General features: G+C 36.4%; 4 protein-coding genes across 4 annotated transcripts in view; 2 read left to right on the forward strand and 2 right to left on the reverse strand.

Annotated features, from left to right (window-relative positions):
* The window catches only part of LOC105032999 (low affinity sulfate transporter 3), a 17566-nt gene extending 14274 nt beyond the window's left edge, over positions 1–3292 (forward strand). The window contains exons 8-12 of the mRNA XM_010907613.3: positions 1620–1906; positions 2119–2312; positions 2528–2616; positions 2709–2785; positions 2889–3292. Coding sequence (XP_010905915.2) covers positions 1620–1906; positions 2119–2312; positions 2528–2616; positions 2709–2785; positions 2889–3041 — 800 coding nt within the window. The 3' untranslated portion in view covers positions 3042–3292. The remainder of the gene's footprint in view (positions 1–1619; positions 1907–2118; positions 2313–2527; positions 2617–2708; positions 2786–2888) is intronic.
* A 15974-nt stretch (positions 3293–19266) lies between these two features.
* On the reverse strand, positions 19267–22197 carry LOC105033000 (bifunctional aspartate aminotransferase and glutamate/aspartate-prephenate aminotransferase). Its single transcript, XM_010907614.4, has 10 exons — positions 22040–22197; positions 21720–21960; positions 21502–21595; positions 21298–21401; positions 20767–21015; positions 20570–20683; positions 20382–20465; positions 20003–20173; positions 19813–19926; positions 19267–19734 (listed from the first exon to the last, which is right to left on the reverse strand). The coding sequence occupies exons 1-10, from the start codon at positions 22150–22152 to the stop codon at positions 19594–19596; spliced, it is 1425 nt and encodes a 474-aa protein (XP_010905916.1). The 5' UTR covers positions 22153–22197; the 3' UTR covers positions 19267–19593.
* A 3779-nt stretch (positions 22198–25976) lies between these two features.
* LOC105033001 (uncharacterized) lies at positions 25977–27616 on the reverse strand. Its single transcript, XM_010907615.3, has 3 exons — positions 27255–27616; positions 26440–26515; positions 25977–26334 (listed from the first exon to the last, which is right to left on the reverse strand). The coding sequence occupies exons 1-3, from the start codon at positions 27537–27539 to the stop codon at positions 26213–26215; spliced, it is 483 nt and encodes a 160-aa protein (XP_010905917.1). The 5' UTR covers positions 27540–27616; the 3' UTR covers positions 25977–26212.
* A 24616-nt stretch (positions 27617–52232) lies between these two features.
* On the forward strand, positions 52233–55597 carry LOC105033034 (L-ascorbate oxidase). The gene is made up of 5 exons (XM_010907669.2): positions 52233–52587; positions 52884–52976; positions 53104–53316; positions 53711–53884; positions 54349–55597. Exons 1-5 carry the CDS (start codon positions 52264–52266, stop codon positions 55303–55305), a joined length of 1761 nt encoding a protein of 586 aa, XP_010905971.2. The 5' UTR covers positions 52233–52263; the 3' UTR covers positions 55306–55597.
* Positions 55598–72089: the final 16492 nt, after the last annotated feature.

Below are 72089 nucleotides of genomic sequence, written 5' to 3' on the forward strand. Positions count from 1 at the left end.
CCCACCCGTGGACTGCTCGGTCCACGATGGACCGGAGAACAGGGCCTAGGCAGGGCGCCTGGGCCTGGGCCGGCCCGCACCCACATGCGGGCCCGCACGTGGGCTGGGCCGCACGCCCGCCTGGGCCGTAGGCCTGGGTCGCGCACTGCCTGGGCCGCGGGCCTGGGTCGCACGTCCCGCATGCCACCGCCTGCGGCCGCGCCACTGCCACCGGCCGCCGGCGGTCCTCCACCGCCTCGGGTCTCGTGCCGACTTCAAAAGCTCGTATCTCCTCCATCCGAGCTCCGTTTTGGGTGATCTTGGTCTCGTTGGACTCCATTTTTCGTCGCAAACCTCGCTGTGGGCTCAATGTGGGCTGAATCTCGAGGTATCAAATCCTAACATAATGAAACAAATTTTGGTGGGGCTTCATCCTCTTACTCACACCACCCGCCAAACCACAAAGAAAATGGAAGAGAGAGAGAGGGAGAGTCTCCCCATAGATCAAATGAGCTTGTGAAAGTTTTATAGGTTCACAGCATGATCATGAAAATTGATTCACAAGAAACTTCATTATATGATGTGGACCTTCATTAAAATTTCTTTGAACATTTCTAGCATACTTAATGACTAGGGAATCATTATGAGATAGAATATATACAACCTCTCTATCAAGGTCTGCCATACCAGTCCATATCATCCTATATCAACTATATACCTCTATCAAGGTATCAGTATAGTATTGAGATTTGGTTAGATATATGAGCCAAACAAGTCCATATCGATCCGAACTAAGTGAAACTACCCTGTACTACTGGTTTCGGATAGTACTGTGGTTGGGAGTGAGAACAATGCTCACTATTTTCGCGATATTGAGCAATAACCTGAAGAACAATGCTCATCCATAGTATGGTCACAAAACTAGAACTTATTTAGACGTTTTATTTTTGAGAGCTCATTTAGATGTTATTACCATTGTAGTTAGCTTAACAACTCTAGCACTTCAAGATTGCACTCTGCTCAAGATAAAATATATTGGCTTCCGCTTCTATAAATAAGAACCGTAATGAAGTTGATAAGGATGTACAATTCTATATATTGGCTTGCATGTGCACGTTTGCATGCAGGTAGGGGTTCGGAATATGGCTTGCAAAAGAGAGGGTGAACTGGTGAGAGCAAAAACTTATAAGAACCTAATGACATAGTGGCAGCCACATATCCTTCTTCGATTTAATGGTTAAGGTTTACAAGCCAAATTACTGGAGTTGTTAATGGATGACTTGAGCCAGAACCAAGTAATTTACTAATTATCAGTTTTTTTTTTTTTTTTGATGAAAGTAGTTTACTAATTTCAGTTGTTAGAGCTAACAAAACAAATAAGGTTTCAATGATTGATCAAGGTCATTAGACATAGATATTGTTGCATACAGACGTATGAGATCCAAAAAAGACCAAGCCCTTGTGATAATACTATGCTAATCCATGTAAGAAATAATTTGCTGGTGCAAGAACAAATTTGCTCCTACTGTCTTAATATCAGTGGAACAAATACTGAGTCCTTTCATTTTAAATACTGCAAGTAGTCTCCACTCTGCTGTTAGCAAAACCATTTGACTTGTTCTAGGGAAAATCATTGACAGGCTCTTTCTCTCGAACTGCTGTGAACTACAGTGCTGGATGCAAAACAGCAGTCTCCAACATTGTCATGGCCATCACAGTGTTTGCTGCATTGGAATTGCTCACAAGACTCTTATACTACACTCCTATTGCCATCCTGGCTTCAATCATCCTTTCCTCCCTTCTAGGATTAATTGATATTGGTGAAGCTTATGCCATTTGGGAAGTCGACAAAGTAGATTTCCTTGCTTGCCTAGGAGCATTCTTTGGCATACTATTTGGTTCAGTGGAGATTGGCCTTTTGATTGCGGTAAGATAATTATTACTTTGTTTTTCAGAAAAAAGCAAATCAAATCTCTCATTACAAGCTTTTATATGTACAACATTATCTATTTATAGCTTCCATGATCGAGGTTGAGAGTTTATTTTCCTCTTGAAGAAATCATAACTAGATACATATGTGGGTCTAACACTTAATTGCAAGGCTTTGATATTTTTTTGGCATCACATTTGATACTGCAGGTTGCAATCTCCTTTTCTAGGATCATACTGAACTTGATTAGGCCACAAATAGAAATGCTGGGAAGAATTCAAGGGACAGACATCTTTTGCAGCATTAAACAGTACCCAATGGCTAACCAAGAATCAGGCTTGCTGATACTTCGGATGGACTCTTCATTCCTCTATTTCGTCAATGCCAATATGATCAAAGAAAGGTAACTTGTCTGACAAATTATCCTACAAAAAATATTCTACATGAGCAAGCATTTGAAAAGATTTTTCTTGCTTCAAATGGCTGTGATATATATTGCGCATTGGTATTTAGTATTCTTGGTATATTTTGCCAAAGAGTTTTAGAAGCTTGAGAAGAAGAACACTACAAACTGGATCAACATCGACAGAACTAATCACCCAATTCTCATTGTTTTAGGATTGCAAAATATTGTGTGAAAGAAGGACAAGATGAAATAGAGGAGAATCCCAAAGAAAGAATCCAATCAGTGGTCATTGACATGTCAAGTAAATTTTTCAACTCTCAAGACAATGCATACCTGCATGCTTTCAAAAATTTCTCTAATAGAAAAATTTATTGTCGATGCATTTGGCTGCAGACGTTAAGAACATTGACACCACAGGAATTGCTGCATTAGAAGAGTTGCACAAGAAGCTAGACACTCTTGGTATACAGGTGAGCCAGCTGCCTAGTAATTGAAAGAAAAAAGGAAACAAGCAATTCTTAGAATTTATAGCAGGGGTTGATCTTAAACTTTAGAACAACTGTTTGGTTGCAGCTAGTTATGGCCAACCCTGGGTGGCTGCTCATTCACAAGATGAAATTGGCTAGTTTTGTGGACCTGATTGGAGAGAAATGGATCTTCCTTACTGTGGGTGAAGCTGTGGAAGCATGCCTTAATGCCCATAAAGACAATGGCAATAATGGTTGAGTGATCACCATGCTCGATTTATCTGTTTCTAAATGAATGGCTACTTTAGGGCAGTATATATCCCTTCGAAGGAGATTTCATTAGAATTTCTTTCTCCATCTATCTATCTAAAGAGTGAAAAAGCTTGGGAATGTACAAAAGATATCTTGCCTGTATGTGGAGAACTGTCTAAGGTTTAGTATCTTGGAATATTTTAATGATGCTTATGGCTTGCTAATGTACAGTGGATTAATTTTATATTAGCTTTAGAAGGAAAGCCCATTGTTGAATGGTTGAGCTCACTTTCAAGTTTTAAGTATAGGTAAGTGGTAACCAGTGGATTGTGTTGGCATAAATTAGATCAATTGCTTGGTTTCTTCATATTAATAATTTTGTCAAGTTATGCTCAATTTTGCTTATCAGGTGAGCTCTTTTATTTGCTCGAATATCATCTTTATTTTTTTGGATAAAGCACATAATTAATTCATAATTATTAATGATTATTTCACAAATTATTCTAATGCTTTTCTAAATTTATTGTGGCCAATTTTTTATCAAGATTTTCTATGTTCATAAAACATTCTAGTCACTTTTTCTTTATTTCCCAATAAAGATGTAATCCACATTTTCACCAAAATAAGTTGCAACATATATTATATTTGAAATAATTGGTTAACTAAAAAATATATTAATTTGCTCACAGTACCACATAACTATCTTAGGAACTCTGAATATTTGAGTAATTTAAATTTTAATAAAATACTGAAACCAAGCACCACCATTTCAACTGAAAGGTTAAATGAAGAACACAGACAAAACTTGTGCCACTATTTCATTAATTTTTCTATTCATATTTTTATTTCTCTACAAATCATTATTTAATATAGTTACTATATATATGTGTGTGTGCGCATGCGTGTGTGTGTTTTGATTTTTTTATAAGATAGATTATTCATACAATTCTTGTATGAATACATCTACAAGAATTAGAAAACAAAATATCCTTTAGTAGTCTAGAGATCTCCCTCATCTCAGTCCAAAGTGACAGCACAGAATAACCCACAATGAAAGCAGCTACCTAGTCAACTATTGTGTTCTCCTTTTGAAAAATGTGCCTAATAATGAGGTCCGTACAGCTAGTCAGTAAAGTCGATATGTCCTGTAGAAAGGAATAGGTGGTGTCACCCCGCACACACTCATAGATCCAAGTTACGATCATAGTCGAGTCACCCTCAATGACAAGATGGTTGACATGTAGGGTCCGATGTGCATAAGTGGTCTTGGCCCATGTAGCTTGAAGTTCCACAGCAAGAATTGAGGGCTCAAAGAGATGACTACATCCAGTTGCTACAAGTTTGGAAGTAGGATCGTAGATCATAAAGCCAGCACCTCTATCTTTGCCCCCGACATTGCTATCAAAGTTAATCTTGAGATACATCAGAGGAGGGGGTTCTCAAGTGATGAATATCTGATGGGTTGTTGCATGAGCAAGATAGGAGTCTTAGATCTTTGAAAGTCTCATAGTCACGATAATCATCTTAGCTATCAAGGTTAGGGCTTTCTCCAGGATGAATTTTGTCAGACATCTCATAGTCTTAAATACTAAGCTGTTCCTGGACAATCAGATCTGATGGACAATATAAGTTGCTTAAAAACCAACTATCCTTGTTGCAGCAACCCCAGCACACTGTCTCAGCAGATCAAGAAACGTCTAGATCAGAGCCCCCGTCTAGGAGACAAGGCTATGCATATTCGCTAGGTGCCATACATGTATAGCTCTTAAACACAGAAAAAACACATGCTTGATAGTTTCATCTTTCATGCCACAAATAGGATAAATAGATTGAAGATCTCTTAGATAGATTTAATCAGAAGCCACCCACAGATAACTTTTCAAATGAAGAGGATCACCCTCGGGTGCACTCTGGTCCAAATGCCTAGTGGGTTCCCTCCAATATATGTGATAGAGATCGACTATCACCACTCTTGAAGTATAGGAGGATCTCTAGACTCTGACATTTTGTGCACTGTTGGTGGAGATTATCCAAGACTTCATATATTCTACCAAGTGCTTCCTAAATAGCTGGGCTATTGTCTTAGAATCTTAGTCTTTGCCAAGTAGCTTGTAACTTTAAAAAAAGACAAATCATTCGATTCCTTTATGAGGTGAATTTGAAAGTATGCGATGACTTTATATTAATTTTTGATTTAACATATCGTACATATGTGAGGATTTAATTTTAATTTATTATTTTATTTATTCATAATTCACCCAAAACTATTCTGTAATTATAGCGGGAGACATAAAACGTAGAATTATTTGTTAGTCCCTCTATGAATGGAAATATTTTATAGTTCAAGGGAGTAAAAGTAAGAAGGGCTTGCCATTGAGAGCTCGACACTTCTCATTGCCTCTCCTTCTACTCCTATTGGCAGCCATTGAAGCTCTCATTTTGTACCAAAAAAACATTCTCTTTTATTTTTTCTATTTTTTCCTGATTTCTTTGATTCATAGGAAAAGAGCTTCAGACTTCACAGAGATTGAGTAAATCTGGTTGGGTTTCGATTCGTAGTATGATTTATTTGATTTTAATACATTTTGTCCCTTTTATTCATTTTTTTATGAATTTTTTTCTCTTCCATTTTACTGCCCTAATTGCAGGGATCTATAGATCGAAGAAAGTGAAAGTAGAGTTAAGGGTTTCTTTTCTAAGTTCTCTTTTTTTGGTTAATACATCAAATTGAGATATTTTGTTAATTAATTATTTTAATCAATATTTCTCCAACTCCATTGTTCTTAGATCTGATTCCTTTTCCTTTTTTGCCTTTCTTTTCCTCAACAAAGAGCAAAATTCGATGTTTGAGATTTTATCTATTTTTTATTATTATTTGGTATTGATTAATATGGCATTAAAAAAATAGGGGGAGAATCTAATTCTTGTAACATTTAATATTTACTAATTCTTTCGAGAATCTTGTGATGGGTGAAATGCCTTTTAGATTAAAAATTTAAATTCTTATAGTGCACCCATGGTTGTTTAGGTGTTAAACCTATTTTTTGGATTATGATGGTAGTTTTACTTAGTAACTTGGGCTTCTTGTTCAGGACATGCTTCATCAGGAAGCAATTCATAGTGAAATATATAATTGGATTCTTCCTCTAAAATTATTTTTGACTTCATATAGAGAACAAGCAAGCAATAAGGATTAATAATAATAATAATAAATGAAATAACATTTCTATGAGAGGATGGGGCTAGAGGGGATATGAATGCAAGGAAAGAATATAAGATAAACTAATGAGAAATATCCAATTGAGTTTAAACTTAAAAGTAGCTACTCATTTAAGTTTCAATTAAAAAATTCTCTCCATTTGAAATATTACTTAAAAGCAGCTATCCAAATGGAATGAAATGATTCAATTGCTCTTATAATTATAAAGCAATACTATACTATTATAAAACAGTACTGCACTATTATAAAATAATACTGTACTATTATAAAATAATACTACACTATTATAAAGTAATACTACACTATTATAAGGTTATACTACACTATTATAAAGTAATACTATATTGTTGTAAAATAATACTATACTATGATAATGTAATACTATCTTATTGTAAAGAAATACTATACTAATATAATACAATAAAGTAACACAGTATTATTATAAAAAAATACTATACTAATAAAATATAATATTATCTTATTGTAAAAAAATACTGTACTAATATAATATAATAAAGCAATACTATATTATTATAAAAGAATACTACACTAATATAATGTAATACTGCCTTATAGTAAAAGAATATTGTACTATGATAATATAATACTATAATATTTTAAAAGATATAATGGTATAAGGATATAAGGATAATTTCAATAAAAAATGGATAGTTACTTTTAATTTATATTTGGAATGGATAGCTACTTTTATATAAAATTTATCTGGAGAGCTGCTTTTAAGTTAAAAGTAGAACTGAGAATTTATCTCTACTTCTCTAAAGAATATATTACAACACTTTTTTCGAAAGAAAAACACAAGTCACAATGTGCTAACTATAACTTGAGAGAGATTATTAAGTAAGAAGGGTAGGCAACCATAGATATAGCTCAAAATATTCCACTCTCTGTCTGGAAAGAGGTTTTATATTTGACATCAGTTATTCTTCTATTGTTTCTATAAGATTATTGTTGATGCTTCTCCATTAAAGAAAGGACAAGAAAAGAAAAAGGGAACAAAGGGCGAAAAAAAATTGTGATAATCCAGCCCAATTGGGCCTAAAACCAGCTCACAAAGCCCACCAGAGAAAAAAAAAAAAAAGAAAAACAGAGTAGGAAGACTCCCGATCGGAGTCTTCCTCTTCCTCGATCGAGAATCGGAGTCCTAGGGCCATTGAAAGACCCTAGGACGAGCTCTATAAGATCCCTTCCCCTCTCCTCTATGGATAGACCCATCAGCCACCGACGATCGTCGGAGTTTTTCTCCGATTTTTTTGATTGAAGCCGTGGCCTCCTATTCTTGTGCTCGCCGGAAAACAGAGACCGAAGACGCCGTCGGAGCTCAGGTAAGGCTCCAAACTTTCTTCCTCTCCTTCTTCCATTTCCCCTCTGGCCCCAAACATCATTGTCGGTCGCCGACTTTGCCGGAAATCGAGAAGAAAACGCCGACGTTCTGTTGCTCCCTGCTGTCGACCGCCGCTGCCGGACCATCGACCGTGCCGCTGCAGCCTGCCGGACCACGGGCGACGCCCCTCTGATCCCCTCCCGTTCGGCCAAAGAAGAGGAAAGAAGGAAGAAAAGAAGAAGAGAAGAAAAAAAAAAGAAAAAGGAAAAAGAAAAAGAAAAAAAAAAGGAAAAAGAAAAAAGAAAAGAAAAGAAAGTGCAAAATAGAAAAATAATAATAAAAAAAATAATAATAATAAGAAAAGAGAAAAATTCCCTCTCTTTCCTCTTTTTCCCTCTTTCTCTCTCTTTTTCTCTCTCTCTATTGTCTCTCTCTGAAAAGAAAAAGAAAAAGAAAAAGAATATATATATATAATAAAAAAATATATATATATGTGAGAGAAAATTTTTTTCATCTCTCTCTTAAGTCTTTCTCTCTCTAGAATTGGACTTTCTCTCTCTACCTTCTCTCTCTATTTTCTCTCTCTAGATTTTCTCCCTATTTTCTCTCTCTAGACCTTTTATCTCTTTTTATGGATTTCGTCTCTCTAGAGTCATTCTCTCTCTGATTGCATCACAGACCTTAGGATAAACTTAAGATGAAAATATGATGATCTGAGACTGCTCCGAAATTCGTGCAGTAGATTAGATCCTGATCCGATCTTTCTTCGAAATTGATAACATCGATCATGGTTAATCCATATTAAGTCACTCTGATATGATCTCTGATGATCTCAATCATGATTGTCACTTTTAAAGGATACGAAGATTCTCTCTCCACTTTCTCTCTCTACTTTCTCTCTCATGACCGACTTTCTTTCTCTAAGAAGGTCTATGAATCCTGTATTGAGTCATGCTTTCATCTTTTAGAGGCTCATATTGACTCTAATAAGATGATCTGAAATTACTTTGATATCCGTGCTGAATGTCAACCTCATTTGGCCATATCAAGTATTTTTCAAAATCATTATTAAAGAATCCTGTTGATTGAACTTGATCTTAATTCGATCTGTGTTTCACGATTTCTTGATCAAGTCACTTGAATCTGACCCTCAGATCAAAGATCCTAAATTGCCCTGGTATCTGGATGGTCCGACACATTCGGTCAACAGTCCTCTTTACTTATGATTTAATCTTATTATATTTATGGAATAGAATTTGATAATGATTTGATATTTTAAATAGGATTAGCTAATTCTTCTAACGAAGTCCGAAGATCTAAGATGAACGAGGTAAGTAGATCCTATGCTCCTTATTTATTTTTAAATGATCATGTTTTTATGCAAAGAATTGCTATTGATGAAATCATAATTTTTCATAAAATAAGGATCGGCATATGTGATATGAAAAAGCATGTTTTATTATGAGCATTGATTTTATGAATATGTTTTATGAAAATAGCATGATTATGAAGCATGAATTTCATTGTTTTTCCATCTATGTATATGTATGCTTTAAGAAAAAGATATAAAGATTTCAAAGGCTCTCAGATGGCTATGAATGAATCCCTTCGGAAAGGTCGACATCCGGAGCTAGCATCCACACGAAACATGGCCCTGCCAGCGGGTATAAAGTTGGCACATGAATTAAGAACTCTGTCGATTAAGAAACATGGCCCTGTCACGGGTATAATAGTGACCTTAGCACGAATATCTGTGAGCAATATTTTGAAACATGACATGAATACATGATGAAAATGATTTACGATTCATGATTATGAAATATACATGATTTATGCATGCATGATGAGTTTATAACTTATTTTTTTATATGCTCTATGAAATGCTTTATTTTGTATTATCTGTTATTTTTTAAATATTGCATTATCATGAAAAAGCTTATGCTTGATCCGATAAGGAAGTGCAAGTTCTACTTACTGGGCTAGTGTAGCTCATATTCTTTTTGTTTTCTTTTTGTTTGAACAGAGAAATAAGGTTAGGATCGGCAAAAGGAATCCAAGCTTAAAGATCGACATAGCAAGCTGAAAAATTTGACAACAGAAGTTTAATTTATTTTATAATCATGAATTTGTAGTTATTTATGAATGTTGAGATTCGGGTTAGTACTTGCTTTTGGATTTAGATGCTCTGAACCCATATTGGTTCGATTATTTGATGAATAATAGAATTGAATCTTTTTATTTGACGGATTTTAGATGATTATGATGAATTGGCTTCGTGTTATCGTGGACTCCATCCCTTGGTAGCATTATGTCCCGGATTTGGGGCGTGACAAAAATAGTAGTGCTAACATTTTTGAAAATAAACATCTCTCCTTTTGTTTATGATGTCTGTCATTTCTATGTCGATGGAAGGGCTAACATTTTCTAGTGCTTACCCTGAAAATGTAGGATTTTTTTTTAAATAATATATTTTTAATAAAATATTCTAAAAATATCGTGATTCACAAACTATTTACGAAACTACCGTGGGGAGGGCATATCGAACAAATTTGTGGGTTCAACTCACGAATTCATAGTCCACATGGATAATTTGTGGGTTGAACCCATGAATTCTCTAATTCACGTGGGTTGGATGCACAAATTTTGATATTTGAATTTGTGGGTTGGAGCCATGAATTAATTAAATGGATTCGTGGGTCCAATCCATGAATTCAAGAATTCATGGGTCCAGCCCACAAATTTTTCAATAATTTTTTTTTAAAATTTGAACAAAATTCATGGGTTGAACCCATGAATTTTTGTACTCGTGAGTTTAACCCATGATTTCTTTTGAAATTTTTATCATTATATAAATTCATGGGTTCAACCCACGAATTTGCGAAATCATGGGTCTAACCCACGTATTCGTGAAATCATGGGTCTTCATTGTCTTTAAAACCACCCCAACCCTTCCTACTCCTCATTGATGTATTTAGTCCACAAATTTCTTGTATTGGTGTATTTAGTCCACAAATTTCGATCTCCCTTCTTAAAATCGATTATGGCTTCAAAAAAAAGTGAAGTTTTATCGAAAGAAAAGAGGGCTCGAGTAGAGAAAGGAAAGCAACCATTTCGTAGGTATGAAGAGTCTTTTTTTTCTAAATAGTGAGTGTAGTGAAAAATTTCAATCAAATTTTTCTAAAAAAAAATTGTAGGAGGTAGAATAGTCGATTTAAATAGTTTTAGTAATTTTCGTATTAAATTTTTATTTGAAAGGATGGGTTGGCTATCTATAATTACGCTGAACAAGCCAACATATCCTACTCTGGTTCACTATTTTTATAGTAATTTTAGTTTTAATAGTAAGTCTTATTTTATTTCACCGTATGTTAAAGGATAATTGATCGAATTTGATTGTAAAATTTTAGGACAAATTTTGAATATTCCATCAGATGGTGATAGATTTTTCAATAGTAGTACTATTTGGAATCATCCAGTATTAGACTATGCTTCCTGTGTTAGAACTATTTTTGAGGACAATATAAATGCGATCGCTAAACCTAATGCAAATCTATTACCACTTGAAACTAGATTAATCCATCACATTTTTATGTTTAATTTTCTACCCAGAAGAGGTCATAGAGAACACATATCATATTTAGATGTTTATCTCCTCAGAATAGTTTTTTTAGGTGATAGGGTTAATTTGCCCTATTTAATGATATTTTATATGAATGAATGTTTTCAAAGTTCAAAAACCATTTTGCTATATGGAGCTATTCTAACTGCTATATTTGAGGCATTTGATGTCCATATCACGGCTGATGATGAAGTTATCGAGGTTAAACATAGTGATATTTATAATCATGCATCTCTGAGGCGTATAGGGTATACATTTCATGATGGGGTATGGATGCGTACATCTACAATAGATGAAGAAGAATATGACGATGAAGGAGGTGGTCAGCCTACTGATAGAGAGTAGCCTACATATATTACACAGTCCAATCAGTAGTCATCCGATCAGCATACATTATCTGCTCGCATAGATGCATTGAAGATATCTATTAGTGAGAGATTTGCACATATAGATTCTCAGCTGGATGAGGGATTTGCATAGATGGGTGCCTGATTGGATGAGGGATTTGGACGATTTGATCAGTTTGTACAGTATTTTTATCATCAATTTTCTCCACCACCATAGGATCCTACTCTGGATGATTAAACTTCAGCAATTGGTTGCAGTATGTGAGGCTTCACTCGAAAATCTATCATCTTTTTTATTTATTTTTAAATAAATATATTTTGATTTGATGTAAGCATATGTACCTTTCTTTTGTTGCGGTCATTTTAGATGAGAAATCTTGTAAACTGATCAACATTATGTAAAATTTAAGATATGATTTTGGCAGCAAAGTGGTTAATCAATAATTAGTGTCTAATCAATAATTATAAAAAAATTAAGCAAAAAATTTTATAATTTGAAAAATATATTAAAAATTGGTCAGGATGGTCGAACACCTGAGAAAATTGATCGACCAAGGCCCACCGAGCCGACTGGTTGAGCCCGAAACCTCAGACCGATCGACCACTGTGGCACACAAGCCCTGTCATTGCGATCGACTGCCTGAGAATTTTAGTCGATCGAGGCCCACAGAGCTGATCGATCGATCCCGAAACCTCAGGCTGGTGGACCACTGTGGCACACAAGCCATGCTATTGCGATCGACCACCTGAGAATTTTGGTTGATCGAGGCCCACCGAGCTGATCAATCGAGCCCAGAACTTCAGGCCGGTCAATCAGGAGCCCAATTTCCTTTACATGCGATCGACCGTCTAATTATTTCGATCGATCGTTGTAGACCAAGCCGACCGATCGACCCAGGTCAGCCTGTCCAGTCGACCACTATGGCACACAAAATGTACCAATGCATTTGATCGCAGGATGTAATCGATCGACCACTAGATTAGTTCAAGTATTTTTTAAATTTTTAAAATTTTTGTATTAAATTATTAGGACCATAAATTTTTTATTAAATATTTTTTGCTTAGATAAATCCATAAATCTTCTTTGGCTTGCCAAAATGTATTAAATAAAATATGTGTGATACTATAAATCTATAAATCCGTACGTCCTACAAACATGAAAAAATATAAAAATATATACATCATGTGCCATAAGGCGGTCTTCACTTCTTCCTTGCAGGTTGCACTCGATGACCCATAGATGGAGCCTCACTCGGTCCCTCCTCAGTATGATGCTCGTCCGGACCCTCAGTCAGACCATCGTGCTTCTCGGTATGATGCTCGGTCGGACCCTCGTGCGACTCGATACGATGCTCCATTGGACCCTCACTCGGTCCCTCGTACTCGATCGCTGCATACTCAAAATGTGCTGCATCTCCTCTATGGACTGAAACTGGATCATATCGTCATGCATATACACGGGCGAGGGCATATATGAATTGAATGATAGAAGATCCGAGATTGAAAATGATGATGAGCAATATCATCTAGTACCTCCTCTATACAATACAGGTGCTCCTGATGATGAGGGATGCATGAAAGGTGAAGGAGTAGACTCTGCAGTGCCACGGTCATGATCATGGATATCGATAGAGATACGAGCATGCTGTCAGACGGCGTGGAGGTCTAAAGTACAAATATCCTGGATGAGCTGTCTGGATGTGGATAACGAGTCTGGATGAGCCAAATGATGAATTCTCATCAGATTGTCACTCTGACACAAACAAAGGATGAACAGTAGGCAAATAAATCTGTATTAATCATAGAAAATAAAAAGTAAAATATGAAACTTTTCCAGATAGTCAATCATCGCTCCACCATGATAAATGAATCGATGCATAATGTGACGATACCACTCTATGTAGTCATCATAATAGTCCATCATACCGTCGATCGCTGGACCATCTACAATATAATCCTACTGACTCTGCCAAAGTGCAACCCACTACTGGTGAATTTTTTCTCAATCATGATCAGCTCGCCCTCAAAGGTCGATATGATGAAGTCTGAAATCCGTATCACAAACCTCTAGAATAGTCTGTCGTAATCTGAACTGGCACATCACTCTATCCGGATAGTGCCACTCGATGATAAAAAAGCATAGAAGTGTCACCCGACACCGCCATATATGCTGTCCACTAAAATAATAATCTGATAGATCTGCTAGGATCAGAGGAGTATATGGCTGCCATACAATCTTTTCATCCACAAGGTTAAGTATAAGTAATATGAACATAGTCGTTCCAAGAGATTATCCAAATAATGTAAATCAGTTATGTTTATACCTGCTCAAATCCAAGATGATCAAGGTGATGCCGATAACTTAGTAAAACATAGGTAGAAACCTCCATCACCTCAAAAGCATCTCTTCACCTACATAATGAAATTATAATGATACATACAAGTGTACTTCAAATACAAAAACTTGGAATTTGAATATTATAATAGCACATGCAATTACATACCTCATGGCTAGAGGATCAGCTGGTAATGCATCTCCACCTGCCAAATCTATAATAGGAACTATAGGAGGTTGAAGTAATCTACGAGGAGCTATAGATGAAAACCTATCCCAGACCCACACCTGGAGTAAAATCAAAGATCTCGCAATATCATGTGCATCTATCCTACTTGTCCTACAACCATGCTAAGCCCGCACTACCCCAGCTGTAGTGTCCTGCAACCTTAAAATCAGCAAGTAGTGGCAAAAATATTATATGCATCATGTTATTTGATTTATCTGCATATAAACACCTCTTATCAGCTGCAGAATATATGCTCTAGCATAATGCTATATGACTATAATGTCTGTATCTAGTGGTAGCTCAAAAAATTACTGTCTCAACCATGCAAGATTCAATCGGTAACCCTTGAGTTTATCAGTAGGTGGGACAACACCTAGCAAGTCAAAGCATACCTAATGCCAGTCCTGACGTATGTTGCCTATCACTGGAAGACCATCAATTGATAAATCCAACTAAATGTTGACGTCCTCCAAAGTGATAGTGCACTCACCATGTGGCAGACGGAATGTATGAGTTTCTGGATGCCACCACTCTACGAACGTGGTGATCAAATGCCAATCTAGTGAGATGAATCTCACGCAACTAAACCCTTAAAAACCTACCTGCTGCAAAAGTGAAACTATTCGTATATCCAGTAGGGTCGAGCGAGTAAAGGCTAGCTCTCACCATCGACATCGAAGAAAGAAATATTCCTGTAAATATGAAAAGAAGTTAACTCAAATCTCTGAGTCTTTAAACATATGTAATATAAATACATACCTGTCCATCCCAAATGGTGCAAGACTGATGAGATGTCTGAGCATATAACATCGTCTGATCTACTAGCCTTGGCTCCAAGTACACAATACTGTAGAAGATATTTGTAAAAATAAATTTTTGATACTGAATCAAATAAACACATATTTGATACTCCATCAAAAAAACACATATTTGAAACAAGTCAGAATAAAAGTAGTATCATATTACAACTGATAATAATATAAATTTTTTTTTGATAATAATATAAGTCAGGATAAAAAAAATTCATTCTCTGATTCTCGGACATGTTCGTCTGCTATGTTCAACTTCGTCATAATTTTGACACGTAGTTCTGTTTTTGATTTTTGTCCAATCCATTTCATTCCTCAGTCTAGAAGATCGTGGCCTTCCCTTTTGTCGCAACCATTCTTTCTGTGGTATAATGGTGATATCACTTGTTTGTTGCACCCAATAATCTACATGCGGGATGGGTTGAAATTGATGGCTGTAACTATGATGATACTCCTCTAGTATGTAATACCGATCAATATATCGTCAAAAATTAATTGACACATGTGCACGACAGCCACACATGAGAACACGATAAATCATAATACTACCATTTCTGACACGTATATGTATGCTCAGATAACTGTACTATCTGTATGCATATTAGCTTATTAGATCGAAAAGCTATTTTTTATTTGTAATATGTAATAACTTAAATGTATTAATTCTACTAAAATCTACCATCACCTGAGTATTGTTGCCTTTATTATTATACGACCCATGAAATCCTGTTTGGACTTGAATAACTCCACTTGCTCTATCGAACTTTGTGACATTATGAGATGTTGCTTTTAATTGGTTGACAATCACACAAGTTGTAGCAAGTGAAATAAATCTTTCACCTCTAGTTAATGTTTCATCTGTTTGGGCATGTCGACCATCAAAATATGATACAAGTCGAAAAAATATCAGTTGCACCAATGAAGTTACCGACAGAAAGCATGCATTTTTTAGTACATCTTTAAAATATTCAGATAAATTAGTGATCATCATTCCAAATCTTTAACCACCATCATGGGCACGAGATCATTTCTCTATGAAAATTTCATTCAACCATTGAATAGCTTCCGAATTCACCTTTTCAATCTTCGTCATACATTTATTGAACTTCCTAAATTTTGTTTGCGTTCTGATTATTTTCACCAAATCTTTGAGTCTGGAGTCCCGAAACTGAGTATTGAAGTTCCTCGCTATGTGGCGTAAACAATAAACATGATGTGCATCTGGAGATTGCCAGCCAAGATGTTCATTCTGCAAAGCTGACAATATACCTGAATGCCGATCTGAAATAAGACATATACCATGACGTGATGTAATACAACATCTAAGACAAGCCAAGAACCAGCCACATGTATCAGTAGACTCCTCGTCTACTATAGCAAAGGTAAGTGAAAAAAATTTGGTTGTTTTCATCAACAGCTATTGCAATCATTAGCTTCTCTTGATATTTTTCGTACATAAATGTAGCATCGATACTGATAACTGATCTACAGTGTTTGAAGCCTTCAATTGATAGTGCAAATGCCTAAAAAATATGATCAAATGCAGCCAATGGAGGATAACCAATAGAAGTACTGATGAATTTCACCTAAGAGCCACGATTAAATTTTTGTACAACACGCAACCATTTTGGCAATAAGTCATAAGATTTATCCCTGTCTCCAGATATCAATGCCATTGCTTTTTGCTTTGCCTCCTACAACTTTCTATAACTAACCGTGTAGTTGAATCTATTTTTAATAATGCATCGATGCCGGCAATAGAAATTATAGGCATTTCTTTTACAACATCTTGAATTTCATTAGCAATAAAGTTCGAATCAAGACCAGAATGATCCTAAGAAAGCATAGCCGAAACACATGTATGTGGACTGATATACCTTGTGATTTCAAAGTAATCGTATTGCTTAACGGCTCGGAGCATCCAATTACATCCTGACTCTCTATTTTTACATTTTACCATCCAAAGCTTCGGCTCCAACTCAACAACTCTAAATTCATAATGCCTCTCAATATGGTATTGTTTTACTGCAATTTGCAGTTCTGTCTTATCTACAAAATAAAGCCCTTTTGACAACTCGGTACCTCTTTCCCAGCTAGTACACTGTGCCTCTAATTTAGAAGATATTGATACGTTAGCTGTCGTCCAATCAATTGATCTAAATATTCTAGAAGGAGCTTCAAATACTCCTAAATTTGGGTGCTCTTCCACAAGTCGGCACTCTATATTAATAAAAGTACCAGCTTGCTAAGGATGGAAGTCCATCTTATCTCCACTTCGTATGTCATCTTTCTCAAATAGTCGATTATCTATGTACACCATATCATCGGCAGGTGTATAAATTGATGATTGTCTGATAGTGACACTTGCCACATCAAGATCCACTATAGGAATCGATCCTTTGCATGTCTAAAACTTTGAGTCCTTGGTATATGACCAGTGCCTTGAGTTCTTCTAAATGGACCGATCTGTTCAATGCCCTGAGTTGTTCTTATATCCCTATCGGCTATTTCATATTCATTTTGTTCAGCTTCAATAGATTGCACTTTTAGATACAACTCTACACCCGATAAATATGGGTGCGAACTAACCATTGAAAATATTATTTCAATATCTTCATCTTCATTAATCAGAACAGGTTCATACTTTAATAATATCGGCTGCACAATTCGTGGATATCTATATATTATCGTGAGTCTATTCTTACTTTTGTTTATATGAAAAACTCTATAAAATTTATTCTCTAACTCTTCAAATTTAATTTTAGATTTAATTCTAATTGCTCTTTGAGGACGGTCAATGTATTCAATGCCATTTGATCCATAATCTATAGAACCATTTATGTAGCATAAGACCGTGATATTTTCTTCAATTACTACATACATAACAAATATAATAATTTTAGCATGCTCTATATAAAATTACCAATTAAATGCAAAATAAAGTAAACTACATGGCTCAAGATCAGTAATTAAAATAAAATCTTCTAATAACAATTCACTTGAATAAATTATGTGACTTAATAAATTTTTATAATATTATAAAATTTTATATACTTAAAATTTTTTTATAATTATTAATCTTATTTTTTTCACTTATAATAATTCAAAAAAAATAGATAATGATATAAAAAAAATATCTGGATGATGGGAACACCAATGATCGGACCGGCAATCGAAGGGGACTGTGGGAGGGGACGGGGCCCAGGGAATACGACCCTTGTCGGAGGGGAGGGGAGCAGTGGGGGGCGGGGGGAGAGGGGGTTCGGGCGGTGCGATCCGAGGGTGAGGACACAATGGCAACCGGGGAGGACCGTGGAGGGGGGTGGGGCCCAAGGAGTACGATCCTTGTCGGAGGGGAGGGGAGTAGTGCAAGGCAGGGGAGCGGGGGTCCGACGGGTGCGATCCAAAGGTGACGACACAGGCGGGGGGGGGGGGCTATGGGGGGTGGGGCCCAGGAGGTGTGACCTTGTCGGAGGGGAGGGGAGCAACGCGGGATGGCGTGGGGGAGGAGGGACTATCAGTTTGGGGAGGAGCAGAGAAGAAAGGTGACTTGGGGTCGCGATTAAAAAAAAAAAAAATCGTGGGCTCAATCCATGAATTTCTAAATTCGTGGGTTGAAGCCACGAATTAATTTAATCCGTGTCTTCAAAATACGAATTCAAATATCAAATTTCATACTCATACACCACGTGGACTGAAGAATTTGTAGATTTAACCTACAAATTTATCCACACCGGCTCAAAATTCATCAATTGAACCCATGAATTTATCCGACGTGCCCCTACACGATAGTTTCCTAAATAGTTTGTGAACCATAGTATTTTCGACATATTTTATTAAAAATATATTATTTAAAAAAATCTGAAAAATGTATATTGTTGGAAAAAGTACACCATATTTTTTAGTAGATGACTGAGTTTACAAGCTCTATCTTGTCTTCCTGATTGAAATCTATACACTGATCTGACTACGTATCATGGTAATAAATCACATGTATGCGACAGCCTAATAAACTGGCCAATTCTTTTACCTTGCCAAGAGGCTCCACAACCATATGCGTTTTTATCGAGTTTCTGTTACAAGATTTTCTCCCTTCTCCATACGTATCTTACAATTGGAGTAACAATTTATTGATGCCTCATTTTGCACGATGTTAATACGTAAGCGAGTAAAGTTGGAACTGCTTGGAAACATCAAGAAGATATAAATCATTTGATGTTTGGTAACATTTGATGCTATGCTTGTTGACATGAGTGCAAAATACTGCTTCAATCTGTAAATAGTTTCTTGTGGCGGAATTATGTTGTTTTCATTTGTTTGTTAACAAAGTATTTTATTCAAGCAAGAAACAATATCTATGGAGCAGTTCATTTAGGTTTACATTTATTGAATTCTTAATGTTACAACTGTTATTATGCTAGAACATATGAATGGCTGAGTTCCGCATTAAATATTAATATTTACTTGTATAGCACCCTTTTTTTTAAAAGAAATTTAAGAAATTATCCGACATATGCTCCATTTATTTTCTAGTACAATCATACAAAGTCATTCCTTATTTTGTTTTACTTTCCTCGGTTTATTCCTCATTGACAACTTGGACACTAACTGCTGTGGCTGCCATGGTGATTTTGATACTATAACATTATTTTGAGTGATCAAAATGGAATCTTTGGCCTAATAAGAGCCAGAGCTTTCTTTATCCTCTCCACTGCCTCTTTTATGGTTGGCAGAGACTCTGCAAAGGAGATCCTGATGCAGTTGTCATCCCCAAACGCATCTCCTGGGACAAGTGCAACCTGCATTTGAACAACAATTTTCTAGTTCAGCTGATCCCTGATTCGAGACCCATGCTAACAGCACTTAGTTTCTCTTACCTGAGCCTTCTCCAGCAGAAAGCGGCAAAAAGATTCAGAGTGTTTGATGGTGCCGAACCCTTCAACCTCAGCTCCATAGTAGGCACTGACATCTAGAAACAGATAGAAGGCACCCTGCAAACAGATATTGCATTTGATCAAGTGACCAAATCCTGGAAAGGTAGATAAAAAGATGGGGAAAGATGTTTACTTGTGGCTCTGCTATCTTAACACCCTTCAGTTCCCTGAAAGCTTTAACTAAGAAATCCCGTCGCTCCTGAAATGCCTTGACCATGGTGGAAACTGTTTCACCACCTGCAAAGCCCATCCCCAACGCTGCAAGTCCTGCATTCTGTGAAATGCTGCTGGCTCCGGATGTGGCCTGCAATCAACTCGCAATCCCTCAGTATGGGGTTACTGCTTTGAATGTCTACTAACAGATGCTGCTAAGGAGAAACATGTGCTCAAATTTAGTTTCCATGAGCAGCAACGCCATTTTGATCCACCACATCTCACAACAACATTTCATTTTTTAGTTATCGAGCAGCAGTATCCAATGATGTGGAGAATACAGTAGAAAGAATCTTTACCTGGCTTTGAATCTTTCCACATGCTGCTACAAAGTGTGTCGGACCGGCAAGGTATCCAAGTCGCCAGCCAGTCATTGCAAAAGCCTACAAAGTGCAATTTCTCAGCATTTCAAGCTGGCACTTCGAATCTTTTTATGCATGCTGAGTTCTTAGCTTTATTAATTGCTGCAAATAAATTCTCGAACTACCTTTGAAAAGCCGTTCACAGTCAGGGTTCTTTCCCACATTCCAGGCAAAGAAGCAAAGCTCGTGTGCTTTGCTGGTGGAAATATGATGTGCTCATATATCTCATCAGTCATCACCTGAAAGGCTAAGAACGTTAATGCCTATTTTGAAGGAGTAAGATGAGTTGGAACATCTGAACTTCATTTCAGACAAAACTTACTAGTAGCCTTGGATGCTTTCTAACTACATCAGCAATCTCTTCAAGCAGCTCTCTGGGATAAACAGCTCCAGTGGGATTGCTAGGGGAGCAGATTATCAGCAACCTTGACTTCTCATTGAGTATGGAAGCGAGAGACTCTGGCTTGGGAAGAAAATTATCTGAAATACTTGTGTGCAGGATTACTGGTTTTGCATCAGCTAGCCTAGCCATTTCAGGATAGCTGACATAGTATGGTGCTGGAACTATAACCTGAATGAAGAAGAAGGTATGTTCGAGCAAGTTTGTTTTATAATTTCCAAGAAAGCAGCCACTGCAATGAAGCTAAGAGGACATAATCTGCTGCAATCATCAAAAACTCGGCGGCATGTCCCATTTGATCGGAGTTTTAGTATTCAACTAGGTTACTCAGGGTTCTATGATGAGTTTATATATGGCAAAAGTAAAGCTCGAGCCAGAAGAGTATGTCCCTGTGTAATTACCTTCCTGTTCTTAATGGATATTTTCTAGTTCGAGGGATGCAAAGAATCTCACCTCATCTCCTGGGGAGCAAACTGCAAGCACAGCCTGTAGGGCAGATTGCTTGGCGCCATTGCTTACCAGAATTTGATCAGGGTTATAAGATAGCCCATTCTCCTCTGTATCAAGGACAAGCCAAGAAAAGGACAAGCTTGACTTATTTACTTCCCTGGAATTCATATCATCAACTCATCACTGCTAAAGTTTTTGTCTTCTTACCCTTGAGCTTATGACAGATTGCCTTTCGGAGCTCCAAATTCCCAGCATTGGGTGTGTATCTTGTGTAGCCCTTGCGAATAGCATTAATTCCAGCCTAAGCATTGCATCAAAGCCCCAGGAATTACAACATTATGATTGACTATGGGGAAAAAGAAATCAATCTTTTCAATTTGTATAATCTGTATTGAGGACGCATGATTGTTTCATAGAACTGCTACCTCAAATACCACTTTCGGTGTGTCGAAATCGGGCTCTCCTGCGGCCAACTTTATGATGGGCACACCTGATTCTTTGAGAGCAGTGGCACGGTCAGCTATGACCATGGTCTTAGATGGCTTCAAGGAGTTTGCTCGTGGGCTCACCGAGGTATCGACTGCCATGGCTTGGTCAGTGATGCACTCCGATCTTATGGTGTACCTTCTTCCGATCGCTTGCATGTATTTCCTGGTGTTCCATTTTCTATCATATAACCAACTCTATGTTATCACTAGTCCAACAAATGTTAACCAGAAAAAGAAAGGTGAGAATGGAAAGGCACCTGAAGGATATAGTTCTTAGGTTCTTGGCATCTGATGTAGCCTGAAGATAGCTGAGAGATGTCAGGGAGATGGAGGAATGAGAAGAGGGACTGAAGCAGAGAGCTGAGTCCATGGATGGCAGCCAAGCTCAAGACTCTTGAACAGGAGGATTATGAATGAGTTATATATAAACTTCAATTCCCAGTCTAGTTTTCTTTCATTCAATTTTTTAAGGGTTTGTTGTGGATTAAGTTACATAGGAGTGGTTGGTGGGGAGATGGTGGTGCGCCTACCACAGTTGAATCTAAACTGAGCCTTTTGGTTGATGTCTTGCTTTCATTTTGGCCAATGGATCGCTGTTCCTGTATTTGGTCAAGGCATGCCTAACTCATTGAAGGGTAGGAGATTGCGCCATCAGGTGGTTGTCTTTGAATTGGTAACTTCAATTTTATTTTTGAGAAAAGAATTGATATCTTCATTGACTTGCTTTACTGGAGAAGGCCACGATTAGGTCATTCACCGAGCAACTCCTGGAACCTAATGACAATATTGTAAGCTTGTTGCGTCTAATAACATGTTTTAATAGCCTCCATGATAGTTGAAATATTGAGAGGTTGGTGAGGATGTAGAGAGGGGAAAAAAATTACACCAGATCACCATTGATCATTCTGTTCCCTATGTGACTTGGCATTGGTACATGATGAATGGTCCAATTCCTTGTGTATTGTGCGAATGCCCTCTAAATCACACAAGCAATCTATTTCTTCCACACTTGATTGGAAATGGAGGATGATTAGAGTGGTGTAGCATAGCATTGCACATGGAACTGATTCGGGTTTTAGCATATATTGGTTTGGTTTTGCTTCTCAAAAAACCCAATTGAATCTGTTTGGTTCAAGGCGAAGATGTTGGATAGGCCATTCCAACCTGAACCATTTCGATCTATATTATACTGCTACGCAAAAAAATGTTAATAACCCAACATATAAAGTTTATAATAGAATATGCATATTACCTCATACTTTATTATATCTAAAACTCAGTTTTATTAACTCTTGTTTATTTTCTTATTACTGTAACATATTATGTCTAACATTTGCAGCTTTTTTTGGCATTTATTATTGTAAACTATTGTTTAGCAGATTGTCTATTGGTTTATATTTTTCACAGCTTACACTAAATTGCTTTTCTTGAATAGAATTGGTAAAAATACAAAAATTTACTCCTTTTAAATTGTTGAGTAATTTGAGAACCAACCTGAATCAACTTGATGTTGGTTGATTGGATTGTTTTAGTTTGTTCCATCGTTGATTGGTTCAGTTCTTGTTCCAACATATGGAGAACCGATTGGGATTGGATTGGTTCCTTTTTGCACCAGATGGTGGCATGGCTATTAGGTAACCTGTTCTCTATCAAAGGCTCCATGGCACTTCTTGTGGGAAGACCAAGTCTCTGTATCACTTATGTAGATATGGAGCTTTTCCCAAGATACCACCTAAATGATAGGGTGTCTTGAAACTGGACTATTGATGGCTTGACCATTTAATCATTCCTCCAATGAGATCAATTTTTTTATTTATTGCAATTAGAAAAGAAAAAATGTTCAACATATTAGCAACTAAGCAGTTCAAAGTTGATTCCTAGAATGCTTGTTAGCTGCAGTTATGCAATAGAGATCCCACAATCCTTGTTTTGGGGAGCCTAAAGTTTAGGTCCTTCCCATTTTTTTGAATTAATCAAATGGTCCAGTTACTCTCCCCCTGCAACCTATATAAATGGGTTCAATTAATCAATGATGGGTGATCTAAACTACATAGGCTGGGTGAATGAACAACTAAAGAACCTAACTTTTCTGACCCTTGCTTTGCTTAACTTCTCCCAAGAATGACTATAACTAGGAATGGTTTTGTGAGGGGAAGAAACAAAAACAGTAATGCACCAAAAGCTGTTCATAGAGGAAAGACTAAAGTAAATAGCTTTTTATTAAAATGGGTAAGGCAAAGGGCTGTAGTTCCACAGTGTGGAGTTTTATTACCTGAAATCTATATAGATGTTTGCACAAAAAAGTCTATATAAAGTGCTTCAGTTAGAGAAATCTTGAGATCAGATTATAGGATAAGATGAGATTATATTAGCTATTCCTCCCAATAACTCCAAGCAATCACTGCAGCATTTCTGATCAGATCAGTACTTTTCCTTTTGTTAGTGAAAATCCTAGCATTGTGATCTAACCAAACAAACTATGATACAGTTTGGACCAGCTGGTCCTATGCTGTTCAAAAATCATTGAGGATATGTTTAGCTCTCCATAAGGTCCAAGGAGATTTAATTGAAGCAGGTCATTTTTTATTATGTGATATGATCGTATCAGATCAAGAATTTATGGTCTTTGTCCAATTCTTTTCATCGAAAATTAATTGTGGCAATTCTTGAAATGGATTTAACTCTTAGATCTCCCCAGTAGAGATCCGAGCATGCGTGCCGATGTTTCCATGTTCTTCCCTTTGGTGTTGTCACTTTTACAGCATGGAAGTGTCACTTTTGTGGCATAAAAGTGTCTCTTAGTATTTTTTCCAATCTAGCAATGGTCGTTTTCCTATTTATGACCCACACATTAAAAGGGTTACTGGCACCACACCATGGCAATGATTAAATATATGTAGCTGGCCTGTCTAACCATAAAAATCTAGTCCTTTTTCCAGACTTGCTAGACTCTCAACATCCTCTAATGACATTATTTTTGTTTTCTATACTCTTAGTCATGATTTTGATAATTTCAGCTTAGTCATCAAAAGAAAGGAGTATTTGTAATTAACAAGGATCTCAATTTTGAAAATACACAGACCATGATCTTATGAAAAATCATGCAACCAAATATAATCTTGATAATAAGTAGATAATTATCAACAAAGAATAAATAACTATAGTGAAATTTAGTCATTCCAAATGACAAAAACTCAAGTTCTAGATAAAAGGTGAAATTAACTATTGTCACTGTTATCTTCAATTTTATCATCATGGTGATGTCACACCTTCAAACCTCTTTTAGCTGTGGAGGTAAAAAGAGAAATGATCTCTCATTCTCTCCTTATCTTTTAGTCTCCAATGAGTGTACCAGATGATGAGTTTACCAATGAAGTGGTCAAGTGAAGTGGTGCCTGGAAGGTTGGTACTCACTGGTGGGAGTGGAAGATTATAATATCTCAAGCAGCAATGTCAGGCTTCAGTCCATTCCAACCAGTCATAGGGGCCAATTACAAAAAGTTGTCAGACCATATCACCATGTGGGAACTTTAGTCAGCCCCAAAGGATCTCTGGACTACCAAAGTAGCAGTCCAACACAAACGTGGAGAGGAAAATTTTGGTGCCACCAACTCCAACAAACCATGATTAACCACTCAATTAACGTCCCAAGTCCCATCCTAACAACAAACTTCGGCTAATTATGTTCTTCATATGTTTATTGTACAAAAACCCTTGCTATAAGTTGATTGTAGGGTTTAAACAAGATTATAAATTACTGTAGACTGACTGTGGATGGGTCATCTAACTCTCTCCAAACTTGGCATCTCCTTCAAAATACTAACACAAGTTAGATCAAGTGCACAGCATCAATTCCAGTTTTTGTAACAGTGGCTGCCTACAGGAGAAAATTATTAGGTGGTCCCTAAACCACCCACTATGAGGTGGTCCTCGGAGGGATAGCATTCAAATCATTATTTGTAACAAAAAAAAAAAAAAAAAAGCAACGACGACAACAACAACAACAACAATTTAACGCCAATGTCTCCTATGGTCGTTGATATTGTCACCTAATTGGAGAATAAAATGGCGGCTATCTGATTAAAGGTAGCTGGGATTGTACTGTCAAATTAAATGGATTCATGGCACCTAACAATGCTGATTCTGTGAACAACCACTTACAAGACTTTATAGAAAAGAATTTGGTCCCGTGGATTCTAACAAATTTAAGATTCACATACATAAATTAAACTGGTCACAAGGAGAGCATAGCCATCCATACACTGACATAGTAATGAACAGGAATAGACCATAGGCCAAAGACTTTGTCACCCATCAAGACATGATAGACAAAGATAGTCCATGACATACTACAGTATGTAACAATACCATGATCACATTCCAAAGGAAACACAGGCTTTTGGGACTACCAAAAGAAAAGCTAGCTCGACTTAGCAAGGCCAGAACTCAGCCCTCTTCACCTTTGAGATGCTCTCTAGGACTCCAACCGGGGAGACATGGCCCATCACAGTCACCCTCTTGGACTCCAGATCTATGCTATAGGATGTGACCCCTGCCATTGTAGTTATTTTCATAAGAGCTTGTTAAATATAACAACTCCAGATTGGGAACCTCTGCTATCATTTGAAGCTATATGAAAATTTTATATAGAATATACCTTCCATTTTGGAGATGTGCTTCCTTACTTTTCCTGCGCATCCTTGACAATGAATGGAAACTCTCATAACCACCACCTGCCAAACAAAAAAGGAGTAAAAAGAAAAAGAAGAAAAAAAAAAAAAAAAGAAGAAGATGGAACATTTGCAGCAGATGAAGACAAAAGAATAGGTTGGAATTTATGGATTATAAGGTACGTTTCAAAATACACTGGGAAAACAGATTAAAAGAAAAAAAAAAACTTATAGTGGTCCACTGCAGTTCCAGCACTAAACACAGTGTAGTAGTACCATTATAGCCAGGATACTGTTACTGATTCTGTGCTTCATGGAACCTTTTCCTCTAACTCCATGTTTGTGCGTTCCCTCTTAATTCTTCTGGATGTTATGCTTACAGTTTCAAAGTTGTTATATGATTGTCTTACAGTCGCCTAATAACATTAGCCTTTATACATCTGCAGCTATAATTCCGTATTAACAGAATTTATGACAGATTAGTAAGATTTTCTGTCACTGAAAAACTTCATGATCTTAGAGACAGAATTATCAAAGAATACCATAGAGGAAAAGAGCACTATCCTACATACATTCTTTTTTTTTTTTCAACATTTTGGTTTATGACATTATTTTTGCTCCATATATGCTGACCACACATACAACGAGCACTTGCTTCATATGTTAAAGACTGTGTAAATGTTAATTCTCAGTACTCCCAATGTAGAATTCTATTTCTACATCTCAGCCTTGCAAGGATCGATGTACAAAGGTCATGATTCATAGAAAATTAGATGAAGCAAGTGGAAAAGATCTGGCTTACTTGAAAGACTTGGTCATTAGAGGGAGGAGGTGGGGGGGAGACATTGGTAGGCTTTGGTGGCTCTCTCTCTTTCTTCAGAACCATTGGAAGGGTGACCGACCGCCCTTCGTCTCTCGGCATAAACCTCCGGGAATCCACGAGGCGAGAGTACTTCAAGTCGACGAGCCTCGAGTGCTCGACAAGTGTCCGGTCCGGCCTCCTCAACACGACCATCGACCGGGGATCGCCGGGAACGCACACCGCCGTCGAGGCATGCGACCGGCACATCATGCCTGCAGTCCTCATGGATGTAGGAGGGATAGACAGAGAGAGAGAGAGAGAGAGAGAGAGAGAGAGAGAGTAGTTGTAGAGGAAATAGGGAGGAGTAGAAGCCAGTGAGGGAGGGAAGGATGCCACCCCTCAATATCTACTGTGGCCACCAAACTTGCAACCAGGATACGTTGTCATGCGTCCATAATATAAGGGACGTTGTCAGGGTTCATTATTGACCTCCAAAAGTTAAATTTTGTTTGCTCCCATATTTTCTGATTTGTTAGATGGTTTAGGTTACGTAGCTCTGCAGGAACTCTAGAACTCTATCATGCTTTCTTAATGACCGATCTAACGAAGAGCGGCGCAGAACTCCAGGCGTTGGATTAATCCGGCTCCGAGCCGAACGCGCCAGTGGTGTATGTGGAGCATCAAATGACTAAAATGCCCTTCACGTTTTACCATCACTTCGCCCTGTAACGGTCAAAATTGGCTGCAAACAGAGAGATGGAAGAGCTAGGTAAGTGGATTAACGGGGTAGTCACAGGGACCAACACCAATCCCAGAGACCATCCACTTCCAATTCAGTTCTGATCTGGACTCCACATCCATGAATTGGTATCGCCCGATATATATATATATATATATATATATATATATATATATATATATATATATATATATATATATATATATATATATTGAATCTAAATTTAGATTAAAATTTATTAACCTACATCCTGTTTGATCATCCATCCATCCATCCATCTATCTCTCCATATACATACAGAAAGAAAGAGATATATATTAAGATATGGATTTAATTTTCGTGAATCATACATGATTAAGATCCCGATATATATATATATATATATATATATATATATATATATGTGTGTGTGTGTGATGATTTATCCAATATATAATAAAATTTTTATTTATATTTATCATATATTTTGAAGAACTAATGAGCCATACTTTAAATTTTTATAATTTTAAGATAATTGAAGTACATGAAAAGAATTTAGCTCTCGAAATAATAGGGTATGTGAGACTCAGGATCAGTCTCAATCCATAGCTAATCCAATGGGACCGGTCTTTACCTTATCTACCCAACTCTTAAATGGGCTAGGTATAGATTCAAATGTAAATTTGAATCTCCAATGGTTCAGATCCATGCTAGGTAATACTCGGACCTGACATGATTCATGGTTTGTATTTTAGTTAAAAGAACTGAGGTCTGCGCACAAAGTTTGTTGCCTACAATAATTCATAACTACCATTTCCTCGAAATAATTATGTATCACAAAAGTAAATTTGATTGAGACAAAAAACCAGCACTATATAATCAGGATCAGATGGATGTGGTGTTTGACAAGATCATCGGACCAACGGTTCTATCCACTATAATGATTAGAGTAAAAGCAATTATAAGGGTTAATATTTATGACATCTGAAGATCAGAATTCGGAAGAGAGCTGGTTAAAACTTCAGAGAGAGATGGTCAAGAGGGGTGGTAAAAAGGGTTAAGATTCAGTTGAAGGGCAGTGCAATAACTGCGGTAAACAGTGGGAAAGATTCGGTCACCACAGAACTGGGCAGCCTGCCGACCTCACTGTACCTCCTCTGCTCCATAAAGACTTCTTTGCAAACGGTGCCGTTCCATCATTTCTACGAGAAAATCCGAAACCATTTTGGATCTTTCACTGGGATCAACTCTTCCATCCATTGTCTCCTTGTATACATCAGGCCGTTCATATATATTTTAATTTTTTATCAGATTTTATTTCTGCATGGCTTTTTTTTTTTTTTTTTTTTTTAACCTTCGTTTCTGCGATAGCATCTTTTACTTTGTTTTTACCCATGCATTCCTCTCGGCTATCGGTCACAAGAGTTTGGATTGTATAAATACGAAAAATGTAAACAATGATGGTATTTTTTTTTTTATTTTTTTAATACATATGGGTGCTCACACGAATTAGTACATTCTAAAAGATCAAAGAATAAAATATCCTGCAAGACTCGCAGACAAATCTAGTCTTAATGTCAGACCCAGTCACTACTGTGTTCAGCCACATAAGAAGCGACGCAATCAATAGTGCTGTTCGCCTCCTGATAGATATGCTGAGCAAATATCAAAATAAAGTCACGAAACTAGATCTGAATATTATGAAAGAGAGGATGGATCTCTAACTGTGTCATGTGATCCCGAATCCAATCTATCACTATAGCAGAATCGTCCTCAATGATGATCTCCTCTGTCCGTAGCTTCTGTCGGGCACAGATAATGCTTGCCCATAGATAGTATCTTTTTTCTTCAAAATAATGAAGGGAGCACCATCAAGGGATAGGTGGATCAAATTTCTGTTGGCAAACATTATTTATATATGTTGAAATAAACGAACTAAAATAGATGCCAAGAATGGTTGATAGATCTAGAAAGAATGGTTTTGTTAATCTTACCTAAAAATACTTTTGATGGGCAAACTAGACTTGAACCATCAATCTTAATGTAATTGATATTGATGCGGTAGAAAATGGGTTTGATAATATAGCAGAAAATGAGCTTGATGGTGTAGCACAATCGAATTCATTCAAATAATAACTCGTACCGCAACTTTTTATGTAATTAGGCCAAAACAACTTTGGTCAATCTAAAAGCCGAACAGACCAGAAGCATCGACCTTTGAAATTAGACACCGCTCGGCGTGCTGAATAAAATCTTGTAGCTTGATCAGATGGACATCCAACTCGATAATATCCTGAACTGACCTAAATTTTTTTTATCTCGGATAGTGATTTTGGTGCTCTATTCATAAAAATTTTACTTTTATCATGCTCGAAAGTTAAAAATCATAATAATAAGCCTTTACGGTCATAACAAATACTAGGCCACTACAGCATGATCCTAGATAATTACAGCATTTCTTAAAATGGTAACGATACCGTCACGGATGGTTACTGCATATCTCCTAGCACTTATTGTATGACATCAATCTATTAATTCAAGCCCGGTGGCTTTTTATGTCCAAAACCTCCGTGCTAAGGATCAGACAATCAGAAATCTTTGATTCTCATATGATCATTATGTTCATTCTCTTTCCCACACAAAAAATCCCCCCTCTAATTTAAGTATTTGAGGGCACAATCGGAGCTAGGTCCAATGAATTCTCTAACCCATAGCTGCCTTGCATATCTGTGGGGACAATCTGCATCAATGCTCCGAAGATGGTTGTTAACCAATGGTCTATTGGCTTAGAGACAATTAGATGCTGTGAACGACATTGATGTGCTGATTTGGCAAAATTTGGGCATATGTTTCAAATGCTTATGGTGATATGCATTATTAACCTGGGGAAGTTTAGGATGATATCTTTTTCAGAAAAAGTTTGGAATGATCGTTATCCATCTTGTTTCGTAGCAAATAATAATAATAATAATAATAATTTTATAAAAATACCCTGTTTGGGAGTTGTATTAGAGAAGAAATTTTCGCATGGCTCCTTCTGATTATAGTGTGCATATAATCCTTTTACATACGCATCTCACCAAGAAAAAGACATGGTGTTGGTCTGTAATTAATTAAATGAACCTGCCGCAATGGTCGCAAGCATGTACAGCTCGTGGGCTTTCCTTTGTCCAGAGGTTTGAAACCTCACATGACATGACCTATCGTATATAAGATTTCCACCTTTTTTTTTTTGGTAATAATATAGGATTAGCTCTTCATGTGGAGCATTTATATGTGTCAAATGTGCTATGTCATCTCTAAGTATATGCAACTAATTTGTGTCTTGCTACAACACCCCACCTTAATTTTGTCAATGTTAAAGTAACCCCTTTATTTGTTTCAATTTTGTTACACTAAATCAAGCATTGTCACTATGCTTTCCTACCATAGTTGCTTCTAATGATTATATAAATGTTTCCGAGGTTTTGCTATAATATTTCTTTATAATATTTTATAAAAAATTAAAAGATATCTAGCCCATCCAATAAAATATTTTCTTGTTAATATATTGGCAATAGATTAGCCACAGATAACTAGCGCCCTCACTTTTTAAAAAAAAAAAAATTATTTATTTTCTATTCAGTCTTGATTGAACTCAAGCTTGAAGAAAGTTGGCACAGCTCTTCTTTTCTAAGCATCTTTTTTTATTATTTTTCAAAAATAAATAATATTTTTTATGAAATTTATTCTTCTATAGAGCATAGGCTGTGGATAGTGGTGGTGGCAGCATCTAAGAGGGAGGAGAGGAGGGAGTGGAGGTGGCAGAGCACAAGACAAGCAAGAGGAGGGCCTTCTTGGGGTGAGAGAGGGTGGAGGTGCCAATGTCTTGACTATAGTGAGCATGGTGTAGAGAAAATGATTGCCTGTGGTGATGATGGAGGCATTGGAGAGGATGCCGTTGTGATACTTGTAGAGGTGGAGATAGGTAGGGTGTTGTCGAAGTTGAAGCAATCATAAGTCCTGAGCAAGGTGGAGGGGGAGATTACATGATAGGGAGTATGCTGGAGGTTGAGATAGGGAAGGTGGTAGCGGAGGGAAAGGAGATGCTAAGGGTGGAGTGCAAGGCATCATGATGCTACTGCTATTCCCTCCTTCCCTTTCCCTCCAACTTCACCACTGCAACCACTCACCTCCTATGCTCTCACCATCCTCTTCCTCCTTGAATCTCACCTACCACCTTGATGCCATCATCTTCCTTCTCTAATTACACTTGTGACCTCGACAGCCTTCCTTTCTCACGCACCTCCTCAAATCTCACCTGTAACCTTGACATCACCCCCTTTCCTTTTCCTTGATCTCACCTTCGATCATGATGCCACTGCTTCCTTTTTCCTCCTTGGATTTCATCTGCGACTGATATTGTCTTCTCCCAACATTCTCCTCCTCCTTGGATCACACTTGCAACCCTAATACAACCCTCCTCCTCTTTGGATCTCACCTATGACCACAATAATATCCTCTCTCAATGCTACCTTATTCCTCTTCATCCTTGGATCTCATCTATGATGCTAACGCTGCGCAACTTTCTTCCTTCTCCTCTCTCCTCTCCTTTCTGTGACATGCCATTATCACCATCCATTACTGACACCTCTTGGACTAGTGTAGGACTTTCTGATAGAGAAAAAATAATTGCTTTCTGAAAAGTTTTTGAATTTTGAAATATTTATTGCACTTAATATTGTAATTGATTCTAATATATATCAAAAGTTCGAAGTATTTACTACATTAACTATACACGTAGCTGGTTAAAACCGATTGTTAATGGATAAATCAACGTACGAGAAAACACTCATGGTAAAAGAACCCGAAAGGTCCATTATGGAAAAAAAAATTTACACAAGAAGTTTAAAATAAGCCCTATCATTTCCATTGATTTGCATGAATGTATATATATAAGAACATCAACTAATTATAGATAATTATAAGAATAATTGAGGATTTTGTGGAGAAATCTTAGCACATTCTATGGAGAATATCAGTCATTAATTTTCATTTAATGTGAGAAGGATCTTCAGAAGAATTTTTCTTAAGTGAGGAGGATCTTCAGAAATTTTTTTTAACATCATTGATGATAAATCTTAGCACATTCTGTGAAAAATATCAGCCATTGATTTTTATTTAATGTGAGGAGAATCTTCAAGATTATTTTTTTTAAGTGAGGAGGATCTTTAAAAATTTTTCTTAACATCATTGATGAAAAATCTTAATACATTCTGTGGAGACTATCAATCATTGATTTTTATTTAATGTGAGGAGGATCTTCAGGATTATTTTTCTTAACACTCCCTTTCAAGTTGGAGGTAGAATGAACATAGACTCCCAGCTTGTCTCGGAGCAGATGAAAGGTTCGCTTCGATAAAAGCTTGGTGAATATATCTGCAGGCTGAGATGAGGAAGGAATATAGCTTGTAATAAGGGCACCCATGGCTACCTTCTCTCGAACAAAATGATAGTCTATCTCTATGTGTTTGGTATAAGCATAAAACGTAGGATTGACAGATATTTGAAGAGCACTGATGTTGTCACAAAATAGTTAAGGAGATTGATGAAGAGAAATGCCAAGGTCTTTAAGAATAGAAGTGAGCCAAGTGATCTCAGTAGTAGTGAATGCCATAGACCTATATTCTGCCTCGAAACTTGAACGAGCAACAGTGGGTTGCTTCTTTGAGCACCAAGAAATACAATTAGCTCCAAGAAATATGCAAAAATTCATAGTACTTTGTCTGATAGTTGGACAACCAGCCCAATCAGCATCACTAAAACTATATAAAAAAACAAGACTTTGAGCAAGATATCGAATTCCAAAGTCCATAGTTCCTTTGAGGTACCGTAGTATCCGCTTGACTGCCCTTAAGTGAATTTGTGTAGGAGCATTGAAATATTGACAGACTCGATTGACAGTATGAATAATATCAGGTCTAGTGAATGTCGGTACTACAAAGCTCCAACAATGCTATGATAAATAGTAGGATCTACTAATTTTGTATTTGAAGCAATAGGCTTATTCTTTAAAACTAAAGATGTAGATATGGAAGAGCTTTCAGACGTACGTGTGCGGTTAAGGAGATCCCAAATATACTTAGTTTGAGTAAAAAAAACTCCTCCAGAGAAAGATTTTATCTCCACTCCAAGAAAATACCGAAGAGAACCAAGATCTTTGATGGCAAACTCTTTGCCAAGTTGATGTAGTAAATCATTGATGAAGGAATCGTCATTGTCTGCAACTAAAATGTCATCAACGTATGCAAGAAAAACAGTAATGATAGCACCATGGTAATATATGAAAAGAGAGGAGTCGGCCTTGCTGCAATAGAACCCAAGATAAAGGGAAAACTCAGAGAGACGATCAAACCAGGCACGAGGTGCTTGCTTAAGACCATATAGTGATCGTTTGAGAAGGCACGCATGGTTTGGGTATGTGGGATCAATAAATTCTAGTGGCTGCTCTATATACACTGTTTCCTTGAGATGCCCATGTAGAAAAGCATTCTTAACATCTAGTTGTTGCACATTCTACTTGAGTGAGATGGAGAGAGCTATAACAAGATGAATAGTGGTTGGCTTGACTACTGGGCTGAAGATTTCATCATAGTCCAATCCAGAAACTTGTGTGAAGCCCAGAGCAACTAATCTTGTCTTAAAATGATCAATGGAGCCATCTTCTTTGTACTTGATATGATAGACCCATTTGAAGCTAACAACATTTGTATTGTGAGGTCGTGGAACAAGTGTCTATGTGTCGTTGTCATATAAAGCTTGAAGTTCTTCTTTCATGGCCGACACCCATTTTGGATCTTTCAAAGCTGTTTTAAGAGTTTTTGGCTCAGTTGGAAAAATTTCTGTGGCTAGAGCATAATCTTTTAGATATGCAGGTGGCTTTCGAACTCTAGTTGATCAAGCATCAGTGGTAGAGACGTTGTTTGAGTCTTGAGAAATATATAAATTTTGAGAATCCTCAGATGCATCTTGAAGATCTCCAGGTACAACTTGAGGTTCTTCAAGAATATCTTGAGAAGCCTTAGTTTCAATAAGTTGTTTAGCAACCGAGTTTGTAGTTTTCTTGGATTGATCTGTAAGACAAGTGTGATCGCAGAATTTGAAAGAATCAGTTGAGTGTGAGTTTTCCTCATGTGCCAAAATTGAATCAATTTTCTTATTGGAATCATTTGATTCATCATGGGCAGGAAACTCAGAAAAAGTCAATGTTGGATCTCCTGCTTTATTTTGTGAAGAGGATACAGGTTCCTTGTAAGGAAAGCATTCTTCGTCGAAAACAACATGACGAGAGATATAGACTCTTCTTGTTGTAGGATCTAGACATCGATATCCCTTATGAATAGGATTGTAGCCAATGAAAACACATGGATATATCTTCTTAACAAACTTATTGCCATCTTGATGCCTTAACGAAGGGAAGCAATGACATCCAAGAACCCGCAAGCCTTTGTAATCTGGATGTCTTTTATAAAGCTTGTGATATGGAGTGTCATTTGATAAAACTGAGGACGGTATCCGATTGATAAGATAAACTGTAGTGAGAAAAACATCAACCCAAAGGATTAATGGCAAATTTGTATGAAATAGCATAGTTAAACTATTTTCAACAATGTGACGATGCTTTCTTTCTGCAACACCATTCTGTTTTGAAGTTTTTGGACAAGAGATTTGTGTCTCAATACCATTAGTTTTCAAATAGGTAAGAAATTCATGAGAGTTGAATTCACTTCCTCCATCACATTAAAAAATCTTAATGTGATGATCAAACTTATTTTCAATAAGTCTATGAAATTCTTTAAAAATATCAAAGAAATCAAATTTTCTCCGTAATAGATATAACCAAGCCAACCTAAAAAAATCATCTACAAAGATAACATAGAACCGAAACTCCTGATTTGAAACCAAAGGAGCAGGCCCCTAAAAATCACAGTGAATTTTCTCAATAGGAGATTTTAAAATTTTATTTAATGAATGAAAAGGCAGTTTACAACTCTTTCTCATTTGACAACTTGCACAGATAGCAGGTCTAGAGATCCAATGAGAAATATCAATAACTTTTTTTTCTTTTAACAAAGATAAAATCTTTGTATTTGGATATCCAAGTCGTTGATGCCAAAGGGTTAAAGATGATCCACCTTTCCTTATTGCACTAAGAGCTTTCTGAGAAGTGTCATTTAAAATATAAAGTTATCCTTTTTTATGCCCCCTTGCTATCATCCTCTGATTTTGATCCTTAACAAGAAAGTCAATAGAAGTGTAGTAAGTTTTCTAACAGATAAAAAATTCTTTTTCAAATCTGGAACCACAATCACATCCTTTAAATTTAATTGCCCATCTTTTGTATTTACGTTCACTTCCCCAATGTGAGATATAGGTAAACTATTTTCATCCCCTACATAGATAACATCATTGTCATTGTATGATTTAATATAAAAAAGTTTACCTGCATCATTTGTCATATGTGTTGTAGCTCCAGAATCCACATAGAAAGATGGATCATTATGATCATTAATAGCGAGGGCAGCCAGTGCTTGTGGAAATTTCTCAGATTGATAAGAGTAATCATACCTATACTAATAATCAATAGCAATATGATTTGGTTTGTTACAAATCTGACAGAAAATTTTGCCCTTATTCATAGGTTTTGGCTGTTGTCCATGGGTAGTGATGCCTTTTGGTGGACGGCTATTGTTATCTTGATTTCTGTTGCTGTTTTGTTGTATAGAGAGGCCTTGATTTGTTGATAAAAAATCTTCTGAGTTGTAGCATCCTGCAGGAGTAAAATCTCTGCCTCGTGAGGTGAAATTTTCACGTCTTCCTCTATTGTTTCGACCACGACCTTGTTGCCCAAAGAAAGCTTGAGTATGTTTCAATAAAGCCTTTTCTTCTTTCTTCTTCTTTCTTCGTAAGTTGATCCTGCTCGAAGCCTTAGAGAGCCTGCACAAATTGTGTGAAGGATGGATAAGGTGGTTTTATGAGCATGGCATGTTTGAAGCTCTCATAGTTTGGGCCAAGGCCACAAGCAAATTGAAAAACTTTGTCAAGATTTAGAACGGGTTGTTTTATAGCGGCAAGAGTGTCCCAAATAGATTTAAAATCTTTTAGGTAATCTTCTAAAGATCTCGATCCCTTTTTGATGGTCCATGTTCTTCAAATGGCCTTCTTTCTCAATAGTCATTGGAAGAAGTTGTTGTTCTAGTAATATCCATACCTCATATGCTGTCTCTAGGCCAAAGATGGAACTGATGATGTCTTCATTCATGATCCCAAGTAACCAGAAAGTAAGAAGACCATCATTGATCATCCAAGACTTGTATAGTGGGTTGAAAATTTTGCTACCTTTCTCATCTTCTGTCTCTGTTGAGGGTTTTATCTCATTGGTGAGATGATGATAAATATCCAAGCTTTTGACTAGGGGTATGATTTGGGAGCGCTATAGTAGAAAGTTGGTTGAGTTCAGTTTTATAGAAATAAGACTGGAACATTGATGAAAAGATTAGATAGTGAGTTGAGATTCATTGGTAGATGTGGATTTTGACATGATGAGGCTTGCAGGTGTGGGCTCTGATAATATGAAAAAAAAAATTTACACAAGAAGTTTGAAATAAGCCTTGTCATTTCTATTGATTTGCATGAATGTATATATACAAGAAGATCAACTAATTACAAACAATTACAGAAATAATTAAGGATTTTGTGGAAAAATCTTAGCACATTCTATGGAGAATATTAGCCATTGATTTTTATTTAATGTGAGGAGGATCTTCAGGAGAATTTTTCTTAAGTGAAGAGGATCTTCAGAAATTTTTCTTAACATCATTGATGAGAAATTTTAGCACATTCTGTGGGAAATATCAGCCATTGATTTTTATTTAATGTGAGGAGGATCTTCAGAATTATTTTTCTTAAGTAAGGAGGATCTTTAGAAATTTTTTTTAATATTATTGATGCAAAATTTTAATACATTCTGTGAAAAATATCAATAATTAATTTTTATTTAATGTGAAGAGAATCTCCAGGATTATTTCCTTAACACTTTGGAGTGCTTTGGAGCCATGTTTCAACTACCACACAGGAAATTGAAAAAGCTGCAGCACGAATGTCTTGCACGAGCCGGAACTAATTAAATTAGTAGAATTTTACACTTTCAAAGAAAAAGATCTTTTCTTACATGCCAAGGTTTACTATTTAGCTGACCCTACAAATACCCTCTCAAAGATAGGTGATACTTAATTAAATTTTGGGCACCTTGGGACTCAAGGGCGTTTTAAATGTTACCCGTTAAACATCCCTTGCTGAAACCTAGCCAGCCAATCCATGAGTTCTAATACCATGCAGGGAAATGGACTTCAAATGTTTCACTCAAGTGATGATACAGATGTTGGCTTTCGGAGGAGCAATCAAAAGTGTCTTATTTGCTGAGTAATTTATTTGTTTTAAAAAAAAAATAAGCCACTTCTCTATTGTAATTAAACCATACTATTTGTCATTTGAGTTAAGATATGGTCCAGGCTTACTTAGAGCCGACTTATTAATTAATGGACCTGGTAGCTAAGCTGAGCCAGAGAGGCCAGGTGACGGGCCCCACTGTAGTACGTACTGGTCGTTCTCGCAGTGCATGGCAGCCACGACGTCGGTGGTGGTGTCAACCATACGTCACCCAGAGGGACAACAGTGTCCACAGTGCACCAAAGACCTCCAGTCCCAAAAGAAAGAAAGCCTACGGTTTAAAATTTATTACGGCAGCAGGGCAAAAGGGGAGCATGGACTGGGCTCCCCCTCATCTCGCAGCCTCCCTCAACAAAAAGGTGTCACATGTCACACAGGTTGGTGGGCATGAGGCTGTGGATAGAGCTGGCTAATTATGTGTCCTAATCCCATGAATTGGTGAGGTAATTATCTTAATCATAATGATCAAGAGTATTAACCTAATGGTCGCATAGGCTTAATGCTTGATTCCCGTGATTCTTAGATCTCAAAATGTCAAAGAGATAAATAAGATAAGTCCTCGTAGAATAGATGTCAGCCTACCAAGTTAATAGCTGTTGGCAATTCAACTTGAGATACTTAACCTTTAAGTTCAGGTAGTTTAGATTAAAATAATTTTTTATCTGGTTCAATACAGTAATGAACTAGTCATGGTCTCATATTAAAAAGTAGTCATATTTTAAATTTTTGTTATCTATGAATGATATTTTATTATCTCGTAAGGCATGTTTGGTTGGAGTAGTTAGACTGTGAAAGGAAAATGTGAATGAGTAACTTTCATTCGAGCTATTTGATTGGAGGGAATCTCATTTTCATTGGATTACTGGAAGAATGAGAATGTCTCAATCCTTCAAGATTCAATCCCTATTCTTTCTTGATATTTAAATTTCATTTCGATTTCGATGCTGATTCTGACCATGAACCAAATATGTTGGGGTATATAACTACTCCAATTACCATTTTGATCTCTTCAAATTCCGATTCGGATTGCAAACCAAACACACCCTTAATTATGATGATTGCTATTCTGCTGTAAGCCTCTTGGGCTACTGTAGGGTTAGAACTAATTGAAACTTAGGTCAGCACGGCTCTGAAACCGGTATTGAAAGTTTTACCATACATAAAAGCTAGTACACGCAGCATGATAATAGTTAGGATGAGGTCACAGTTAATTACTTGGTCAGCTTTGTCAAGAAAAGACCTAGTGTATCTCTAACCGGAGGTAAGGTGCGATATAGACATAACAAACAAGACTTGGTCTGGTTGGTTGGCAGTTGGAACCCTCTCTTCGTCTTGATCCAGATGGTGACATGTTATATTTGTATTCTTTTAGGGGAAAAACAAAGTTAATCATACCTTAATAATAGTTACAAATATTTAAGCAATCAATTCATGAGACAAACTTTATTCAGTTAATCATAACCTACTTTCCTTCGTTCGGTTGGTATTGTTAGTTGAGACCTATGATAGCTAGACAAGGATATCAACGTCATCAACACTTTGTGAGGTTGCTAGAATTTTATATTTATGAATCTTATAATAATCTTCTACATACATACTACGTTAAAAAATGATTCCAATCTTTGGGTAAGAATTAAGGACTCATAATTTCATTTTTCTTTTCACGAAAAAGAACTGGGCAAAGCCCTGTTCGAATTTATTTACATAAAAGAAAACAGTTTAAACTAGGCTTAAAGAGGTCCGAAGTTTTCTCCGGGCAAAAACTTAAGTCCAGTTGGAAATTGAGAACATGATCAACAGAGTTTGCACCTACAAAATGCATCAATTTCTTCCAGGCCATGCATTCCAACAAAGCACTGCAACTACGACATTCCTTCCAACCGACCATCACAGCCTTATGTTGTAGCTTTTCAGGAGCTTCATACCTCGTAAATAGGGGATCAGGAAGGTCAGTGATTTTAAGCTTCTCTGAAAAGAACTGTCATAAGAATCCTGATGCACTGCACAACAACAATAGATGCTCTATGTTCTCATATATGCTCATCACCACACAGAGCAAGGATTCATATATAATTAGTTAGACAAGACTTAATTAGTTAGGTATGTTTGCAGCACCTGCTATAATGCCTTTTTTTTCTTCTTTCCTGATTTAGTAATGATCATGCAGTTTGATATCCAAAGTAGAGTTCATACTTGCTGATGTGGGTTAGAGTTTTGTAATCTTGATGAAAACTGGCCAATACTTAATGTTTCAATCTGCTAGAAGACAAATGGTCAATGGTTGCCATTGTGTTAGAGTGTGGATCAAACTTAGATTTATTTATTAGACTAGTGCTGTGGCTTAAATCAAAGTGTTTATTGAGTGTGGATGTTTGATGAACTTACCATTAGTCTTCAAAGTAGTGATGGCAGTACTGGCTAAAATGATCATGGGTGATGTGCCTTGGAAGCTTTTCTTACCTTCCTTTGTCTGGTTTTGATGGGGCCAGGTCAGGAATTGGAAGGTCCATGCATGCATGCCAGCCCAATCATTCACCCAAGATAGAAGACAACTGCCAGTTGTGCAGTCCTGCCTGATAAAATGCTGGTTTTGGTGCTCTGCCAACTCTCATAGTAACCGCTAGCTTTAACAGCCTGCGCCCATGTGAACCTCTTCTGCAACCTTTATTGTCAACCCCACCCCCCCACCTTACATTCATGGGTGCGCATCTCCTTGGGCCCTCTGCCTCACCTTGTAACTTCTTCTGGAGAGAGAAAAAAAAAAAAAAAGATAAAAGACAACTCTAGAGCTTTATGATGATTGAAATTATAAATTTGATTTTCTCTGTCCATTATATTTCAACTTTTTCTCTCTCTTACAACTTGTGGCTTGAAAAATATATAATGCATTTCCTATACAATTTTGAATCTAGGGAAATGAACTTTGGGCCCCATTTGGTCAATGAAAGATCTGGAATAATCTTATTTATCCAGCTTTGTTTCACCATAAGATCCTTTTGGCATTAAAATGCATCAGCTTAAGTCCAAAGAAAGGCTAGCAAGCACCTTTTTCTAGCTTGCCTCGCTGTCTAAACATAAGCAAAACTGTTGGACCAAAATTTCAGACTTACATTCAAATAAACTCAATTGGAACAAAACAAGGCCCAAGGCTACTTTTAGTTGCATGAGCACAAACAATGTAACCGGTAAAAGAAGTTATCCTTGTTACTAATTATAGCTCTTTCATTTCATACTAAGTCATTGTCTTATCTCAATTAGGGATGTAAATGAGTTGAATTGCTCGCAAGTTACTCGAAGTTGACTGACTTGGTTATTATCAAATTTAAGTCGAGCTTGAATAGCTCAACTATTTTTTTGAGTTAAACTTGAATAGCAAGATACTCAACCTGATATCTTACGAATCCATTCGAATTTATGCATATTTTTAATAATTTTTTTTATTATATATATATTATTATTAATAAATTAAGGTTTAATTTTGCTACAAACTCGAGTATAGTTCGATTGATATTTGAGTCCAATCGAATAAATATGAAATTTTTTTTATTTTTCATCGAGCCAAACTCGAGCTTCCAGTTACTCAATTTGACTCGAATATATCCATAGTCTTAAGGATTTCTCAAAAACAGCACATGTCAAAATATAATCTAAAATTTACATGGGTGAGAACCAATATGGACAAAATGCTGCCTTGTCCCATAGAATGTAATTTACATGGAGAGGACAATGTTTTGTATGATATGATACCAATGCCACATGGTCCATCTTGTCCTTGGATGGGGGATTCCATCAAAGAAAGCAGATCTGGTCTGGTTTCACACATTCTTATGTCTTGCAGTTTATTGGGAGATCTTGTCGCATTTGTCAAATATAAAGCTAGGCTATTGACATTAGTTGTTCTTATTTGGTTTCATGTGGTTTTTGTTTGGTTCTCCTAAGTTTTGACATTTTGTTCAGGCACCTATTTACTTGAGGTTTGTAATTAATTTCTTGCAACCAATGAGCGATGTTGGCACAAAGCCAACTGGATGTGGGAAACCTTTGAAGTAAAACTGTATTTATTGATTAAATATTGAATAATAAGGGTGAAAATATTTTTGGTAACTAAGCTGTCAAGGTTTGGAAGAAAGTAATGGGACAATCAAATTGCCATGGTTCTCAATTTTGCACTAATGGATTTTACCAAAAAAAAAAAAATTGCACTAATGGACTCCAGAGAGTTGTCACACTTTAAATGGTCCAAATGCTGATGGATTTGTGTCATCATGGTCCATTTGTAGTCTTCTATTTGTGGTCTTAATATCTATACTACCATACAACCCAAACTCTTGCCGGAGTGCATCCATGATGCTCCAAATTTCCATGACTCTCTGTAATGCTAAATTTTGTTATGCATTACATTTGCCATATTATTCTAAAATAAGAAGAGTAATTCATGCATTTAGACCTAATAAAAAAAATTATTAAAAACAAAATTTTATGTTTAGGACATAACTAGTGTGTCATTGAGTTTGTTAAGTAGAACAAAGCATGTCTCTACCATTAACATACAAATTCTTTGTTACCCATGGCAATGTCAGACTGCGCCGAGTGATGGTCAGGCCGGGTTAGAAACATTATCATTACATGCTTAGCTTATGATACTTAAACGGACTTGGGTTAAAACTCCTAAATCGAAACCTAATCATAGGTTACCTCCCAAGATCCAATCCTATCAAATTGAAGTAGCCTGGACCACCTGATCCATTCAACCTGAACCTGCTCATCCATCTAATATAGTGCTGTGGAAGAAACCACGAATCTCAAAAGAACTAAATTGGACCCAAAGCCAATGACCCAAGAACATCCATCCTGGCCCATGAAAACCACTGGATCAGAGTCCCCTTAGTTGCACATCTTCTTACTCAATAGTATAAAATACCGCTATGCGGTCTACCAGCATGTGACCTGCACGGTACCCGGAGGAATTTGAGGTGGCGCCTTGGTGCTGGTGTTGACGTTGTTTTTTTTTTTTTTTTTTTTGTTTGGCTCGTTGTCACATGGGAACAGATTTCTTTGCGTGACACAAGGATTTTGTCTAGGTACGCCCATGCACATGAGACCAAAAGGGCATCGCTCTCACGCCTCCTGATCATGGCTCAAAATATTATTTTTGTATTCCTACTTGAGAATTAACAAAGGTTGCTCTAAAGACAACATAGGATTTGCATGGCTCTTCTCTTTAAATAACGTAGGCTCTGGCAAAGCATGAGTTAAATTAGATCGTAAAATTATCATGATCCATGTCTGATTGCATGCAACTGGACCACCTGCAAATCCTACAATTAGCGCTACTGTTTTTTTTAGTGTTTGTGGTGCTGCTAGTGTAGATTCATATAAAATGCTGGAGTGGAATGGATTGTGGTGTAGAAAAAGTTGGTGGATTAAATTATTTTAAAACACAATAAGAATTTCTACAAATTGGAGTAAGGTCTGGCACCTCTTTCCTCCATGCATACGCTAGGGAGAGGTTGTGTTTGTAACTTGGATGATGGTATTTTTACCATCCTTCCAAGGGAAAAAGTCATGAATATTGTTTGTATCCTAAACATTGCAGACGGAATGCATTTTGGCTTTTGCTCCTTGAATCCTGTCAAATATGCAGCTAATAAATGGAAACCGTTTGTGTAGAATTGACTATATATGATAAAAATATGAAGATAAAACATTTGCAAGGATCTATATCAACTATTGGGTCTAGAAATATCTTGAAATCTAGGCCAAAAATACTAGCAAGGGTTGTCATTGGACCCGAATCTAGCTTAACCCTGTACATTTATGTTTAATGGTTGATACTAGCATGATTTCCAACGTGGAAAAATCACTTACTAGGTGGAAGCGCTCTGAAGTGCATGCTGTAAGCATAGGAGCGTGCATCATATTCAAAGAGGTGAGCTTTCTAGTACTTAATATTCCATATGAACCTTTTAAGGGTTTATGTGGATGCCTGGATCCAAAATCAAGATTCATGAAGTGGGCCAAGACATTAGGTTTAGGCTTATACTCATAAGAGGCCGAAAACTACCAGGGTGGATCAGTTCGAATCCCATAAGAAGAAAAAATTGATTTTATTTGTGAGTTAGACCAAGATAACCAACTAAATTAGGCTCATATTTATAAGAACTCATAAACTATTAGAATATATATGTATTCTGAATAACATATATATACTTTCTGTAAATGTATATGACATCCTAAATAATATATATGGCTTTCTGTGAATATACATGACATTCTAAATAATATATATGGCTTTCTAATACCTTAGAACCGGATTTTGAATCCCACAGAGAGAGAAAAAAAAAAAACTTGCCAAAATCTTTTTTTCTCCCTGTGAGATTCGGCTGGCCCACTTTAATATTTTTAGGATATTTGCAAAGATAGGTCTAGTCTAACCATCATTTGCTTGGATTAGATCCAATGACATCATTTGCTTGGGTTGGTCTCCAATTCAAGTTTAATAACCATGCTTTTAGTAAAGGTTTCCTCAATTTTTTGGTGACCATTTTGGTCAAGCTTATTGTATATTTTAGCCGTAATTTGCTTAACTTTTAGCAATAACTACAATCATAACTAACTGTTCATGCTTGGTGGTTCTAAAACCCGTAACTAGTTGCAAAATGGTTGGAGACCCCTTAGTAACAATTCAAAAAGGTGTTATTAATTGTGAGATGATTGCTAACAATTTAGAAACTGAAACAGTTAAAAACTATCGTTGATAATTAGCGGTGGTTTAACAACAATCTTAAAAATTATCACTCATCCTTGGAAAATTAATAAAGATTTGGTGGTGGATTTATGAAATTGTTTGTTGCTAACAATGAGAGTTTAGTGATAATTTACCAATGAACCTACAAACTATTGTCCATTTACAAGATAATTAATGATAATCAAACATGGAAGTCATTGCTAATTAAAAGATCATAATGACAATACATTAAAAATGCTAATACAAATACCTTTAGTAATTATTTTTATTCATTGCTAAAAATATGTTGCTAAAAGTGTTTTTTATTATATTAATTAAAACATTTTTGATTCGATGGTATAGGACCAATCCTTAAACATGATCAAAAGTCTTCTTCAAAACTTAGTTGGTAATATATCTTCTTCATGAAAACTCTAAGATTTCTTTCTTTTTAGGTGGTTCAAACAAATTATAATTACCAACCGAACATAACATTCTCCCTTTTTCCTCCAGTTTAACCCAAACTGAATTCCTCTAGCCGATCCCATCAAAATCGTTGTTGTTTGTAGTGTAAGTAAATTCTTGTGCGCACACTATTTTATTGTTTTTGAAATATAATGAATATTGCTCTCCCGGGGAGAAAATCTTGGCTCAACTAGTGAAGAAAAGTACTTTAGTTCCTTTAAAATGAAAACACAGAGAAAAAGAGAATTTAAAGAGCATTCTCGACTCCATCAGTTAATTGCTTTAACCAATCTCTCTCTCTCTCTCTCTCTCTCTCTCTCTCTCTCTCTCTCTCTCTCTCTCTATATATATATATATATATATATATATATATATATATATATATATATATGATATTTTGGTGGTGGACTAACCCAAAACAAATACGAATGAGATAGCATATGAACTCCTATGTGATGGATATCCTTTTTCTATGATAATCTTAGTACCTTGTTTTAGAAGAAAACTATGTGATAAGAAAAAGAGATTAAATGCCCGAATATTCCTTCTTTAGAAGTATTTTATTATTTATTTATTTTTTCTAGAAATAAAACTTGTAGGTCCAACTATATATATACATGCATGCATACATACACACATATACATACATACATACATACATACATATACAAATACATGTACAATCCTTATAATAAGAGGATGCCAAGTTGGAAAAGTTTACAAAATCATGGAGAATTAGGTTGGGTTGAATCCCACTTTCACCATAATTTGTTTTCTCAATGGACTTCATGTCTATCTTTTTCTTTAATTTATATAATATAAAAAGTAATCATTGAATAACATAAATAAATAAAATGATAGTATCTTTTATTTTTTTTTTGATAAGCGGGGGTCTCTGGGTGTGACCATAAGAGTCCCCAACCCCGCTGGAGAACGTTTGATTCGGAGACTAGATTTAAAAAGTCCTCCTTCCCACCATATGGGCATTTAAACCGCATTTATCACGGTTGAATCCCACTTTCACCATAATTTGTTATCTCAATAGACTTCATATCAAGGCCAATCTAATGGGCCAAAGGCATTTATCGCGTTTCGAACCTAGGTCACTTGGGTGGAAAAAAAGATCTGTTCCAACCGGACTACCATCTTAATGGCTATAGTATCTTTTGTTTGGGAATGAGTTTGTTGCATCATTTGTGGTGAGCAAAGCTATTTCATGAATGGCGATCTCAGGGAACATATATAATAGGCATCCCTCATGTAGGACATTGATGAGTACAATATTGAATGGTATTGCTTGAAGGGAGGCGATGAGATCGGGATAGATGTAGGTAGTTGAAAGTTCAAATTAAGTATAATGCTCATCAGTCTCTCCATTCTAACTAGCATGCTCCTTTAAAAGTTGTTAAGTCATGCTATTATGTATCAAAATACCCTAGTTCTCCCTCTATAGACATCGAGAAGGAAGAGAAACATGGCTTTTATTAGGAAAACCCAACATGCAAAAACCACAAGACTTAGTGTAGATTAGACATCTATTATCTCCAAGAAATAATGGTATTAAAAGATTCATATTCTTTCTAAACAAGCTAATAAGAATCATTAACCACTCTCCCACTTCACTTTAACAAGAGAACCACACTTTTGGATCGCAAATTCTCCAAGGTAAGCTAGAGGATAACTTACATTAAGAGATAATTACTCATGGAGATCCTAAACTTTCACAGAGTTTTGATCTAGAGACGCTAAAGAACCATGATCATGGATTTCTTGCCTCCTCCAATACTATGGAGCTACTAAGGCTTCCTTCATGATAGTCTCCTAACATGAAGGGGCTCTCACAAGAGGATAGAATGAATCTCTCTAGTCCTTATACCTACTCCTTTCAACTCTCTCCATGGCACAGGAAATGTATCATGGGCACCCTGAAAAGAGGGGCAAATTTCAAAAATATCTCTGTCCTTTTCTTCTCAAGAGGAAGAATCTAAAATGAGCTATAACCATGGGCTCGCCATTCTAAAATACAAAACCCAATATGTTATGGACTCTTCTTCTTATAAGGAGGGACAATCTATACCACCATTTTACTATTAGGAAATTCTTTGTGCACCACAGGCAGTGTACAAAATCTGACGTAGAGTACATTATTTTATCTGATTGGTTCACGTAGCCACCGCTTTCTAATGCACGTTTAATGTCTACGGTTTCACTTTTTCGTTTAAAAATTTTGTATAATGAAAATATGCCTATCTTTTGAAAAAAATATGACATCTTGTGGCATATTATGACTTTCTATATATAGGATGTCATAATATGGCTCTAAAAATTATGACATCCTTTACATATTATGATATCCTGTGTTAAATTATGACTTTCTACATGCAGGATGTCATAATATGACTCAAAAAATTATAGCATCCTGTATATATTATGACATCCTGTGTTAAATTATGACTTTCTACATATAGGATGTCATAATATGGTCCAAAATATCATAATATGGTTCAAGATATCATAATATGGAAGGGACATTTTTATCTAACTACTTTCCAACATGCATTTAATGTCAGTTTTATTTTTTTGCTTGAAAATTTTGAATGACGAAAATGCCCCAGTTCTTTGAAAAAAATATGACATCTTATGCATATTATGACATCTTACGTTATATTATAACATTCTATAGATAAAAATTATAACTTTCTGGATGTTGGATGTCATAATATGGATATAAGATATCATAATTCTTTCAAAGAATAGGAATATTTTCATCATTCAAAATTTTAAACGATAAAGTAAAACAGCAAGTATTAAATACGCATTGAAAAGTGATGATTATGTGGACCAATCGGACAAGACGATGCACTCCATATCATATTTTCTACACCATTTGTGGTGCACAAAAATTTTTTTTTTACTATTACTAAAAATATTATGGTTCTATCCAAGGCTGGAGTTCAGTTGGGCAAGGCCATGCCCCCACCCAAGCTCAGACCAAAATTTTTTTGGGCTTGAAGATGCAACTAAACTTAAAACTAAATTACCTCGTCTAGACCAAAATATTGGGTCTACCGGAGCTAGCTATATTAGCCTTTGTACCTCATTGGCTTCCTCTCCTCTGCAATTGAGAGGCCAAGATTAGGGAGAGAAGAGAGTAGGAGAGAGAGAGTGATAAAGAGCCATTGCCACTATAATCGATGGCTGCCCATGATGGCACCATCATGGTTATTACTTTATCCTGACCATGCCCACCGCTTTCATCCTTGCTACTGTCACGCTGATCCTCCTTGTCCTTGCCCTCCTCTCCTTCCTTGCTCCTTCCCTCCCTCGTTGCCACCACCCCTTGGCCACCATCACACCTCCAATCTTTTGGAGGCTTCAACCAAGCTATAGACAAGGCTTGCTTCATCCATGAGTATAGAGGGATCATAAAAAGAGAAGAATAGAGAGTAAAGAGAAAGAGAGGTACCATACCTATGGCTGACAGGCACCGTAGTTGGCTAACAAAAGAAGGGTCTCATCTACCTTGGACCAGCAAGCAGCAACGGCATGATGGCTCCCCCCTAGGGCTGGAAGTGAGCATATATGTGGAGAGAAGTAGAGCGAGCAAAGGGTCGGAGCCTCAGAAGGAAATTAGGGAATTAGATTTGTGATCAAGGTTTAAGCCCTCACGCATCACCTAAGGCCTTGGCCTAGTTGGATATAAGATAGGATGCGGAATTCTTTGCGCACCATAGGTGGTGTAAAAAATCTGATGTGGAGCACACCATCTTTATATAATTGATCCATGTAGCCATCATTTTTCAATACGTATTTAATACCTATAGTTTTATTTTTTAATTTAAAAATTTTGAATGACGAAAATATTTCTATTTTTTAAAAAAAATTATGATATCTGTCCATATTATGACATCCTGTGTGCAGAAAGTCATAATTTTGATGCAGGATATCATAATATATTACAGGATGTCATAATTTTTTTCAAAGAGTGGGATATTTTCATCATTCAAAATTTTCAAATAAAAAAGTGAAACTGCAGACATTAAATACGTGTTGAAAAATTATTGGGCAAAAATACCCTTTATCTATTATGACATCTTAGGCCATATTATAACATCCTGCATACAGAAAATCATAATTTGACACAGGATGTCATAATATGCCACAAGATGTCATAATTTTATGGGCCATATTATAACATCCTATGTGTAGGAAGTCATAATATGCCACAAGACATCATAATTTTTTTAAAGAATAGAGATATTTTTGTCATGCAAAATTTTTAAACAAAAAAATAAAACTGCAGGCATTAAATACATGCTAGAAAACGATGGCTATGTGGACCAATTACATAAAGCGGTGTGCTCCACGTTAGATTTTCTACACCATCCAAGGTGCACAAAAAATTTCTAAACATAGGATATGTTTGGGCTTGGGCTAGGTTTAGCATGGTTTTGGTTTCACTTTGGGCCTAATATCAAGCTCAATTTTCGGGCATGGTTTGGGTTCAAGCTTCTGTTGGGCCGTAACAGGGCCAACTAAATTCAAACCCAACTCAAACTTTCTCAGGCTTAGCCCACTGTCCGACCTAAAGCCATCTCTGCTAGGGCCCATTTACAACCCCAGCTCTATCTCAAAAAAAATGAAAATTATTCAACCTTATCTACAATTAATTAAAGCACTATCATTATTGCTACTTTTTTTTTGCATCGTGAAGATATCTAAACTTTTCTCTTGTTTTACTTTTGAATGTTTTCAATGGAACGTGGCATGCCATTCCATTTATAACTTTCGTGAAAGGACGCATAATTGTTCGTCTCTGGGTCAACGGCTAGTCCTATGAGGACACAAAAATCTCGTAAAAAGCTACGGAGTTATCTTGCAGTTTTCTCACTAGATCACCAATAGCTAGGACCAAATATGGTACTAAGTTGTTAAAATCCTCAAGTATTCAGCAATCAATTAGAAAAATACATCCACGTAAGTCCACTATAATATTTTCTATTTGAGATTTTTCAAAACATAATTTAAATTTATGTAAGCTTTTTGTATTACTTATAACAATGTTACAATCCATCCAATTCGGCAAATAGAATGGTATGTTCAGGTGTTTTTGAAATTGAGATGTCATTTTGGAAAGGACTTCAAGATGGTGATTTTATGGTTGCCTAATGAGTTTGAGTTTCTCGAGGGCCATCTTCTTCTATTGGCTGATGCTTGAAGACCATTGCATGACGTTCCTTCCATCTGATTAGGCATACCTATAGGGAAGGAAATAATGCTACTGATTGGATGGCATCTTATGTGGCCGAGTGTATGGGTGGTATAGGTTAGGTGTTTACAGATTCTATATTATTTGCGATTTAATTTTGTCTAATGCTTATAGTTGTGTTTATATAAAAGTAGTCAATTTCGAAAAAAAGAGTGAGATATCTTAAATATTTCTTAATTCCAAATAAATAAATAAGTACAACACGTCTTCTTTTTACAATACACATACTACAATAAAAAAAAAAAAAAAGGGCTTTCCATTCCTTTTCTTATGCGGGACAGGGTTGTATCTTTTGCATGAAAAAAAGATTTTCCCCCTTTCGCACGAATCCACCATTGCATCATCATCAGCACAGATATTAAAGCACTTCAAACCTCTTCATTCACTGCATACACATATCTCAAAATGACCGGTAGATGATCCAATGGTGGATCCATGTGATGGAAGGAGAATCCTTTTCTCACGCAAAAGATATTTACACAACCCCAATCCTATGTATCATTCATCAGCCTGTATGCATCTCAAAGCTACCTGTGGAAGATCTGATGGTTTCTTTTCGTAGGAAGTTGCATCCTTCTTTTGCATGAAACATACAACCCCAACCATTCTTATGTTAGCTAAGTTTTTGGACTTAGAGCCTTCTGTTACATAATCATTTCCTTATGAAAGTGCATGACTAATATTTCTTGGTTTATTCTTCCATGCTTATTAGTGGTACGTTCTTGGCATCAAGATTTTACCCCTTTTTTGTTAGATTTAATGATCATGAATTAGCTGTTAACTTTTTTTCAAAACTATCTTATATGTCAAGTTTCCAAGAAGGTGGCAGTGAATAAAGAGGACCACATTGACCTTCACTTCTAAAATACATCTGCTCTCTTCGCTACCAAGCTTTCCAAATGTAATGAAATTGCCCCCAGAACATCTTTATGAAACATTTGATTGTGTATATCTTGTATATAATCAAGTAATAAATTCTACAAGTTGCACTAAGTCTTTCTTACTATATAGCGAGATTATAGCTCCTGTGCACATAATGGAGCCTTATAGTATTACTCTCCTTGTAGATTCGCACTTTTCCGGTAGATCTGAGTAAATCATTATTTTAATGTACACAGTATGCTTTTAACGTATAATAGGTCTGGATTTCACTTAAAATGAGACGAAATTTTTAGTAGCTACCAACTTTGAGCTGTCGTCGTTATTGACCGTTGCTTCTTTTCTGAGAACTGTATTTTTTTTTTTCTTCCTTCGTTGAGGGACGTTGGAATGAGGTCCAATCCAATTATAAATCCAAGGCCGTCCATAGATTGCGATGGTAGTTTCGAAGTATCTTCAATAGATGCTCCAAAGCCGGAAGGAAGACTTGATTTGGCCTAAGATGGAGGCGTCCAGATGCGTTGGATTAGCAGCTCCCCTGCAGTACCTGTTTCTCTTCATCATCTTCGCCACCTTTGGCTCTGTTCAAGCCAATACCCACCATCAAAAATGGGAGGTGGCATACGAGTTTAGGTCCCCTGATTGTTTCCAGAAGCTGGCAATCACCATCAATGGAAGAACGCCCGGTCCCACTATCGTCGCTGGGCAGGGAGACACTATCGTCATCGATGTCAAGAATAGGCTGCTCACAGAGAACTTGGCCATTCACTGGCATGGGATTAGGCAGGTACTGATCCAACTTAGAAGCAAGCTTTCAAAATTATAGTACAAGAACTCTACCAACTTTTTACCTATATTTATTTTACTCTGCTCCTCTCTCTCTCTCTCTGAACCCAAAATCATTGGATAATCCTATGCCACTGAGATGTGCTCACCCAAGCTCCACTTGTGAGCTAAGTTCCTAGGTGTGCTTACCAAGATCTCTTGTTCTTCCTCTTGGCCCTGGCCCACAAGAGGTAGGAGTGGAAATTTCTTCCTTACCGACATCTCTGTTGCTATAGTCATTGTTGTTTTCTTTTGTAGATCGGCACTCCATGGTATGATGGCACTGAAGGGGTGACACAGTGTCCGATTGTGCCGGGGGAAACATTTACTTACAGATTTGTTGTTGATAGAGTAAGTTTTGGGAGTTAAAATTTTTATATTCAATAAGAATGGGTTTCAAAACAAATCTGAGAAAGTTATTAGACTATCTCATCAACTTTATCTCTTTTTTCTTTCAAAAAAAAAAAAAAAAAATCAGCCGGGGACTTACATGTACCATGCACACTATGGGATGCAAAGATCAGCTGGACTCTACGGTCTCATTCAAGTTCTGCCACCTGCCGGGATGGCTGAGCTGTTCACCTATGATTATGACCGGAGCATCATTCTTAATGATTGGTGGCACAAGAGCACTTATGAACAGGCTGTTGGCCTGAGTTCAAAGGACTTCACCTTCGTTGGTGAGCCTCAGGTATGGCAATCTTTGTCCCCACAACTAATTATGTCTCACTATTTTTCGGTATGCTCATAGCAAAAATTATACTAGTTTTCTGGATTTTAACAAAGATTCTCCTTTTTTGTTTTAAGTAGAGAAGTCTTGATTCGTTTGAACAAAATTTGATTTTTAAAGATGCTTTTGTGTTTCAATGTGTTCTGTGTTTCTGGATTCTGTACATACATACATTTCATATATATACATGTATGTATGTGTGTGTGTGTGTGTAACTTTCCTCTTAGATTAAGATTTCTATTTTCTAAAAGATTCCTTTTCCTTTTCTAAAAATTTATGGTAAAGAAAGCAATGGAATATTAATTTCATTGTGCCATGTTGAAGGTTAGACTCAGTGGTGTTCTTAAAATTGCAGTCTCTTTTGATCAATGGAAGGGGAAAGTTCAACTGCTCCAATGTAAGAAGTGGGGTCTGCAATGAAACCAATCCTGAGTGCCTGCCTTATGTGTTAACAGTCGTCTCGGGCAAGACATATCGTCTCCGAATTGCAAGCATCACCTCTCTTTCAGCTCTAAATTTTGAAATTGAGGTAATATCATGAGCATCTCTTTTCTAATCTCCTTATTCAAATTATATTTTATGTGAAGACAAACATAGAATTATTACAAGCTCACTGTTTTCTAATGCATCACCTTTTTCAAATCTCCTTGTTCAAATTATTTGTGAAAAACAAACATAGAATTATCACAAGCTAACTATTTTATAACTTGTCACGTTTATTTTTGAGAAAGCAATGAAAAGCATTGATTACCATGGAATAATTACAGGGATTACCTAGCAAGCCAAAAAACTTATTATGAATAAACCAAATGTTTTTTTACTACCATGAGCTTTTGTGACTCCATCATTGTCAAATTCTATTACGTTGAAGTTGTTCTATAACAGCTGTAGGGTTTCAAAAATGAGCTCAATACAGCATTTGTTGTACTCTAATTATAATACAAGTAATGACACTTAAATTGATGCTAATATTCTTGCTAATGATCATGTCAGGGACACAACTTGACTGTTGTCGAAGCTGATGGATACCATGTGAAGCCATTTGTAGTGAAGAACCTGAACATCTACTCGGGTGAGACCTACTCTGTGCTCTTCAAGGCTGACCAAGACCCCTCCCATAATTATTGGTTTGCTGTCAATGTCGTTAGCCGCAAGCCAAATACTCCCACTGGAACTGCCATCCTCAATTACTATCCAAATCCTCCTAGAAGGCTCCCTCCAACTATGCCACCTTATGGTCCCCTTTGGAATGACACCATGTACCAACTCAATCAAAGCAATGCCATCCGATCGCATCCTGATTACATCCATCCTCCTCCGCTCACCTCCGACCGTATGATCCTGTTGCTGAACACCCAAAATTTTGTTGATGGTTATCTAAAGTGGGCTCTCAATAATGTAACATTCACTCTTCCCCACACACCATACCTCATTGCTCTCAAGGAGAAACTGTTTCATGGCTTTGATCAAAGACCACCACCAGAGACTTATGACTACAAGAACTATGATATTTATGCCATTCAGAAGAATCAAAATGCAACGGCGAGCACTTCAATTTATCGGTTAGGGTTCAATTCGACAGTGGATGTGATCTTGCAGAATGCAAACACGAAGAACCCAAACAACAGTGAGACACATCCATGGCATCTTCATGGGCATGACTTCTGGGTTTTGGGCTATGGAATTGGGAAGTTTGATCCAGAGATTGATCCCAAGAGGTACAATTTGGTGGACCCAATTAAGAAGAACACAGTGGCACTGCATCCCTATGGATGGACAGCTCTGAGATTTCAGGCTGATAACCCTGGTGTATGGGCTTTCCATTGCCACATTGAGTCACATTTTGCCATGGGAATGGGGGTTGTGTTTGAAGAGGGGGTGGACAAGCTTGGGAAGCTGCCCACAGATATCATGGGTTGTGGTGATTCCAAATATCTAAAAAGGCCTTGATTGGAATTTTGAATTCAATTTTTGAGAAAAAAAATGAAAATTTTGTATGGTTCCCTTTTTAGTCATGAACTCTGTGTAATTCCTTTTAGACCATTGCTCTTCATCTCATTCTGTTTTTCTGATACTATAAGCATGGTGTAGGTTTCATGGAAAAGTTCTCTTTGAAAGGAAATTGGACATTGAATTGGGATGTATTATTAGGATGTGATGACAGAAAGGATGATGGCCTTGTTCTTGTTCAACAAAATAATTTAACTCACAAGTACACAAAGTATTGTAACTCACAAAATAATAAAATTGTCTTATTCTTTGTATGTCCCTTTATGTGCATCACATGAGTGCTCATTGGTGTGGAGAAGCAGGTATGGATGCCTGACAGGGTTTCTCAATTTTTTATAAAATTTGCTTTATAATATCATCAGGCTTCCATGTGCCATGTGTGTTGTGATCTACTTCAATTATTTTGAATCTCCTGGATTTTTGCTTTACATGTCTATCTGTCTTCCATATGCCATGTGGGTTCTCTCTCTTTCTTGGAGCTTGTGTGTTGGCAAACCACCACCTGCCTTTCTGATAAAAAAGTGGAAAAGAAAGAAACATCCAAAATAGTTTGAAAACTAAGGAGACAGCTGAGCAAAGTGACTTACAGACTGATAATTAGTATATGTAATGTTACTTTGAACCTTAAATAAGGCTGCTACATGCACAAATAGTTGTACATGTGAAGGCTAAGTTTCTCGAGAAACAGTCCAGTTTTTAATGATAAATATTACATATAAATTTTTATGTGCTGTCTTTGTAACCTTTTTTTTGGCCCTTTTTTTTTTTTTTTTTGGGTAAGAGGAGTGTAGTGGTAAACCCAACTATTCATCAAAAATTTTATTCAGATAAAATGATGAAAGAAAGTATAGGGATGTGGTAAAGAATACTACAGAAAAGAAATGAAAAGATGCCATCAGAAAAGACAGAAAGGAGAATGCTCAACAAAAAAACACTCAATACAAGAGCTGAAGAGCACTCACTTCTAAGAGACGAGACTCAGAGAGAGTAGTATCCATTCCCAAAAAACATCAACAGCATTTGGATATCAAGGAAATCATGATACTGCCATACCTTCATCATTGTCTCCAGCCAAATAGTAAAAGAGAATGCCCAACAGACAATAAAAGAATATTTAATATAAGAGCTTAGAAGCATCCACTTCCAAGAGACGAGGATCAAAAATAAAGAGGAGACTCGGAAAGAGTTGCATCCATTCCCAAAAACATCAGAAGCAATTAGATCCCATGGAAATCACCATATCATCATACCTTCGTCCTTGTCTCCAATCAAAGGCTCAAAAAGAAAGGAAGGGAGAGCCAAAGAAGCAGGGTCTTGACGTTTAAGAAACCTCGTCAGGTATAGTCATCATGTCAACAACGCCATTTGCAGTGGCAGCAAGGCATTTAATTTTGTTCCACAACAGACAAAGGCCGGGCAGAGCTTGCCGTTTACAGATCAAGGAGTAGTTGTTAAGAAGATAAATTATGCTTATGATCACTGAGTGGGGATCAGAAGATTTATGAAGGAATACTATGTTATTCCTTTCTTTCCAGCATCAGGAGCTCACAGGTAATGACATTTTCAAAGAAGATGCACCACCTGGATCTGCTGAGAAGCCATTGAGCATGGTGAAGCTTAGGGAAATGAGTGGGAGTGATATTTCTTCTGATGGGAAGGCCTCTTCCAGGGAATATTGTGGCGGCGTCTGTAAGTCCCCTTGTGGCGAGAGCAGCATCGCTGTGGTTTAACTTTTCTAACGTATTTATATTAGCATTTATTGGTTTCTGATTTAAGTCAGGAAAATGTTTTATGGGGTGATAAAAGATTTCCTGCATGTAGTTGGGGTTTTAGGAGTGTTTGATCTTAGCTCTGATGTCATGGAGATTGGTGTTGACATATCCAATTTAAAATTCAAACAATGGGATGTTGTCTGAACGTTCTTTATAGCATTCCATGATCATGATTTTGGACCTAATCCTAAAATAAATCATTTCTCCTTTTTTCACTGCACAATTGAGATTAGCTACCTATAAAGCAAAATATATTGTAAAGGACGGGTAGAATGCTTCTCCCATTTATAAAGGTTACTGCTGAATTTTAAGGGCCTTCTCTTCAAGTCGGTCATTGCAAACAACCTCATAATCCCTGGTCTTTTAGTTCTATACTTGGAAGTTTCTTAATGAAGTTTCGCAATGGCATTCAGCCCTCGAAACCTAGAGCAGTGGTATTTTTTTGTGAAAATGTCACCTGAGAAATGGTGCCCATGCTTTGAAGCTCGGGGTAAATCAGGACAATTCCTAGACTTTTGAGACGGATAGCAGCTGATGAAATTGCCAAGCTGCTGGGAAAATCTTAGCAGGTTGCACTCTGTTAGCTCCTCTTTGTATGCCTTGCTAGTAGTTACCACTGTTCAGGATAGTCAGAGCTGGTTAGGAGGTTTGGTTGTTTAAGGGCATGTTTGGCCATTCCATTAGTCATGATAACCAGAGAAAACAGCCATGAAGTCATGTAAATCCATCTGATTTATTGAAGTGGTGTAAAGGTTTAAATTTGTAAAATATTACTTTAATGCATAAGAATCTGATCGGATATATAAGAGATCTTGAATCTAGCAGGGAGTTGATGATGGGGAACTCCATATGAAGCTTCCTGTGTGGTTGGCAACATGTGAGCAGCTACCTAGTTCACTGCACTATTTGCCTTCCTGGATGTATGTTTTGCTTCAAAGCAGCTTAGGCTGGATGTCAACCTCCAAATGTTAGGTAATACTGGATCACCACCCTTAACTCTCACAGTCAATTTAGTCATATCCATGAAACCACCGTTACAGAATCACCCTCTAGAGCAATATGAGTTGCTTGAAGAACCAAAGTAGCATAAATGAATCCTTCCCAAGCCTCACACAATTTAGTCAGAAGAACTAAACCGTCAAATACATAGATGGCAACAACAATCGCAAAGGTGCGCCTAGGGCATTGGATGATAATGTCTGCCCTTCTAAAAGTTCTACTATCTATCATGCTATCATCGAAGTTAATCTTGAGAAAACAAGGAGGCAGTGGCTGGCTCCTAGGTAAAACAAGTCACAAGAGAAGGCTCAAATACTGCAGGTTGGGCAATAGGATCAGTTGAGGGCTTTGTCTATTATTTTCTTCTTCGATTCAATTTATTCCTTAATACCACCCATAAGATGATTTTGTATTTGCATATATAGTGCACAAAAATTCCCATATGATTGAGTAATTTATATTATATAAATATTCATCATGTAAGTATATAAGGGTATCAATTGATTAAGTTGTTAAGACATTGCGTGTCAGGTACTAGTGACCTGTGCGTTGCACTATATTTGATAATGTGAAGTTTTATCTTATGAACTAGTAGAAATCTTATTTAGAGTATGATGATAACTTGACGTATTTAAGTTTTTATTAATTATTCATATTTTATTACTATCAACTCTTATTATCAAAGCACTTTATTTAGACCTTTAATGACGAATTGGGAGATACATAGTGGCTAAAAGTGAGAAAAGTGTGTGCGAAGGATGGTATCTATTGGTACTTTTACTCAAGTACACAATAATTCACCATTTTCCCCAATTGAATTGCATGTTCCTGGCCTTACAATATTGATTAAAAATTTCAAATCATGGTTATTACGCAACCTTTTTCTTGTTGGGTTTAGGTTGTGTCTTTTATGCAAAAGAATGGTTGATTTTTTTTTTGTAACTGTCACGCTCTGAATCTAGCATCCGAATCTGATACGCAATGGTCGCACATTTTTTAGAGTAAACCCTAAAAAATATACAAAGTCTAAAATAATTTATTACAACCTCAACATCCATAATATCTAATTTCAATAATAATTAGTAAAACTTACATAATTATAAATTAAATTCCTTCAATCCTCTAATTAGGTATCAATGACACTCTATCTATGCATCCGTTCACTCGCAAATCCATACCATAGCAAATTATGAGCATCCTGCAATTCTGAGAAGACAAGAAAAAATGAAGGGATGTAAGTTTTACAGCCCAGCAAGAATTTCACATATCACACTAATATAATAATATAATCTGAAAATAAGAATAAGCAATAAAACATAAAATCTCATGTTCAATATCCAGAATACTGCAAACATCCATAAATTATCTGTCTTATCAAAAGAGATGCATCATCATATGTTAACAGATGAAATATTTTTATTCAGCATTAGTTTCATGTCTTGTCCTCTATTTCTCTTTTCATAATCACATGATCTTTGATCTTTTTCTTTCTGAACTAACCAAAACTATGCTGCAATCTCCATCCGATCAAATTTTCACTCATAAGCCCATCAAGGCTGTCCCAGGCATGAGCTCCTAGCTGACTGTCCCACGTATGAAAGTCCGTGGGGGCTGTCCTAGGTATAAGCTCTTGGCGAGCTATTCCAAACATGAGCTCCTGGCCGGTTGATGCACGTATAAGCCCGTAGAGGCTGTCCCAGACATAAGCTTCTAACAGACTGTTCAAAGCATAAGCTCCTGGCGGGCTATTCCAAGTATAAATCCGTGAAGACTATCCTAGACATAAGCTCCTGCCTAGCTATCCACATAACGTGAGTAGTCCAAACCATATCTTTCTTCATAAAATTATAATACGTTAACTTCATTAATCAATTTCAATTTGCAGTTTGATCAAGATAAATATATCATATCCATATAATCATGCCATCAATCACTTATACATATATATTGACATAACATACTCGTACTTGAAAATCATATAAGCAAATAATGATGTCTCAAACATAGCAAATTCATCAATCACTGATTGAACGATGCAAAATCAATGATATAAGACCAATGATAAAATAGCATATATAATGGTGATCATGTACACGGGTTCTTATCTTTATCGATGACTGATCTAAATACAGAAATTGATAAGCTCCTCGATCTACGAATTCAAAATTAAAATATTTTGCTCGATATCTTCTTGTATAATAATTACATCTCTACTTGATCAGGATTAAATATAAAAATGATGTATATAGAAAAGTTACAGATAAATGATCCTAATAATATAAATCCAGAATCTCTCATAGGATCAATCAAGATTGGGATTATTTAAATATCCAGACCCTTCACTAGTCTATAAAACTTTTAGAGAGAAAATCCATGAAGAAAGAAAAAATTTTAAAGAGAGAAAGTAGAGAGAAAATAAGCTTTTTAGAGAGAAAAAATGGAGAGAGAATCTTTGTATCTTTCAAATGAGGTAATCATGATCGAAATTATCATAGGTCATATTAAGGTGACTCAATATGAATTAACTATGATCAGATACTATAAATTTCGAATAAGGGCCAGGCTGGGATTGTACGAATTTTGAAGTGATTTTAGATCATCTTATTTTCATCTCAAATTTATCTTAGGATGTATGATTCAATGAGAGAGAAAAAGAGAGAGAGTAGAAAGACTCCAAAGAGAGAAGGAGAGAGAGAGAGAATCCTCTCTCTTTTTTTTTTCTTTTTCTTCTTTTTCTTTTTCTTCTCTTCTTCTTTTCTTCTTTCTTTTCTCTTCTTTGGCCGAACGAGAAAGGACATGAGGGAGGTTTGCTCGTGGTCTGGTGGGGTGTGATGGCACGATCGATGGTTCGGCAGCGACGATCAATGGCAGTGGAGCCAAAGATGGCCGGCGGCGAGGTTCGACCAATGAAAAATTAGAAAAATAGGAGACCATCCCTCTTTTCTTTGAATTTTCTGATTATCGGCCGATCATCGAGGGCCAAACCTTCGGAGAAAGAAATTAGAGAGGTAGGGGTCATGATTCATGAGTGCGACACTATGGACAGCAGCGCTAGTGGTCAGAAAATGGAGGAGAAAGGCTCGTTCAAAATAGGAAAAACAGGGGTTATTTTGTTTAAATGCAAAGCTGGTGACTGTCGGCTCCAATCGGGCGTCGATGATCAGAAAATAATGATAAGAAGGAAAAGAGAGAAGGGAAAAGGAGCTTACCTGGCTTCGATGGCTAGAGAAGGGTTTCCGACGACCTTCTTCCCAATGGCAATCTGTAGAAGAACACGAGAAATCTCAAACGATTCTCAACAATCTCTCAAGCGATTTGAGGTGATGATTTAGGAGAGGGGAAGGGGTTCTTATAGAGGGGTTTCCTAGACCTAACCGAGCTTCTCTCCACCCGATCTCAATGAAATCGAAAGCGAAGAAGACTTCGATTAGGAGTCTTCTTCCTCCTCTCTGCCACACGCTACATAGGATTTTTTTAGAGATTTTTAGGCATCTAAAGTTTGGGCCCGATCCAAGGGCCTAAATGGCTGAGTTATTATATTCTCCCTCTCTTAAAATAATTTCATCCTCAAAATTAACTTTGCTTGATCAATAACTTTAAAAGAACATCGATTATATCATCCTCGAGCTTTTCATAGTCTATCTTTCATAGTACTTGTTTCACAAAATTATGTAACATCTCAAACTCATTTCCTTCATATTGGTTTTCCAAATATTTTTTTTTAAAACAAACAATAACATTTTGATCAGGTATTAAAATACCAAAATTCTTTATCCATTATATTGGTTGATTAACTCATTACCTTTAATAGAAATCAAAGATAACCTAAACATCAAACACTCCTCATAATTACAGGCTTCTTTCTTCTTTTGACCTTCCAACAAATTTAACAACTGGACTTCTATCTTAGAAAAATCTCAACCTTCTACATCAATTTGAGTAACAATATTAAATCTTAAAAAATAAGATCTGTATCAAGACATTCTAGATTTGAACTAACAAAAGAACTATCAAGCTGTTAACAATAAACTTGAGATATTTAGGATTCTTCTTGACATTATCTACAATAAAATAACCTACTGATAAAAATTGCATAGCTATGATTAGCTTAGATAAAAAATCAGTAGCATCCTTTCATTATCAATAAAATTCTTCTTTATTTGCAACTAATGTATTCCATCATAATATCTTTTGAATAAAAGGATTAATATTTCTAATCAATTTAAATCATCATGCTTTTATTGCGTGCTCTGATCTTAACTTACTAAATTATATAAGTTTATCAAAGATAAAAATATCTTTATATATTAGAACAATCAAAGGTAGATTCAACCTTCAAACTTCATATAAAATTTAGAGCAAAACTTTAAGTTTCTTTGTCTTAACTATCTTTGGATATAGCACATCAAATTTAAATCTTGATCCACTTTCTATGTTTGAAATCATTGCATAAGTTTCATTACTCTTCAAGAATCCAACATGTCTAAAATTAATTGAAGTTAATTTTAGATTTATCTTACAATCATTTAGATAATTCCCAAACCAACCTTTCTTTTTAACTCCAACTCGAACAAACTAGAAGAACTCAAATCAACATCTTTGTAAGTAGAATCAACTTGATTTTTTTTTTTTTGTAGAGCTTCCTTCATCACAACCCTTAACATCAATCGATAAATCCAAGCAAAACTTGTCCCTTATGTGTTAAGACTTATATAAGTTATTCAAAATTTAACAATAACAAGATATCTTAGATCAGTTCAGAAATTCAAACTTTTACTTGAATAATTAATACACTCTACTAACTTCAACAATCATAAGAAAAATTAAAAAATCTAATCCAAAGATGATAATATGAATTATTAAAGATTTCATCATAACGTGTATATCATACTCTAACAGAATAATTTTTCTTATTCAATTTAACAATAATATCAAAACACCCTAGATCCACTTAGAAAAGCAAATTTTTGACTTAAAATTCAATGCAACTTGAAAGATAAAAAAAATCATATCCAAATATGATATTTTGAATAGCCAAAAATTTCACTAAGATGTGTATCTCGTATTCTTATAATAAATTGAAGTATATTATTATTTTTTATCTAAATTCGAGTTTCATATATGATCTTCTTATAGGTTCAATATTCAAAAATATTTCTTTCTCATATAATGCAATTTCTTCTTAGACCACATCCTAACTAACTTTCTTCTGATAAATTTAAAATTTATAACGATCAGATAATTAATATCAAAATCAAAAAATTATCATGATTTCCATCCATATAAGTTTAGCATTCCAAAATTATCGAGTATACCCAACATAACATATCAGTACCTCCCACTTCCTTTCAGGGTCAACTTTTCTCATACTCAGGTCAACTCTACTAATTAGAATCTAAGATATAACTCATCAATTCTCTTATGGACATCATATACCACTTATGCATAATTTTTTTCATAGTATCTATTGATTCGAAGTCCAAATATTAAATCTTTTCTTTTATGTCTATCATATTCTTCATAATCACAACCTAAGTTCAAATATCACTAAAGTCACAATCTCGAATAATTATAACCTTAAGCTCAAGTATCACTTAAGTCATATTCTCTAGTGATCATAACCTAAACTCTAATATCATTCAATCACATCCTTAGTGATCAAAATCTTAAGTTCTGATATTATTTATCATACTCTGTTGATCATAATCCTAAAGTTTTAATATCGCTTATGTCACAGTCTCTAGTGATCCTAAACCTAAGTTCTGATATTATTCTTATACTATTCTGTCACATCCTATTGATTATACACAAAATTTTGATATCACTTTACAGTCCCTAATGATCTTAAACCTAAGCTCTGATACCCCTCTATCATGTCCCGAACCCAGCATCCGAATCTGATACGTGATGGTCGCACACTCCTTAGAGCAAGTCCTAAAGAATATACAAGGCCTAAAATAATTCATTACAACCTCAACATCCATAATGTTTAATTTCAATAATAATTAGTAAAACTTGCATAATTACAAATTAATTTTTTTCAATTTTCTGATCAGGTATCAATGACACTCTCTCGATACATCCACTCACTCGTAAATCTATACTATAGTAAATTATGAGCATCCTGTAATTCTGAGAAGAAAAAAAAATAGAGGGATGTGAGCTTTACAATCTAGTAAAAATTTCATATATCACATCAATATAATAATATAATTTAAAAATAAATATAAGTAATAAAATATAAAATCTTATATTCAATATTCAGAATACTACAAACATCCATAAATCATCTGTCTTATCAAAAGAGATGCATTATCATATGTTAACAGATGAAATATTTTTATTCAGCATTAGTTTTATGTCTTATTCTTTATTTTTTCTTTCATAATCACATGATCTTTAACATTTTTCTTTCTGAACTAACGAAAACTATGTCGCAGTCTCTATCTGATCAAATTTCTACTCATAAGCCTATCAAGACTGCCCAGATATGAGCTCCTAACAGACTGTTCCATGTATGAAAGCTTGTGGGGGCTGTCCCAGACATAAGCTCCTGACGAGCTGTCCCAAACATGAGCTCCTGACTGATTGATCCACATATAAGCCCATGAAGGTTGTCCCAGACATAATAATCTAAAAATAAGAATAAGCAATAAAATATAAAATCTCATGTTCAATATTCAGAATACTGCAAACATCCATAAATTATCTGTCTTATCAAAAGAGACCAACGGTATAAGACCAACGATAAAATAGCATATATATGGTGATCATGTACTGAGATTCTTACCTTTATCAGTGACTGATCTAAATACAAAAATTGATGAGCTCCTCAATCTACGAATCTGAAATCAAGATATTTTGCTCGATATCTTCTTGTACAATAATTATATCTCTACATGATCAGGGTTAAACATAAAAATCATGTACATAGAAAAGTTATAGATAAATGATCTTAATGATATAAATCCAAGACCCCTCATAGGATCAATCAAGATTGAGATTACTTAAGTACCTAGACCCTTCACTGGTCCGTAAAACTCCTAAAGAAAAATCCATGAAGAGAAAAAATTTTAGAGAGAGAAAATAAAGTGAGAAAGTCAGCTTTTTAGAGAGAGAAAATGGAGAGAGAATCTAATTCGTATCTTTTAGACGAGGCAATCATGATCAAGATCATCAGAGGTCATATCAAGGTGACTCAATATGGATTAACTATGATCAGATGCTATAAATTTTGAATAAAGATCAGACTGGGATCCAACCTACTGCACAATTTCGAAGTGATTTCAGATCATCTTATTTTTATCTCAAATTTGTCCTAAGCTTCGTGATGCAGTTAGAGAGAGAAAGAGAGCAAGTAGAAAGACCCTAGAGAGAGAAGGAGAAGGAGAGAAAATCCTCTCTCCTTTTTTTCTTTTTTTTTCCTTTTTCTTTTCCTTCTCTTCTTCTTTTCTTTTTTCTTTTCTCTTCTTTGGCCGAATGAGAAAGGACATGAGGGAGGTTTGCTCATGGTCCGACGAGGTGCAGTGGCACGGTTGGTGATCCGACAGCAGCGACCAATGGTAGTGGAGCCAGAAATGTCGACAGTGAGGTTCAGCCGGTGAGAAATTAAAAAGAAATCAAAAAAATAGGGGACCACCCCTCTTTTCTTTGATTTTTTTGATTATCGATCGATCATCGAGAGCCAAACCTCCGGAGAAGGAAACTAGGGAGGTAGGGGTCATGACCCATGGGTGCGGCACCATGGGCGGCGACGCTGCTGGTCGAAAAATGAAAGAGAAAGGCTCGTTCAAAACAGAAAAAATAGGGATTGTTTTGTTTAAATGTCTCCAATCGAATGTCAGCAACTAGAAAACAATGACAAGAAGGAAAAGAGAGAAGGAAAAAGGAGCTTACCTAGCTTCGACGGCTAGAGAAGAGTTTTTGATGACCTTCTTCCCAACAGCAATCTGCGAAAGAACACAAAAAATTTCGAACGATTCTCGACGATCTCTCAAGCGATTTGAGGTGATGATCTAGGAGAGGAGAAGTGGTTCTTATAGAGGGGTTTTTTAGACCTAACCGAACTTTCCTCGATCCAATCTCAATGAAATCGGAAGCGAAGAAGACTCCGATTAGGAATCTTCTTCCTCCTCTCTGCCACACGCTACACAAAATTTTTTTTAGGGATTTTTGGACTTCTAAAGTTTGGGCCTGGTCCAAGGGCCCAAATGGCTGGGTTATTATAGTAACATTGACCATTAGATCGCATCCTACATAGATCTCAAATATTCTAAACTCTTTCATTCATCCGAGTATATAAATTTCAAAGCATCTATTATAGGTAGACCTATCAATGGGTTAGGTTCGGATTGGAACCTGGATATCTAGACTCAGACCCGATCTTAGTTATTGGTACCGGATCCGAATCCGAATACCCAATGGGTCTAGTCTTGAAGTATCAGACTCGGACCATAATGGATCTCGAATATCCGAACCCGATTTTGAGACCCAAAACTCCTCATCACAAGCGGCCCGAATGGCGACGGAAATGATGCGAGACAGAGGGAGGGCGCACAGAGTGACAGAGCCACGGAAGGCAGCAGCGAAGGGGGAGAGACGGCCTAGATGGCGACGGAGACAATGCAAGGCAGAGGGAGAGGGCACAAATTTCATGGGGAAGAGGCGGCCCAGATCTCCTCCATCCATAGCCTTGGTGCCGGGGTCTGGCCGCCAGCGAGCATGGGTGTTCACGACGAAGGGGGTCATGGCCTCACGGTGGAAATCGAGCATGAAGGCGAAGATGATGCAGTCGTAGCCCTGATGGAAGTGGCTAGAGGATGGGGGCTCAAAGGCGAGAGGATGCCGAGAGTAGGGGGTGGAGATGCGAATCTCGAAGAAACCGACCCCGGCCAAGGCAGCGGAGAGGGAGCACATGGCGGTGATGAGGTTGCGGTCAGCGGTGGCTATGACCTCATTACTGACGGTGAGGAGGGGCAAGTTTGGGCGGATCGGAAGCGAGGAGCTGGAGGAGGGAGTCGAGGGCCGACGTTGGTGTCGGGGTCCAACCACCGACGAGCAGATCTCGCAATAGCGAGAGAGGCACAGTCGAGGTCCTCGAGGAGACTAAGAGAGAAGAAGAAAGAGAGACTGAGAGACAGAGAGAGGGTCTTAGATGGGATATTAAATATTTTTAATATATATATTATATTATATTATCAGGTTTTGGGACTATCGGATCTGCATATTAAATATCTAGATCTTATCCATTTGCATTATGGTTTATCGGGTCTGGATCTAGGTCCGGATAAAAAAATCCAATGCTAGTACCAGATCCAAACCCGTCGAATAAATATCCACAAGTCTCGGGCGTAGACCCGACATGTTGACAGCTCTAATTATGGGATTCAAATTCATGCAAAAAAAGATGAATCTTTTTTTTTCTTTTTTGCAAAAGATACAACCATTGTCCTTCTTTCTCGTACCTTTTTGTGCATCCAATGAATATTTTGGAATATAAATAGGTCTAATTATTAGATAGATCCGATCCATTGGATCAATCCAATAGTCACTCACTATGTTATTCTCTTTATATTTTAAATAATTCAAGATTACACAAGGGATGCTTGTTATCTACCAGACACGAGCCTCGCAGTTTGGAACGATCCATGTAATAATTTCTCTTGGCTTAAATCATGGTCCCATTGTAACAATTGGCTTATTTTTCCTGATCAGTCACCTTTGGAAGATAAACTAAACAACTTTGCAAATCAAAAGGCAACACACATCCAATTGATTAGTTAAATTATTCTTTGGTATACTATACTCATTGAATCTGTCATGCTTCGATCCGAGATTGTGAATCGAAAGTCATGGCAACCGCCGCATACTCATAGAAAACTCTTTCCATAAGCATACAAGGCATCTTATCATACTATCTTAAAACAATAGCGGAATAATTAGTCAATAATTTAAATTCAAAATATAACGATCTAAATTTTTTCTTTAATATCTCAATAAATTCAACAATGATTCATAGGCTTTACATCAAATTCAATAAGACTTTCAACCTAAAATAAAAGTATGGAGATTCTGCTTCTGATCACTCTTCCATTCATATCTTGTATTATCTTAATTCCTCAACATCTATAAAAATAGTAAAATAGGAGGTAATAAGCTAGACAGCCCAGTAAGTAATGATCACCTTCAACAGATTTCATCAGGCATTTAAGTAAATAATTATTTATAGAAAATAAACATATCGAGTTCATCAATTTGAAATCAATTTCGATTATGCAATATAGTTCATGTCAAATTTAGTTCTTTTTCAAAATTTGAGTTTCTTTTGAGATTTTAATTTATTTTATTCTTAAATTTTTATCGTCAACCATGAGCTATGACCATATTTTTTCTGTGGCAGGATCATAATACTGCGTATCTTCTTGCGGTGAGCTGCGAATCATCTGGCAGTAAAGTCTTTCAGAACCGCTAGTCTCTCTAGCGGTCTGTTGCTGGTCTCGCTGGCGATATAAACTCTCAGAATAAATCAATTGCCAACGTATATACCCCCATTGGCGGGGTTCTTTATATAGTCAGATTATCAATTCATATTATTCTTATATCAGAATTCTTCATAAATCATGTTTTATATTCTAATTTCAATAAGAAAACATATAATCATGTGGTATCGAAATCAATCAATATAATGCATCATGAAATCAATATGTTCAATCATGCTTCATCATAATATTTTAAATAAAATATTTTCATAACAAAATATCATTTCATCTAATTCATGCATCGTTTCTCAAATCATGTCAGAAAAATATATTATAATTTACTGATAAATCTAGAAAAAATGAAACATTACTTACCTCGAACGTATTTCAATAAATCTACATAATTCTATAAATTTTCTTTCAAAATTTTTTATTTCATAAACCATATCACAATATCCGATTATCAGGTATCAATGATATCTATACGAAATCAAATTCAATAATCAGAAAGAATACGAATATCATATTTCAACGATTTAGATTGGGTCCGATCATCTAATTTTATCTAATCAAAATCTAATTAGGACATAAATGATCCAAAATTTGACTATCGGATCAAATCGTATTCAAAGTGATAGGATCGAGATTTCTTCATTGGTTTCATAAAAATCAAGTAGAGAGAAAAAATCAGAGGAGAGAGAATTTATAAAGTACAATTCGAATTGATCAGGTGACATAATTCAATATTACGATTGGTCCAATATCTCGATTGGTGAAATCAACATGATCAAATCAAGTCATGACTAGATCGGGATCATGGATGATCAAATCTAAGAATCATGATCTGATCAAGGTGAGTGCCAACACACTGCCCAACACTCATGGATCAAGATTCTTCATCAGATCAAAAATATTAAAAAAAATTCCTCATTGATAAATCGATCAAGAGAGAAAAATCGATCGAGAGAGAAATAACTTTAGAGAGAGAAAATTTTAGAAAGAAAAAATTTTAGAGAGAGAAAATTCATCTTGGACTTCTTAGACGATATGATTCAACAAATCCGATCGATCAGATCAAATCATGCTAAGATTATCATATGGATAATTCAATAAAATCATGAAAAATAGAATCTTAAAAATACCTAATCTGATCAAAGTGGGTGTCGGTGTACCGTCCGACGATCGCAGATCAAAAATTCATCACTAGGATCATTTAAATTTATCATCATTCTTCTCAAAATTCTAAAAAATCTTAAGAGAGAGAAAGTTTAATTTTAGAGAGAGAAAATACTAGTTCAAGCTGAAGAAAGAGAGAGAAGAGAGAGAAACTTTCTTTCTCATATTTTATTATTTATATCATTATTTATTTATTTATTTATTTATTTCTTTCTTTCTTTCTTCTTTTTTTTCTTCACAAGAGAGAGGAGAGAGAGTCCTATTATTTTATATAATTTTTTTATTTTTTTTATTTTTTATTTTTCTACTTCTCTTTTCTTCTTCTTCTTTTTTTTCTTTTTCTTTTCCTTCTTCTTTTCTTTTTTCTTTTCTTCTTCACGGGAGAGGGGACCTGCGTGGTCTTCTTCTCTTCTTCTTCTTTCACAGAACAGGGGATCCTTTGATCCCCTTGTTCCCAAGGTAGGGGAGGTCTCCTCCCAACCGATGACCTCCCAAGGTCGGAGGGTAATCTCAGGCGATGACCAGCGATCCAAATTTGACGATCGGCGGTGACCAAAGAGGATGAAAAAAAAATCCATAACAATGCGAAAAAACAGGGGAAACAATCTGAGCCCCTTATTTGGCCAAAATCCGATGATTGTCGATCAAAGTCTCAGCACCTATAGACTCTGGAAGATGAAGAGAATTGGAGAGAGTTTTTACCTTTTTTTTCGATGATCAACGGCCTTGATTTTGGTGAACTCGATGAAAATTTCTCAAGAGAAGAAGGGGATGGAAGGCAATAGGAGCTCATGGGGTTTGAAGGGGAGGATTGGCCTCTCTTTAAAGAGGATCAGGGGAGGAGTTTGGCTCAGATTAAATCTACTCATTGGGGTTGAAAGAAGACTCTCAATGGGAGTCTTCTTCCTCCCGTCAATTCTCTGTTCTTTTTTTTTTGTATATTAGGCTGGGTTTAAGGTTCCATGGGCCGGGTCATGACAGAATCATAGTTGTATTCTTCACGTGAAAGAAGGATTCACCTTCCTTCGTGCCTATCCACTAGTGGATTATCCACTACTCGCTTTGAGAGCTGTGCATATGGATGAATGATGGATTTCGGAAGTGATTTGAGCTTTATGCAAATCCAAGGTGCATCCTTCTTTCGTGCGAAGTATACAATCGTAGTAGTGTCCCAAGATTTTATTATTATTATTACTCTCCACTAAGGATTTTGGATTAGGGTTTGGTTCTTGATCTATCTGTTTCTTTCGAAAAATCCAAGGCACTGCGAGTTCTTTTTGATGCTGCGCTTCTTTTTTTTTTTTTTTGGCTGTTGTCCTGAAGTTTTATGGTACATTTACATGACAGTTGCCATTATTATTCGACACTTGCACTTTAAATTAATTTTAAGTTTTTTTTTGTACAAATTAATTTTAAAAATTTTTGGGACATCCAACTAATCACAAGGGAAGGTTGCGGCTCCAGAGATTTCAAAGCTCCTTTATTTAATCCTTTCCCGAGTAGCTAGGATAAGGAAAATCTAACCTCAGTATTTGTAAGGCAATCTGTTTGTAAAAGAAAAAGAAAAAGAAGTCCATAAAAAATAGATGGTGTTGCGGTTATGGGTCAAGAGATCGGATCTCCGCATATATGAGGTATTGTCTATTTTGGCTCATGACCATTTTTGGGCTTCAGTGGGCCTTGGTCATTTAGAGCCTCACTGTTTTGTCATTTAAAAAGTGTTTCACGTGGGAAAGAAGATTCTAATCTATATAAGCCATACTTTCTCTTGACTTTAATCGATGTGGGACTAAAGAAGCCTTCTCTACACCACAACACAGCCCCTCAGTCAAGAAAGAGTATGTGGGTATATGGAAGTCCTCTCTACACCACAACACAGCCCCCCAGTCAAGAGGGAGTATGTGTGGATAGGAGGGTTCCCACAGACGGTGCCAATGTTGCGGTTATGGGTCAAGGGATCGGATCTCCGCATACGTGAGGTATTGTCCGCTTTGGCTCATGACCATCTTTGGATTTTAGTGGGCCTTGATCATTTAGAGCCTCACAATTTTGTTCTTTAAAAAATGTCTCACGTGGGAGAGAAGATTCTAATCTATATAGGCCATACTCTCTCTTGACTCTAATCGATGTGGGACTAAAGAAGTCCTCTCTATACCACAACAGGTGGTCAAGTGTCTCTGTAGTACTTCGAAGCTCAAAGCCCCAAACCTTCTTGTAAATATTGATGGAATGAGGATGCTATTTTGGAGTTTCAGGAAATCAAAGTAGTTTTTCATATTGGAAATGCTAGGTGGCTGAG

This window comes from Elaeis guineensis, chromosome 13 (assembly GCF_000442705.2).
Source record: "Elaeis guineensis isolate ETL-2024a chromosome 13, EG11, whole genome shotgun sequence".
In the NCBI taxonomy this organism is placed as follows: Eukaryota; Viridiplantae; Streptophyta; class Magnoliopsida; order Arecales; family Arecaceae; genus Elaeis; species Elaeis guineensis.

What these genes read in the sequence shown, in the direction of transcription:
- LOC105033000 (XM_010907614.4), bottom strand. Translation starts at nt 22,152, where the DNA reads ATGGACTCAGCTCTCTGCTTCAGTCCCTCTTCTCATTCCTCCATCTCC. An exon ending in CTAAGAACTATATCCTTCAG is followed by an intron (nt 21,961 to 22,039) that starts GTGCCTTTCCAT and finishes GTTATATGATAG; the next exon opens with AAAATGGAACACCAGGAAAT. An exon ending in TTAAGATAGCAGAGCCACAA is followed by an intron (nt 19,927 to 20,002) that starts GTAAACATCTTT and finishes ATCTGTTTGCAG; the next exon opens with GGTGCCTTCTATCTGTTTCT.
- LOC105033001 (XM_010907615.3), bottom strand. Translation starts at nt 27,539, where the DNA reads ATGAGGACTGCAGGCATGATGTGCCGGTCGCATGCCTCGACGGCGGTG. An exon ending in CTAATGACCAAGTCTTTCAA is followed by an intron (nt 26,516 to 27,254) that starts GTAAGCCAGATC and finishes TTTGTTTGGCAG; the next exon opens with GTGGTGGTTATGAGAGTTTC. An exon ending in GCACATCTCCAAAATGGAAG is followed by an intron (nt 26,335 to 26,439) that starts GTATATTCTATA and finishes CTACAATGGCAG; the next exon opens with GGGTCACATCCTATAGCATA.
- LOC105033034 (XM_010907669.2), top strand. Translation starts at nt 52,264, where the DNA reads ATGCTCCAAAGCCGGAAGGAAGACTTGATTTGGCCTAAGATGGAGGCG. An exon ending in ACTGGCATGGGATTAGGCAG is followed by an intron (nt 52,588 to 52,883) that starts GTACTGATCCAA and finishes TTTCTTTTGTAG; the next exon opens with ATCGGCACTCCATGGTATGA. An exon ending in CCTTCGTTGGTGAGCCTCAG is followed by an intron (nt 53,317 to 53,710) that starts GTATGGCAATCT and finishes TTAAAATTGCAG; the next exon opens with TCTCTTTTGATCAATGGAAG.